This window comes from Camellia sinensis, chromosome 7 (assembly GCF_055761805.1).
Source record: "Camellia sinensis isolate YWXY chromosome 7, ASM5576180v1, whole genome shotgun sequence".
In the NCBI taxonomy this organism is placed as follows: Eukaryota; Viridiplantae; Streptophyta; class Magnoliopsida; order Ericales; family Theaceae; genus Camellia; species Camellia sinensis.
Genome location: NC_138967.1, coordinates 169,849,867 through 169,921,955, shown reverse-complemented (window position 1 = coordinate 169,921,955; position 72,089 = coordinate 169,849,867). Strand labels below are relative to the sequence as shown.

Here is a 72,089-nt window from a genome sequence, read left to right as displayed (position 1 = left end):
TATTTGCCTTACCGGTCGACCACTAAAAGGTTCAAACAATTCAAACAGGTAGATTCAAACAATTAAAAAAAAAAATTACCTTACCGGTCGACCAATCGATTGCCCCTAAAACAGATTTGATGAAAATCAACTATTAGAACATTATGTATCAAATTGAAAAAATCATTATTTTTTTATTTAAATTTAATAAAAATTTTAATTCATTGTTGAAGATACTCTTATTGAGACAGAACTGAGCATAGCTACACAAAAAATTGGAACAACCAACAACTAAACATTTACTTTCCAAAACAAAAAAAAAAAAAAAACAAAAAGAAAAAAAAAAAGGGTCACATCAAACTGTATTACCAACTTAGACCACCCTATACTATGGGGTTCTTTTAAATGCATTCCTTTATGAAAAATAAACCTTCCTCTAATTTGAGAATTTAAAAAAAAATATTATGTGATTGTTTGAGATATCTTAAATAAATATATTTTTTATTTTTTAAAATTAAAAAATTGAGGAAGAAAATATGAATGTTTGGGTTAATTTTTTTGACTTTTTATAAAAAAATGTGTAATAAAAAATTGTAAAAATTGATTTGTATAGAAAAATTAGGATTGAGAGTTGTGCAGCCATAACTGTTGCCTTTTGGTGAATAGTGTTAACTTTTTGACTTTTTAAGTAACTTTTTGACTTTTTTGCAATAGGGGTGGGCGCGGATCGGTTGCGGCCACGAAACTTTCAATTCGTCATCCGTCCGCCAGATTGGCGGATTGGAGAAAATCTATCCGCATCCGTCCGCCAATCTGGCGGATGTGAATTGAGGGGATTGGAGGTTTGGCGGATGGATGCGAATCGGTTTGGCAGTTTAAGATTTTATAAATTTTCAACAAAATTCAACTTATGCACTTCCTCAAAAAAAAAAAAAACAAAAAATATTACAGCCAATGACTTAAAAAACTATTACAATCATTGTATATCTCATTCAAAAAAAGAAAGTTTGAAACTTTAGAATATCACAATCATTGCATGGCTCATCCACATATTACAATCACAGTATGATTCATCCACATAAAGTATTACAATCTATAGTTCTTAAAATATAATAACAATTCAAACCACCAAAACCATAAACAGGGTAGTAATAGAGATTGTATGTCTCTGTATTGTTATATTTATATATGTTTTTGAAAATAAAAATCAACCAGCATATATCATATTTTCTATTTATTATTTTTAGAGTTAAATTTAAAAACCAAAAAATATAGATAAATAATACATTTATTTTTTTCAATTCAAAAAATATATTCAAGTTGAAAACTTTTTTTCAACAGAATATTTAAACTTTTTTTCAATTGAAAACACAAACAAAATATTTAAATAAATTGAAAACATAAAGTCTTATAAATTATTAGGGATGCTCGCGGTTTGGCGGTTCGGTTGCGGCTAAAGAAATCTCAAATCTGCCATCCGTCCGCCAAATTGGCAGATTGGAGAAAATCAATCCGCAACCGTCCGCTCGTCATCACGCATCCGTCCAAAATGCGGCGGATCAGTTCGATTCAGTCAATTTTGGCAGATTGGTATATCCGCTCCTCACCCCTATTTTGCAATATGCCAAACTTGGCCTAAGAGCTTGTTTGAGATGTTTTAAATAAGTACACTTTTTGACTTTTTAGACTAAAAAATTGAGGAAAAAAATAAGACTGTTTGGGTTAACTTTTTGACTTTTTATGAAAAAATATGTATTAAAAGATTATATAAATTAATGTGTAGGGAAAAACTGGGATTGTGAGTTATACAGACGTATTTTTTACTTTTGATGAATAGTGACAACTTTTTAAATTTTTTTAATAACTTTTTTATTTTTTTGACTTTTTTTTAACTTACCAAACTTGACATAATAATATGAAAAATTAAAAAAAAAATTAAAACATTACATCACATAGATCAACACACCAATCAGAATTATCAAAGTTCTTAATTTAGAGCTGTCAATTTTTTATTTTTTTTTTTATTTCTTTATGAAAGAGTCTGAACGGAAAATTACTGGATTTGTTTTTTTGAGCAAGGGATTAAGTGATAGAGTTTAGGGGTTGTTCGGCCTTCCTTATCCATCTTTTATCTTATCTGGGCAAATTACTAAATCTTTTTTAAAAGTATATATTCTATTTAATCTCAAATTTTTTGGCATTTGATTTATGGCTAAAAAAACATAAAAATTCAAAATTGATTACATAAGTCAATAAGATAAAATATCATATTCAAACTATAATTATTACACTTTTCTTTCACAAAAGTTAAAAAGTCAAAAAAATCAAATCAAACGAGCCATTTTGGGAACAGTGGTAAAAAGCCAGTTTTTTTACAAAAAACAACCCAACTTTTTTCATAAAAGTCACTAAAAAGGCCAAAAAATTAGCTTTTTACCAACTTTTCAATACACCACTACAAAATTTAGATTAAAAAAATCTCAACACAAAACCAACTAAAAAAGTCAATACCAAACAATGACTAGATAGATTTAAAAGTCCTATGACGATTTATCTTCTCTTGTTTCCCTGCACCTTACTTCTTTTCTTTATCTCTCTTTCTCTAATACCGGCAACGACCACAACCATGCCTTTCTTCTTTTATTTTTTTTTCTAATTACAGTCACCGACGACCGGCGACCACCATTGATTGGGCTTTACTGACAACCATCGAACATCGACTCCTTACTTCGCACTCACCAACAGCAAAGGAGATGAGTTTCTAATGAAAATGAGACATCAGATTTGAGTAGATCTACATCAGATCCGACAAGATTTAAATGAAAAATAGTTGCCGAAGTAAAAGCCTCTCTCTATATTTGTCTCTTTCTTTTGATCTCTCAGCTTTTTTACTTTTTTTGTGGTAGACGCTTCTATTTTCCTGTTGTAATGGAGAAAATTTTCAAATTCTAAATAAGTTATTTTCCAGTTTTAATTACAGGTAGTGAAAATTATAAAATTTTACAATTTTAATTTTTTTGATGCTGAAATGAATCATTATTTAGAACTGTAAAATTTTACAATTTCATAATTTTTTTTAGAGCTGTAAAATTTTAGAGTTTCATAATATATTTTTCAGTTTGATAAATAAGAATAAATGCTTAATAGAATCATACTTTGAAACTGTAACATTTTACAATTTCAAAGCTTGCCTTTTGGTTTGATCAATATTGAAGATTATTTGCTTAAACCCTACAAAAATTAAAAATAACATATGTTTCTTTTCATTGTTGCTGTTTGTTGTTCTTACACTTTTTTTCTTTTTTCGGTTTATCAATATTTAACATATTTTGCTATATTTTTTCACTATAATTTTTTAATTTTTTCTTTTTTTTTTGACAATATTCTAGACATTCCAATGAGTCTCCAGTGATATTCTTGACATCCAGCGAACGTTATAGACATTCTAACGACTTTTGGTGACGTTCAGAACACTTGGGCGATATTCCGGTAAATTTTCGGTGATATTCCGGTGACTTGCTAGTGATGTTGAATATTTCGACAGGTCTCCATTAATCGTCCAACGGAAGTCTAGCAGTGATCGAATGTAACAGCGTCTTTAATTTAATTTTATTTTTTTAAAAGGATTTTTTGGTAACAATTAAAAATATGTATGATTAATTGGTGTAAGCATTTTGTTTTGGAACTAGATGGGTTTTAAACTTTGTGCATGAGATTTATCAGTAAGTTCCCATTATTTATTTTATGTAGGTTACATCATCTTTCTATCACTTTGGCATTGTTTGGGAAGGACTAAAGTGACTATTTTAGCCACAAAAGACAAAATAGGCTATTTTAGTTACAAAAAATAAAATATCACATCCAACCTATAATCATTACACTATTCTCTCACAAAAAAAATCAAAAAAATCAAAAAGTCCTTCCTACACCAAACTTTTTAGCCAGACTAAAAAAAGTTAAAAAGCCAACCTACTTCTTTATACATTTTTCATAAAAAATTAAAATATATATTTATTTAAATCATTTTAAATCCGAATCACAAGATGATAATTCTAAACTATTCTTAGCCTCTGTTTGGCAAGATGGTTTTCAGGCTTTTTTGGCTATTTTAGCCACAAAAAACAAAATAGGCTATTTTAGTCATAACAAACAAAACATCACATCCAACCTATAATCATTACATTCTTCTCTCACAAACAAAGTCAAAAAAGTCAAAAAGTCAAAAAGCCCTTCCCAAACCAAACTTTTTAGCCTAGACTAAAATAGCCAAAAAAACCAAAAAGCCAAAAAGCTAACCTACTTCCCAAACCAAGCCTAAATAATTAACTATGAATTCGTCGTATTGTTGTTCTTTCAGATCTCTCTCACGTCACCCGATACTATTGTTTGTTTTGGCAATTGACAAAAATAGTTAATAAAGTAAAAAAAAATCAATATAAAACATTTAATTATTTTCTTTATTTTTCTATACATTTTTTAATAAAATCTCCAAAAATTAATGAAAATAACTAATTTTCAAAATAATCCTATATTACGCACTTGTCAAGAAATAATTGAATAATGCTATATTTATTTTATTTATTTATACTTTGCTAACAAGTGAAATTGTAAATATAATATGGTACAAAAATAGGGTTCGTTTGGTTTGCATTTCGGAAAAAATTTTGAGAAATTTTCTCTACAAATAAGTTTTTAAAAGTAATCAAACCAAACAAATTTTCTCAAAAAAATTTCTCAAAACTTGTAAACCAAACAAGTTTTCCAAACAAATCTCTCTCTCACACACATCAAATCAATCACTTTTTTCAAAACTCTCTCTCAAAATAATTTTCCAAAACATCTTTTGAAAAAAACCAAACCAAACAACTTTTCGTACTTTTTATCTCTAAAACAAATCTCTCAAACACAAACCAAACATACATGATAAGTCCAACATATTTTTTTCATCTTCTCTCTCATGAAGAGAGTATAAGAAGTTAGGAGTGCACATTTTTATATTTCAAAAAATCATCTCCACTGAGCTTTTATCCCTATATTTTTAAACAAATTGAGGAAGCAATCACCTAAAAAAAAAGTAGTCAATATACACCTTTTCCAAACACATTAAATGTTTCAAACTTTTAAATATATATATATATATATATTAAATGTTTAATTTATTCCAATGGTAGTTTGAGCAAAAGCAAAAATCTCATAATTTTAGCTAAGAAATGAAGAAAAATAATAATAAATATAATATCAAAGGAATAGAAAGAATTATTGAAGAAATTAGTTAAAATGACTCTTTAAAATAATAAAAATTACTTTTTATTTGAAAAGTTAATTACCTAAAAGTCTTATTTACAAATGTTATAATAGTTCAGGTCCTATCTAAGATTTTTTGAACTAATAAATCTTATTTAGTAAAACTGATAATGTTATCAGTTTTTCTCAATTTCTAAAGCTAAGAACATTATCAATTTTGCATAGTAATGTTACAGATAATTGTTTCACTAACTGAGGAAGAAAACAAAAAAAAAAAACATGAGATTAAACGTTTTTGTCATTTTATTTATTGGTTTGATTCAATTATCCAATATAAATGATAACATTTTCAGTCTTTTTTCAGTTTTAAAACTGAGAATATTATCAGTTTTTTATTTATATAGTTTTTTTTTTTGCACATCAATGTTCCATCATCATGGTCCTTTATAAATAAAAATTTTCAGTTTTGCACGAAAAATAATTCAATTTTTTCAATTTTTTTTTGGCACATAATTTGTTTTTAATTTTTTTCAATTTAAAAGTTGATTTTTTAAAGTTTTGAAAATCAAAATGAATGTCAAATCATCATGTTTATTTATAAATAATCATAAATGATGAACAGTCATTATTTAAAAGGTAATTCCGACTATTAAATATTTAATTAGACTTAAAATTCTAAAAAATATTAATTAGGTCTTAATGAAATATAAGTTCATAAATTATGATTTGTTTGTAAATACTCCTTATTTAAAAATTGAAAAAATAGTGTATATTGTTATAAATGTTCCCCGTTTGGAGAGTGTGATTTTCATTTAAAAATTACTATATATAAGTTATCGGGTCATTCTTTATTTTTTTTCTACATATATTTTTATAAAAAAATTAAAAATTAATTAAAATAATCAATATTCAAACGAGAACTTAAAAGAAAGGAAAAATGATTTATACCCCTACTGGGGGTCGACCCACAGTGAGGTGGAGGCCCATGATTGGGCCAAAAAAAACAAATTTTTTTTTTTCGGTTGGCAGCCAGTGGGGGCGCCCCACCTCACTGGGGGTGCGACCCCCACTGGGGGTATAAGGCACGGCTGAAAAGAAAGTGTGAACATTATTTAATTAAAATAAATTAAAAATTAATGAATGGAACCACAAACGCCAATCAAATTAGGGGATGTTTGGGAACCAAACACTTTAGTCCAAAAATACTAGAAGTTGTCAAATTATTTTCTTTATTTTTTTAAAATATTTTTTACATAAAAAAATAAATTAATCACTAAAAGATTCAAATTCTAAACAAATTCTTTAACTACACATTTTTTTTGAAGAGAGTATACCATAAGAGAATCTCTAATAGTGTTTGCTAAAATAGTATTGCTATTGATATAATTTGATAATAAATAGTATTATTTTGTCAAAGTATAGCAATGGTGCTCCAATGGTTTACTTGCTATTTTGGCAAATCTCAACCAACTTTCTGTAAGGTCTCGGTGTCCCACATCGGGAATGGAGAGGGAGTTCCTAGACTATAAAAGTAAAAACTTGGACCCTTATATAGCATCGAGATCTTTTCTCGAGTGGTGAAATCCCTAGCAGAACTTCACAGTTAAGTATGCTTAGACTGGAGTAATTCTATGATGGGTGATCCACTATGAAGAACAAATCCATATGAGCATGGCCCGAAGTAGACAATATTTATGACATGTACAAGGTTAGGGCGTTACAAATGGTATCAGAGTCAACTCTCCGGAGAACCGAGTATGGGCCCTTGGCGTCTCTTGGTGCATGTGAGCGAGCTTGTGAGTTAGCACGCTATTGTACGGGGGCGTGCAGTCCTAAAGGGAATAGATTGTAAGGTTTCGGTGTCCTACATCGGGAATGGAGAGGAAATTCTTGGGTTATAAAAGTAAAAACCTGGACCCTTATATAACATCGAGGCCTTTTTCTCGAGTGGTGAAATCCCTAGCAAATTTTCCCAGTTAATCGTGCTTATGTGTGGAGTAGTTCTTGGATGGGTGACACACTGAGAAGAATAAATCCATGCAGACGTGGCCCCAAAGCGGACAATATCGATGACATGTGAAGGGTTGAGGCGTTACACTTTCCTTCACGTTTGTAGGTATTGTTTGGATATGGGTTTTTCAATGATTTTTTTTTTTGTGACCTTTTTTGTAATTGTTTCTAAAAAAATTATATATTTAAATTATTCTTGACTAGATAAATATAAAAATAAAAAATATATATTTTAAATGACACTTAATATTTTATTTTATCTTTTTAATTTGTATATTCCAATGACAAAAGACCACTGTTGGATTAAACAATCCAACGGTTCAGATTGAAGCAAAATGTCTCTCTTTATTCTCTCAGCCTTTATGTCTCTCTTTATCACTTCTCTCTTGATTCCAAAACCTACTCCTCTCGCATTTGCTCTCACTTTCTACCTAACTCTCTATCTCTCTTTATCTCTCCAATGGCTCATCTTTTTTTTCATCACCCCAACCCCCTTCTCTCTTCTCCAACCCTCTTTTCCCTCGATTTCTCACTCCGATCTCTAACCCTCATTCTCTCTTCTCCAATCCCCATTCTCTCTTCTCCATTACTGATCTCTAACCCTCAAACCCCAACCCTCTTCTCATCTTTTTCTTTCTCTTCGATCTCTCTCCCCTTCAGTTCTAAACTGTCCATCTCTATCGATCGAAACCCTAACCCTAACCCTAACCCTAACCCTAACCAAAATGATCATCTCTCTCCCTCTTCGATCTATCTCTCCTTCTGTTCTAACCCTTGATTCCAACGATCCCTTGTTTAGTGATGATCCAAACCCGATATCGTAATAACGACCTTTTCTCCAACGATCCCTCTATCAGTGATGATCTAAACCCGAAACCCTATTGAAGATCATCCAAAGAACACAAAAAAGATCAACCCTCTGTGTCAGGTATTTTTTTTTTATATATTTTGAAATAGTTCTTCAATTTATTTATTTATTTTTCCTTGAAATTGCTGAAATTAAAATTGTGTTGAAATTTTGCTTGAAATTAAAATTGTTTGAAATTGCTCAATCTGTGTTTGCTTTTAAAATTGTGCTTTTATTTTTATTTTTTAGTTGTTTTTGAGTGAATTTTACTTTTGTGTTTATGTTGGATGATGAGAAAGAGAGGAAGGAAATGGTGTGTTGAAGCTGACTTGGCAGGTTTGGCAGCTACCAAAGCTTGTGCCATAATAGTTGTTAAAACTTACTATGAGAAAGGAAGGAAAGAAATGGTTTGTTGAAGCTAATTTGGCAGCTTTGGTAGCTGCCAAAGCTTGTGCCATATTTGACATAAGTTTTAGCATTTGTCAAATATAAAAGTTGTTAAAACTTAGGGCTAGTTTGGCATGTACTAAATAAGTCAAAAAGTCAAAAAGTCACTATCTTATTTAAGTCATATCATCTTATTTAAATCACATCACCTCTCTAACACATCACATCAAACCCAACCCAAACCCACCAATAAGTCAAAAAGTACACTTTTTTAGGCTTGGTTTGGGAAGTAGGTTGGCTTTTTGGCTTTTTTGGCTATTTTAGCCTGGGCTAAAAAGCTTAGTTTGGGAAGGACTTTTTGACTTTTTGGCTTTTTTGACTTTTTTTGTGAGAGAAGAATGTAATGATTATAGGTTGGATGTGATGTTTTGTTTGTTATGGCTAAAATAGCCTATTTTGTTTTTTGTGGCTAAAATAGCCAAAAAAACCTGAAAACCATCTTGCCAAACAGAGGCTTAGGACATCCCAAACCAACCCTTACTATTAGAGATGAATTTCTATGAACAACTGTCATAATTTGGCAATAGTAGTAAACAAGTTAAAAAATAATATTTTGACTTAAAAAAAAATAATATGTTAAAAAAAGAGATAGTAATTTAAAATTTTAAAAATTAAAAAATTAAATTTTTAATGCAAATGTCTATTGATATGAATTTTTTTAGTTTATTTAAAAGCTGATTTTTGTCTTTATATATATATATATTTTTCGAGAACACCATATTTTGTACAGCTGTGCCTTCATCTGTCTGTACTGTCAATCTAGAAACATAGCCTCATTAATTGTTTTCGTACATTTTTCTTTATGTATAGAGTAGGCTCTTGCTATCAATCATTTATGAGGGATTGGTTAAAAATTAATCAGTTGTTTAAGTTTTTTAGATTAAATTTTTTAAAAATTAAATTTTTTGATTTTTGTGTTTTTTTTTTATTTTTAATGAATATTTTTTAAATTTTAAACATATTTTTTTTAGATGTACTTTAGTTAAATGTATTTAAAAGTAAAAAGTTTGTGAAAAATTATTTTAAAAAATTAATAAATACATAAAAATATAAAAAATTACTGAATTCTTGTATTTTTTTTTTATATTTTTGGTATTTAGTGAATTTTTAAAAGATTTTTTAAATAATTTTTTTACTTTTTAGGTGTATTTATGTTAGGTGTGTCTAAAAAGTAAAAAAATTACTTAAAATATTAAAAAAAATTCAGTAAAAACAAAAAAATACGAAAAATAAGAAAGTATAATTTTTTAAAAAGTATTTTTTAAAAAATAAAAACAAGCGAGCTGAATAATATTTGCCCCTGACTGGTGGGTTCAGTCATTATGGATCGAAAAATGTTAAAGACTATTTTATAAATGTGTTGTATGGCTTCGTTTGGGAAGTAGGTTGGTTTTTTGATTTGTTAGTTTTTTTTATTATTTTAGTCTGAGGTTAGAAAGTATAATTTGAAAAGGAATTTTGACTTTTTTGATTTTTTTGTAAGAGAATAAATGTGATAATTATGGGTTAGATGTGATATATTGAATTAAAAAGTCTATTTTATTTTTTGTGACTATTTTAACCAAAAAAGCTCCAAACCTCTCTTCCTAGACGGAGCTATATTGGACTCATATAATATGAGAGATACTTGATAAAATATTTGATAAAATATTTAAGATTCTTAACATTATTCTTAGAGCATCTCCAACCAAATCCTCTCACCAAGAGGATGAAAACAAATTTTTTTATTCAAAAAGTAAATATAGAGTATGTTACTATTCATTTAAACTCCAACCACAAACCTTCAAAACCCTTCATCTTCCCTTCATCAAAAAGTAATTTTTGTTCATTAATAAATATTTAATTTTAAATTTTTTGTAAAATATATTTAATATTATACTCATTTTAAAGGTATGATTTCACATTTTTTAATGATGTCAATTTTATAAAAATTAAATTTACATATTAAAAATTATTTGTAATATAATAAAAAATATGGAATGAATAATGTTATAGAGATGATCTTTTATTTTTCATACTTCCTTCAAATTTGAAGGATGAAACATCCATCATTTCAAATAAAGGAGGATATAGAGGATGGATTGGAGTGAATTTTTTCACAAAATTCTTTATATTTGAAGATATAGAGCCTCCATTGAAGATGCTGTTATAGATTGGATCAAAAATATTTTTATTCAGGTTCATCACCTCTCGGTTTGGCATTTTTATATATTGTCTCACGTAATATTTTAGTTTGAGATTAGGGATTCACGGAGTCTGCACGACCCTTTTTTGTCACTCAAATAATAATAATAATATTTGTAAATTTAAAATTTCAATATATATATAGGAAAATATTTGAGACTTCAAAAAAACTTTTACAATTCTATTCACAATGATATGTTAGTATAAGTGATAATTTTTAACTTATTACACATCCAATCATTGATGGTCAAATTCCTTTGTCACATCATTATGGGTGAATTTGTGAACTAAATGGGTGTGGATCTCTAACATTACTTATATATTGAAAAATGCTTCCTACCCCCAGCTGGGGGTGACACCCAGTGAGGTGTCAGCTGGGGGTTGGAAGGAAAAAAAACAGTTTTTTTTTTTTTTTTTTTTTTGATTTTCGACCAGTGGGGGCACGCCACGTCACTGGGGGCGCGACCCCCACTGGGTGTAGGAAGCATGGTTGCTTATATATTTATGTGTGAAAAAGTTATGAAAATAGAAAATTAACTAGAACATTGTCAAGGATTTAAATTAATGATGTAGATTTTTGTTAGAGGTTTCACGCATCAAAATGATTCTATTTTAGAGTAAATTAGGAACTGAATATTTGTAATTCTAAAAAACTTAAAACTGTAACTAAATCATTAAACCTATATAATTGAATAAGAATTGAATCGTAAAAATTAATTTAGTCGTTGTTTAGTAAACATTTTGGAGCTAAAAAAGCACAAAAAGATAAAATAGACTATATAAGCCGTAGCCAATGCCAAACAAAACTTCAGTCCTCGTTTGGTAAACATTTTGGGTCTAAAAACGTATAAAAAGACAAAATAGGCCATATAAGTCAATAAGACAAAGGCCTTGTTTGGGAAGTCTGTTATTTTACTTTTTTAACTATTTCAGTAGGTTAAAATTTTTGTGTTTAGGAAGATGGTTGATTTTTTTGTAGTTAGATGTAATATTTGTAAGAGAAAAAATGAAATGATTATGGATTTGATGTGATATTTTATTTTATTGACTATTTTAATTTGTTTAATATTTTTGTGGATTTTAGTCTAAATAGTCAAATTTTAGCCTTTCCCAAACAAGACCAAAATATCGTATCCAAACCATAATTATTACATTTTTTCTTACAAAAGTTAAAAACGCCCAAAAATAAAAACCAAATAAGGCTAAAAAAGTCTCAACATGACAAAGTTCGCTACTGTAACCAATACCAAACAAAGCTTTAGTTCACTTATGTTCTACTATCCTCCAAAATATTATATGTCAATAAAAGTGATATTTATAATTTATTTTATAATAGTACACATATTAACCACAATTAATTAGTTAGGTTAATTAGAGTTTGTTAATTTTACAATCAAAATTAGTTAAGTTAATTAGTGTTTAAATTTCAATATTAACTTCTATAACTTTATTTTCACATACAAACAAACACTACAACGAATTAAAGTTTTATAGATAAAATATTTTAATTATAAAAAATGTCATTGTTATTTTTTTAGTAATGAAATTAGATATTTAGTGATAAATTACTATCCTTTGGGTATCAAAAAAATTTTTTTTTTGGGTCTCAAAAGTTTTTTTTTTGGCACCAAATTATTGTCCCTAAAATTATATTTATTGACAACAATTTCAAAATTTTGTTACTAAAAAGTCAAAAAAAAAATTTAAAAAACTTTTTAGGATGACTCTTTAGCGACAATCGGAATTGGTCTCTAAATATTTTTTTGGAGACAAAAAATTTTATTTCTTAACACCCTTATGTGTTGTGAAAATACAAAAAATAAAAAATAAAAAATAAATATATAACCATTCTGTCCAGTTTAAACGATTAAAATCATTTTCCAAACTGGACCAAATTAGTTCAATTTATCGACTCCGTTTAATCACTGCACCAATTTTTTTACAAAAATGCTTGGTCGCCTGAAAAGGAGCGGCTCAAATGGCTCGAATAGGTGTTGGTCGGTCGTCCTCTCGGATGACTGGCTGGACGACTGGATGAAACCTTGTCCACCACGGTTGTCACCTTTTTGTCGACTGCGGCTATCAGCCTCCTCGCCGGGCATTCGCCCAGATGACCAACAAGGTGAAATTCGGGTCATTTGAGCCAACCTCCTTTTGGGGTCACCTAGCATTACTTATTGTTTTAACATTCCTAATTATTATTCTGAGGTCACACTTTATATGATTCTTGGTCCTATATTTTAAAATTTTGGATATATATTTTTTTCTCCTAAAATTGTAGTATTAATATATCTATTTTATTGTAATGGCAAAACCTAAATTTGGTATAAACACCTGTCCCACGTTTTTTTACTTTTAAAAAATGCTCACAACATTTTGAAAATTATCAGTGTATGAAAATTTATTTATAGATTCAAAATTTTACAAACGATATCTATTCATCTTCTCTATTTACAAATTATATACGTTTAAACCCCCATCATATGTGGGTATAGTTTCGGAAGTTAGTTTTGGTGGGTTAGGGGTTAAAATAGTCACAAAAAATAAAATAGGTTATTTTAGCCACAAAAAACAAAACATCAAATCCAACCCATAATCATTACACTCCTCTCTCACAAAAAAAGTCAAAAAGCTCTTCCCAAATCAGATTTTTTAGCCCCAGGCTAAAATAGTCAAAAAATCAAAAAGCCAAAAAGTCAACCCACGTCCCAAACGGAGGGGTGTACATTCATCGTTATTATATATTATATACAACAAGTGGTCATTTTTTTTTTTTAAAAAAAAAATGAGATTTGTGATTGTATGATTAAATTTAAAATTTAAAAATTAAAATGAATTTTTAAAAAAATTAAGAGTCGAGAGATTTGGAAAAAAGGAAAAAAAAAAAAAAACTTAGGCCTGGTTTGACATCCTTCAAAAAAGTCAAAAAATCAAAAAGTTACTAAAAAAATTAAAAAGTTATTACTATTCATCCAAAAAAATATTAAAAAAATAAATTTACAAAAAAAAAAAGTTCAACTCACTTCTCACGTAAGTTGTACTTTAGCTGACTTTGGTTGGAGAAAGGGAATAGGCAGGTGCACAAACAAGACGGTATTGTTCGGCTTGTGGGAGCGCATCACGGATCCCGTTTTGATAATATGAACCGTTTAATGTGTAAAACTTGTTGAGTACTATATGCTTGTAAAAAATCACGTTGATCGAATATCGCTAACTACATGATCAAATCAGTTTTGTATAAAAAAATGGATGGTGTTATAGTTAACAGTTGACAAAAAAATTAATCCGATCAAATAGTTATTGATATTTGATCAACGTGATTTTTTACGAATAAATAATACTCGACGAGTTCTACACATTGAACGGTTTCGATTAGCAAAACGGGACATTTGGTGGGCCCCCACGGGCCGACAACACCGTCAAATTCAATGCCCGAAAAGGAGGCAAGCATCTCCTATACACTACTCTGCACACTATACTGCCCACCATACTACCAACACGCCAAAAAATTTATCCTATACACTAATTTATACAATTTGTTAATACACATTTTTTCGTAAAAAGTCAAAAAATTATCCCAAACAACTATTTTTTTCTAAACTTTTTAATCTAAAAAATTTAAAAATACACTTATTTAGGACATTCTAAACAACCCCTTATGGCATAAATGCCCATGTAATTGCTATTTGGAAAAAACTTAAAAAGTGATATATGAACATCAAAGGTGGTGACACACGCGTTGCATACACATATAATCATTTTATTTTATAAAAATAAAATTATAAATGGTATGTGAGAGGGTAATTTATATGAAATTTGGGCCGAGCTGGGTAATGGGCCGTTATGGGCCACAGTATGAAGGACTGAGTAAAAAGGCCTTAAAATTAGTCCGGTCCTAGAAGGCCTTAATTAGTCCGGTCCCTGAGAGCATATTGTTATCTCGGTCCAGGAGAGCACTACGGATAACTCGGTCGCCAGGTTGCCACATTCAGAGTTAGCCCGATCGTGGAATACCGCAGCTAGCTCGGTCAGGACCTTGATGTTTTGTTATCTCGGTCTAATCACGCCAGGGTTGGTGCAGTAGGAACTGGGGTAAGAGCAGTGAAAGGAAGAACCAAACTAGCTATAGTTCGGTCTACTCTGCGGCTCAGCATAGCCATGCTTACCTCAGTCATATTGGAGTCCGACCATGGTAAAACCATCTCACTTGGTTTAAGCAGTGAGGAGGGTGTTGAAGGATAAGCATTATCTTTCAGGAGTATGACTCCTAGGAGGACTCTACATGGAGGAGTAAGAGTCCTACTAGGATTGTGCCACGCGGAACCTATAAAAGTTCACAACATCACCTATGGAGAGGTAACACAACTTTGATTCCCGAATACACAGTTTTTTGTCTATTTGTCTTTTTTGCTGACTTAGGCATCGGAGAGGTATCCGGCACACACCCGCCGGCTAGCTCACGTTTGTGTTTTCAGGGAGTAAAGCGACGACGTACGAAGGAGCGCAGACTTAATCAACAGGATTATATGGGAAGAATATTTCGTGCCCGTACAATTGGCGCAGTCTGTGGGAACATCAGACTAGAACAAAACCTCTTGATCAAGCTTTTCCTCTTTAGAAGCAATGTCGCACAACGAAGATTTGTCGCAGTCTGCCATCGACGGACAAACACCAGATGGGGGTGCAAGGCGCGAAGGCCTACCTGCTATCTCTCCTATGGCGGACTTGGAGCCACAGCGACAGAATCCTAGGAGGGATGCAAGGGGGAGGAGGCGGACTAACAGCCCCCGTCACTCTCATTCACAAAGTCCTGACAGACAAAGGCGGAGGATTGATCCTCAAGTTCTGGAGGACCGCGTGAAGGAGCAAGATGAATTGATAAGGAAAATGGCGGGGGACATGGAGGCCATGAAGCGCCAGATCAAGGGAAAAGGGGTGGCGATAGGAGAGGGGCGCAAAGGCAATGTGCCTCCTCGCCACTCAGAAGATCGTAGTAGGCATACCACGACATTGCAAGCAGAGAGTAGAAGCCTCAGAACGAGCAACACTCAATCAAGGACTTCCAGAACTCGTTACTCCAGGTCTGAGAGAACGAGATCACTAAGGTCTTACACAGAGGGAAGTACCTATCGACCCTCACACATGCACCATACATCATCCAGGCAAACAGAGTTGCCTAGATTGTCCGGCTTACGAACTGTGCTTGAAGAAAGGGTGCGACAGAAGGAGGATGCTAGGACGCGCGATCCACACAGAGTTTCAGCCCTTCAGCGGTTGGCCCCTTGGACGCATGGAAATGTCGAGGTTGGGATGCTAATATCGCACCTTGCCTACGAACCAACAGATAAAGCGTTGGCAAGACTCCATTGCTTGCCGTTCATTCCGGCAATTGAGAACGCACCATTACCCTCAGGCTTCATCCAGCCTAAATTTACCACGTATGAAGGGAAGACAGACCCTTACATGTACCTAAGCCACTTTCGTCAGGTTATGGCAATATACCAACGGAACGAAGCTTTAATGTGCATCCTCTTCCCATCAAGCCTTGGTGATCTAGGTTTGACTTGGTTCGAAAAACTTCTAGAAGGCAGCATAGCCTCTTGGGCGCAATTGGCGGAGGCATTCGTTACTAGGTTCAGAACGAACACTAAAACCCCGGTGGAAATTGATCAACTGCTCTCCATCGATATGGGCGAAAAAGAGTCATTAAAATCCTACAATAGCCGCTATTGGGAGACCTTCAACCAGATTGGGGACTGCCCCACCAATCTCGCCATTGCACAGTACAAAAGAGGCCTTCCAGTCGGGAACAGACTAAGGGACTCAATCACTATGACACCGCCTCTCACAATGGAGGCCTTAATGGAGAGAGTGCACCAACACATTCGAGTAGAAGAAGATAGCACTCGTGCTAAATCAAAGTCTAGCACGACCACAGTACCAGATAAAAAGACCGCGGCAAAGGTCAACGCGGTAGAACGTCCGAACAAAAACGGACGAGGCAGGCGGGACAACGGAGAAGACCAGGATAAAAGATGGTTGAGAATCCGCACTGCCATTATCACGGTATTCAAAAAACCAATCTATCGGATCCTAAGCGAGATACGCGATGAACCTTTCGTCAGATGGCCTGCCAAGCTAGGAGAAGCTCAGAAGGACTACGACGAAAGATCGCGGTGCACCTTCCATAAAGAAAAAGGGCACCGCACTGAAAATTGTACACCATTGAGACAGCATTTAGAGGAGTTTGTGGCAGCCGGTCACCTGGACAAATACATTAAAGGAGGGGCGCAGCCAGCCCCCCAGAATGACGATCACCCGAACGGTATGCCAATCGACCCTCCAACCTCAAGGCGTGATCAACGTGATTCATGGAGTATTCGAACCTGAGCGCGTATACGAGCTCTGGGGCATGTTAAAGAAGGCTAAGCACTTAAGAGAGGTACTAAGCGCCCAACCTACCATCAAAAAGGGGAGAACAGAGGTCATGAACGTCATGTCTTTTTCAGACAAGGACTTGGAAAGAATATATTGCCCTCATAACAATGCACTGGTTATCACCCTCCGCATCAAGGACTACGACGTCAAGCGAATTTTGATAGACCAAGGTAGCTCGTGTGAGATAATGTACTTGCCACTGGAAAAACTGGCCTCGGCCTTAATGATGGCCTAAAGGAAGTTGTCGCACTACTTCCACGCCCACACCATAGTCGTCCTCACAGCTTTCCCATTAAAAGCTTTGTTTGAGAGAGCAAACTTTTCTGGGCGAATCTTGAAGTGGGCAGTAGAGTTGGGACAATTCGACATCAAGTTCCAACCCAGAACCGCGATAAAGGCCCAAGCTTTAGCAAACTTTGTCGCAGAATTTACTCCTGGAAGTCATCATATCTGCCCAGTCGACCTAACTAATGCAACTGAACTAGGGATGAAAGTTGACGCCGGAATAGCGCAACCCCTGGTGCAGGATACTCAGTCGGACCCCAAGGCAGACCAGAGTAAAGAGAGCAAGGCAGAAGCGAACCATCCTACACCAAGCCAAGACTCACCAACAAATAAAGACTTGGTTCAATCAGATAGCGAGGGACAGACAGCAAGTATAGACCTTGAAGAAGACACCAGTAACATTCTTGACCCCAGGGCATCATCTGATCCCTCCACTTGCTGGAAATTATTCGTTGGAGAGATGTGGAAGCTCTTTGTGGACGGAGCATCCAACCGGCATGGTGCAGGACTTGGCATAGTCCTCATCTCACCAGACGGCCTGGTTATGGAGCAAGTAGTCAACCTTGAATTCCCAGCATCAAACAACGAAGCGGAATATGAAGCGCTTCTTGCAGGTCTCAAATTAGCATTCTACATGAAGGCCACCGAGCTAATGGTCTATGGCGACTCACAGCTGGTGGTAAACCAAATTTCTGGTGACTACGAGGCAAAGGATGACAGGATGGCTAAGTATCAAGACTTAGTCAGAAAAGAGATCAAGAAATTTCAAGTAGTAAGGATAGAACAGATTGGCAGGAAGGAAAACAGCAGAGCAGATGAACTAGCAGGCTTTGCTTCAATGGCAGATACATCCATCCCTCGTTCGTTGCTAATTGACTACCTACCAAGACCAAGCATTGAAGACCCCGAAGCAGAAGAGGTATGTTGTGCCGAATTAGGCCCCTCATGGATGGATCCCATCATACTATTCTTAAAAGATGGCATCTTATCAGAAGAAAAGAAAGAAGCCAACAAAATCAGGGCAAAGTCACAGCGATTTTGGCTCTCCCCCATCTATGGCATTATACAAAAAGTCATTCTCAGGACCTTACCTAAAGTGTGTCCACCCCAGCAAAGTGGAAGCGTTCTTGTTCGAGATACATGAAGGCGTGTGCGGAAGCCACCAAGGAGGAAGATCGTTAGCCTACAGAGCCATTTCACAAGGATACTGGTGGCCATACATGCAAGCAGACTCGGAGAAGTATGTGAAGAAGTGCGAGAAATGTCAGAAGTTCGCACACCAAATACATCAGCCAGCTAGAGAACTCTTACCATTAACCAGCCCATGGCCCTTCGCAATGTGGGGCTTGGACATAGTAGGACCACTTCCAACAGCACCCGGTAACAGGAAGTTCTTTCTCGCAGCAACAGACTACTTTACAAAGTGGATGGAAGCAGAAGCATTGGCATCAATCAAGGAAAAAGATGTGAAGAAGTTCGTCTAGCAGAATATCATTACTCGATTCGGCGTACCTAAAGCCCTAATATCAGACAACGGCACTCAGTTTGATGGCAGAATCTTTAGAGGCTTTTGTGAAGAATACAAGATAGAGTTCTACAATTCTACACCGGCATATCCCCAAGCCAATGGCCAGGCGGAAACATCAAACAAGGTCATCTTGGATGGACTAAAGAAAAGGTTAGAAAGAGCAAAAGGCAAATGGGCTGAGGAACTTCCTCATGTTTTATGGGCCTACTGCACTACACCTCGACGATCAACAGGAGAAACACCATTCTCCTTAGCCTATGGCATAGAAGCAGTAATCCCGCTGGAAGTTGGCCTCCCCACAATTAGAAGCGAAAATTTTGATCCAGACTTGAATGGAGAAGCCATAGCATTGGAGCTCGACCTCGCCGAAGAAAGAAGAGAAAAAGCATTGGTTCACATTGCCTCATACCAACAAGAGTTATCCAGGAAATACAACAAGACAGTACATCCAAGACAATTCAAAATCGGAGATTGGGTACTGCGCAAAGTAATGGGAAACACCTTGGTCCCAGGAGATGGCAAATTAGGGCCTAATTGGGAAGGACCTTACAAAGTGGTCGGATTAGCAGGAAAATGTGCTTACACTTGGAAGACGAAGACAGCAAAGCAATTCCCAGACCATGGAATACTGCCAATCTCAAACTATTTTATTTTTAGCTTTACTTTAAAATACTTGTAATTTTTCTTTTCCCCAATAAAACACATAGTTTTCTTTTCAGCATCAGTGTTTTTATTCTGTAAAAGTTGTTTTAGTAGGCTAGGGGCATTGAAAGCATAGTTGGCCGGAAAAACCAACTTAGAGGTTGGCTGAAAAAACCAACACCCTTCCTAAGCCCAGGATAAGGATCTAGGCTGCAGGACATTTGGTCGAAATAACCAAACACTTTACTTTAGGTTGGCTGGAAAAACCAACACCCTCCTAAGCCCAGGATAAGGATCCAGGCTGCAGGACGTTTGGTCGGAATAACCAAACACTTTACTTTAGGTTGGCTGGAAAAACCAATCTAAAGGTTGGCTGGAAAAACCAACACCCTTCCTAAGCCCAGGATAAGGATCTAGGCTGCAGGACGTTTGGTCGAAATAACCAAACACTTTACTTTAGGTTGGCTGGAAAAACCAATCTAAAGGTTGGCTGGATTAAACCAACTCTTAGTACTCTTTAGCCGAAGTAAGGATATCGGCTAAAGAGTGGTTGGTTGGATTAAACCAACTCTTAGTACTCTTCAGCCGAGGTAAGGATCTCGGCTAAAGAGTGGTTGGCTGGACTAAACCAACTCTTGGTACTCTTCAGCCGAAGTAAGGACATCGGCTAAAGAGTGGTTGGCTGGATTAAACCAACTCTTAGTACTCTTCAGCCGGGGTAAGGATCTCGGCAAAAGAGTGGTTGGCTAGACTAAACCAACTCTTGGTACTCTTTAGCCGAAGTAAGGACATCGGCTAAAGAGTGGTTGGCTGGATTAAACCAACTCTTAGTACTCTTCAGCCGAAGTAAGAATATCGGCTAAAGAATGGTTGGCTGGATTAAACCAACTCTTAGTACTCTTCAGCCGAGGTAAGGATCTCGGCTAAAAAGTGGTTGGCTGGACTAAACCAACTCTTGATACTTTTCAGCCGAAGTAAGGACATCGGCTAAAGAGTGGTTGGCTGGATTAAACCAACTTTTAGTATTCTTCAGCCGAGGTAAGTATCTCGGCCAAAGAGTGGTTGGCAGGAATACTTATAGTGGCAATGATTAAGACCAGGATAAAGTATCTCGGCAAGAGAATGCCGTACCTCATCCAAGACTTCAGTTAGAAAGTAGAGTACAAGCATAGAGATCAACCGAAATAAGAGTTGAAACAAAAAAGTAGACTTCATCAAAAATTCAAAGCAAGTACATAGGATAGGGCCTCAGCCCGGTTATAATCTGTGTCCAAAAGCAAAGAAAAGAAAATACAGAAATCAAGCAAAAAGAAGAGAAAAACGAAGTCAGGCAAACCGATCATCAAGATCATCATCAAGTTCAACTTACAGCCCGGTTTCATTTGGAAGCTCGGCTTCGGACGGGAGTATGGTCTCGGTTGGAAGCACGATTTCAGTTGGCAGTTTGGCAGTCAGATCTTCCACCGTTGGCTCCGCCCGAGCTGACTGATTGGCAGGTTCATTGACGACCGGGATATCATTGGGCACAGTTTCTTCATCATCATCCGAATCTTCAAGAAACCGTTGTTGAGTGGTAGCAGCATACTCCGCCAGTGAGCTTGGTATAAAGTATTGAGGAGGATTAAAGACCTCGGTCTCAGGCCCATGACCGAGCTGCACTACAACACCCCTCTACCTGCATTTAAAGAAGAGATCCTTTGCAGTTTCACACTGCTTAATGTATAGGGCTTCGCCTTTTTTAAAGCCCCGGTCCTCTGCAGCCTCCAGCTTCTTCTCAAGCTCCGTTATTTCGGCTTTCTTTTTTCCTTCAAGCTTGGCCATCTCACGCAAGTATTTGTCTTTCATCACGGTCAGGGACCTTTGTTTATCAGCGTTAGCCGAGGTAACTAGTCCGGTCAGACGGGTGACCTCGGCCTCTAGCTCGGCGGTCTTCCGTTGAGATGCTTCTAGCTCAGCCGTTTTGGCTTCAGCTTCGGCAATGGCCTGCCTTGTTGCTTTCCTTAGTTCTAACACTCACTTGTGAGCGATGTGGTTTTTCTGTATGGCCTGCAAAAGGATGGTAAGACACTTTTTCAGTATAACCAAGCTGAAAGTTAGACAAATTTCTTTAGAAAAAAATAAAGTAAATGGGCAACTTATCAGCACCATGGATTTTGTGGACGAACGAAGGGCCTTCAGCTCGGTCAGGTGGTTGTGGTGCCTTATGTCAGCTGGAAGACAAACACCTTTAGCAAAGCTGAAGGCCATCAGGTGGTCTTTTTCTGCGACCACTGAGTCCGAATCCGTGATAGCACGGTTTTGAAAGGTGATTTTTGGAGCCCACTTGGAGGAGGTAGCTCGGTCAGAGCGCTCCGGTTGGGGGCTCGGTGGAGGGCTTGGCAGAGTGGTTTGAGGAACCACGGTTTCATCTTCATCAACAAGACGTTGCTCGGTTTGGGTAGTCTGGGCACGCTTCTTTGGGCGAGATGATGAAGGTTGTTGAGAAGGCAGAACTACTACGATTTCTTGAGTTTGACCGGCTAGCGGTATCTCGGTCGGATTTGTTTCAGTCAGAAGGGCTCGCACGGCTCTCTTCTTGGCCATCTCTTGCTCAACAGTTAAAGGGATTAATCTGATTTGGGGCAAGGTTGGGTCCGGTTCAGGTGAAGCCTCTAACAAGAAATCAGTTACCTTGGTCTTTTGCTTACCACTGTATCGATAGGTCGGCTGGAAATTCAGTAGCTCGGTCTAACTTCGATTTGGATATCGCAGCGCGGCACGAAGTGTAGCTAGGTTGGGGTAGCTGTACTGTGACTTGAGGAAGTTCGAGTCTGCATAAAAAGGAGACAACTGTTAGTCCGGTTCAAATATTGAAAACCAAAGTAAAGAAAGGCGTACAATGGAGCCGAGATAAACCTACTAACTACCCCCTTGTTCCAGTTTATTCTGTCACCAGGGATTTGGGCTTGTTAGTCCTCAAAATTCCCAGATACCTAGAAGAAATCGTCGTCGTTCACATCTTTGTCCGGAGTATCTTTGATTATTTTTTCTCGGCGGCCCCGTATTCTTAAATAATAAACCCAACCGTCTTCTTTTGAGCCTATGGAGTATTGATGGAAGAGCTCGGCTAAGTCGAGGTTAAGGCTAGCCCGACGTTTTAGCTCGACTATGCCATTTAGTATACGGTATGAATTTGTGGAAAATTGGGTAGGACAAAGGTTGGTTTGTCTAAGGAATTCACAGAGTAAGGGCTGTACAGGGAAGCGTAAACCGCACTCCACGATGGAAATAACGTTAAAGGGGACAAAACCTTGTTTTCTCCAGGGGACGGTGTCTAGCTCGGCTAAAGAAAGGTGGACATCATCTGGGATTTGGTAGTCCTTGCGAAATTCAGCTATTGCACCAGGTGAGTTAACTAAAAACCTATACTTTCCCATTTATGGTCTAAGTTATGAATAAATTATACTTGAGTGTTAGCTCGGTCGAAGGACGACGCCGAGTAGCTCAGTTGAGCGCTCAAAGGAGTGCCTGGGCAGCCTAAGTCTGCAAAGTGAAGAACAAAGGTGTTAAGCACAGATCGTTGGACCGTGCTAAAAGAAACACAGGCAAGTTAAATAAAGTCCTAGCTCGGCTATGAGAATTGCTTCTGTCTTAGCTCGATTTGAGGAAGGGGTCTGTTAGCTCGGTGTGAACAAGGGATTTGTTAGCCCGGTTGACCCTCTAGGGGCAGCATTCTTAGTTTGGTCTGAACTAAGAAAGCTGGTTTAGCCCCAAGTTGTAGCTCGGTCATGGTTGAAACTTTCAAGCACACTTGCGCAGACTTGGTACGGTTGGTTAGCCCGTCTAAGTTAAAACAAAAGATGGTTTAACTTGTTGAAACTACTTGTATAGCATGAAGAGTTAGTTTGGTTGGTTAATCTGGCTAAACTGACTTCGGCTGCAAACAACTTCCTAGTTCGGTTACATATGATTTTGGATCGAAACCAGTGTTTCTCAGGTTATTTCGTAAGTTCAAGTGATTTTATTACTAAGTTTTTTCCAGAAAAATGCATGACCAAGCATAAAATATGTCTTGCAAAAACACAAAACAATATGCCATGAATTGTAAAAAACAAATGCAAAGACAACAAAAACAAGACAGATTTGAGTAGCTTACCAGGTCAAGAGGAGGAAACTGAAGATGGAAGCAAAGACAGTGAAGAACACGAACTCAGCAAGCTCAGGGTCGAGGAATGTCAGAGAGAAGTTGAATAGTAAAGTGAATGATTCAAAGCATTAGGGCTTGTTTTGTTAGAAGAGAAGGGAAAAAGGCGAGAACTGTTCAAAAAACACGAGGTACGAAGACGGCGTGACAGCTGCCTTTAGCTAATAAAAGCATGCCGCGCGTCCTTGGAATGAGAAGCGATTCAGTCTTTGTGATTGAAGAGACATTTTGATCAGACAGGTACAGCCTAGTGTAAATTTAGCTCGACTGGAAAGGCTTAAGAATTTAGCTCGGCTAGGAAAGGCTAAAGGGTTTTTAAGCTCGGCTGGAAAGGCATAAGATTTTAGCTCGGTCGTAAGGCTAAAGTTTTTAACCCGGCTTATAGGTAGGTAATCCCTATCATGCTGCGTAGATGGAATTAAAGGGCAATTAAGAGGGTAATTTATATGAAAATTGGGTCGAGCTGGGTAATGGGCAGTTATGGGCCACAGTATGAAGGGCTGAGTAAAAAGGCCTTAAAATTAGTCCGGTCCTAGAGGGCCTTAATTAGTCCAGTCCCTGAGAGTATATTGTTATCTCGGTCTAGGAGAGCACTGTGGATAACTCGGTCGCCAGGTTGCCACATTCAGAGTTAGCCCGGTCGTGGAATACCACAGCTAGCTCGGTCAGGACCTTGATGTTTTGTTATCTCGGTCTAATCACGCCAGGGTTGGTGCAGTAGGAACCGGGGTAAGAGCAGTGAAAGGAAGAACTAAACTAGCTATGGTTCGGTCTACTCTGCGGCTCAGCATAGCCATGCTTACCTCGGTCATATTGGAGTCCGACCATGGTAAAACCATCTCACTTGGTTTAAGCAGTGAGGAGGGTGCTGAAGGATAAGCATTATCTTTCAAGAGTATGACTCCTAGGAGGACTCTACATGGAGGAGTAAGAGTCCTGCTAGGATTGTGCCACGCAGAACCTATAAAAGCTCACAACATCACCTATGGAGAGGTAACACAACTTTGATTCCCGAATACACAATTTTTTGTCTATTTGTCTTTTTTGCTGACTTAGACATCTGAGAGGTATCCGGCACACACCCGCCGGCTAGCTCACGTTTGTGTTTTCAGGGAGTAAAGCGACGACGTACAGAGGAGCGCATACTTGATCAACAGGATTATACGAGAAGAATATTTCGTGCCCGTACAATATGATTTAATTTAAAATCTAAAATAAAAAATTAAGAGATTTGAACAAAAAATAAAATAAAAATGAGGAATAATCACCAAGTTAGACTGTTTCTAATGCTTGGAATGATGATTATTGGCTAAAATAGTCCATAAAGATTCAAAAGATTAAAATAATCAATAAAGACTTATTTTGGAAAAGTTGGTTAAATGCTGAATTTTTAAATTTTTTAGAACTTTTTTATGAAAAAATGTGTAAAAAAAAGTATAAAGGTGATCTGATCCCAAATAGTTGAAAAGCCCAAAAAAGCTGCTTTTAGTAGAGTTGTTAAAATAAGCCAAGGATGAAAACGACTGAAATAGTCAATAAGACAAAATATCATATCCTCTACAACAATCAATCACTTTTTCTTGAAAAAAATTTATTGAAACATCCCTCTCCAACTTTGGGTAGTAGGAGCGGTCTAATATATATATATATAGATATATTTTATTGACTAAGGTCCCTCGATGAAATTTTTTTATAATCATACCAAAGAAATTTTGAAATTTCTATGTGATCATATCAGAGAAATTTCTTTGTGCCAAATTTTCACTATGAAAATATTGAGAGATTCCTACTACTATAAAAATATTGTATGTCATTTATCTTATAAAATCTTAATATTAGGGATTTAAAAAAAAAATTCTCTATTTTTTTTATTAACTAAAATAACTAAAAAAAATTAAAAACTAACTAAAATAACAAACATCCTCAACAAGAGCTAGTGATGCTCAGCGGATATTCTGATCCATCCAAACAAATCGAACCAAACCGATCTGTTACATTTTGAACGGATGCGTGATAACTAGCGGACAGTTGTAGATTGATTTTTTCCAATCCGCCTAGTTTTGAACGGATGACGGATTTGAGGTTCCTTTAGCTGCAACCAAACTGCTAAACTGTAAGCACCTCTACTAATTTATAAGACTTTGTGCTTTCAATTTGTTTAGATATTTTGTTTGTGTTTTCAATTGAAAAAAAGTTTAGATATTCTGTTATGTTTTTAATTTATTTTCAATTTGAAAATCCTTTTATCAAATGATATGTATTGATATTTGATATTTTTGTGTAAAAAATATAAAGCTTAATTTTATCATTTAAAAAAAAATCAAATTAAGCCCAGGCAAACCATTTGGGTTAAATAGTCCCAAAAAGACAAAAAAAAAAAAAAAAGGTTACTAAATCACAAAAAGATAAAAAAAAAAAACTACAAAATTACCAAACTGACCCATATACAAATAAAAAGTCAAAAAAACATCATTTTCAAGTAGAGGGTAATTTTGTCATTCCAATGCAAAAAAGCCAAACAAGAAAACCAAACAAACAAAAAAGTCATAGACTAAAAAAGTCAAAATAGTCAAAAAGTCGACTAAAAAAGTCATTACCAAACCACTCCTAAATAGTTTTTGGATAAAAAAAAGGTAATAAAATAGTTTTTATAATGCATTTTTTTATATGTATTTATTATTAGTATTTGACAATTTATTTGATAATCTTTTGATTATGTTGATTTGGATTTCTATTCAAAAAAAAAAAAAAATGTTGCCAATTTGTTGAATTATGTTTAAAATTTGTAAAAATTTAAACCATCAAACTCATTTGTATATATTCATCAATCTCCCAATTCGTTCAATCCGCATCTGCTAATTTGACGAATGGATGTGAATCAATTTTTTTCAATCTAACAATTTAATGAGCGAATGACAAATTAAAAATTTATGCGAATCACGAACACCCTAACAAGAGCATAATACAAATAAATAAATATAAGGGGAGAGAGGAAGAGAGCCGATCTTTTTGACCTAAAGAATAGAGCTAGAAATATCAAAATATTGCAACGCTCTAGTCTTCTTAGGGATTCTCTCTTGTATATATAGAATATTTTATAGAGTCATTTTTTGATAAATCTTTTTTTTGAAATGTTTGATTCTGTCTAACTCATATTCTTTTTGAGTATTTCATTAAGTCCTGTTTAATATAATATGACCAAATCATCATTTCTAATTTTTTGCACATATTTCTATTTTAAAACTAATACATGACAATAGTCCCTCATTTTATAGAGAAAATCTCTCCCTCATTCTAAAGAGAAAATTTTTCCCTTATTTCATACAGAAAATCTCTCTCTTATCCTAAGGAGAAAATCTCTTCTGCATTTCATTGAGAAAATCTCAAATTATAAAATTTGAACTTTTTTATAATTTGAAAATTTTAAAAATACTGCAACAAAAAATGTGAATGAAAATCAAAATACAGTATGAATGTTCACAATAAACAACAAACATATGATTAATTTTTGAAAAAATAAAGCACATATTAAAGTACAATGTGAATGTTCACTATAAACAACACACATACAACTAACCTTTGAAAAAATAAAATTTATACCAAAATACGTTCACAATTTGTAATTAACATACAAAGCTTTAAAAAAAATAACTCATACTAATGTAAACATTTATACTATAACATGAAAATATAAAACAAAATTGAAAAAAAATAAAAATCGACTATTTCAATTGTTCAATGATAATAAAAATTATTATTCAACTAATAGGCATAATGAAAAAAATAATAAACATACAATCAATTTAAAAAAAAAAAAACAAAACTTATATCAAAATACAATATGAATGTTCACAATTTACAATTAATATACAACTAGTTTTAAAAAAAAAAAAAAACACTCATACCGATGTGAACATTACACTGCAACGTAAAAATATAAAATAAAATTGAAAAAAATAAAAATTGACTATTTTAATTATTCAATGATAACAAAAATAATTATTTAACCAACAAGTATAATTAAAAAAATAACAAAATATAATTAACTTTTAAAAAAAATTCCAAAACAAAACTCATACCAAAATATCAACAAGATACAGCATCAACCATTAGTTGAAAGAATATATATGGTCTGAATGAATGAACGCCAAGAGCCAGCCGCAAAGTTTATCGCACGGCATGGACGTGGTTTGAAAATTCACATTTGACATAGACTGAGAAATGTATATGTATTGCACATAAATGTTTCTGGTAGAGAAAGCATCTACAATAAATAATAATTAAAAAAAATGTGAATAATGATAACTATTAAAATAGAGATAATAATAAAAAAGAAATGTATATATTTTTTTTCTATGTAATACATATCAATAATAGACATAAGGATATAATAGTCCAATAAATAATATAAATCGGGAAAAAAAGATCTTATCGGATAAAAGTATAAATACATGAGACTAATTATGTTATAATTTTTCTTAGTGGACTTATTGGGTTAGAATACCTCTAAATGAAATTTATTAATAAAAAAACCTATTTTATAACCTTGCTTCCACTCTCTTCTATGTTCTCTGTCAGTCTATCAAAATAGTCTATCCTAATGAATAAATACATTTTCAATAAATTAATTTTGCTAACCACTTTTACATGTTATTTTATGTTTGCAATAGTTATAGGTAACTAGGGGTGTAAATTGGGCTCGGCCCACTTGGGATCGAGTCGGTCTATGACGATTTAGTTGGGCTTTCATTAAAATTTGGACCGGTGGGGCTGATTCACGGGTCAAGAAATTAGGCTCAGGCCTAAGCCCAAGTTCAGGGGTATTCGGACCTTAGGCGGGCCGGGCCTAAATAATTTTTTAAATCTTTTTTCTATTAAAATTAACACTGTTGGCGTCAAACCGAGCTTTGAGCTGGCCAACGGACCGGGTTGGACTTCAAACTAATGGCCAAAGCTCAGGCCCAGGATCTCGGGCTCGAGCCAATCCTGGGCCTAGGCCTAAGCGGATTGGGCCCACTCCGAGTTGCGGGCTATTTTTACACATCTATTCATAGTCGGCTTGTTTTGGAAGGTAGAACAGAAGATTAGGACTAAGTCCATCTCCAATGGTTACTTAGACTTGTCATAAAATTTAAATTTTGTATAAAATTTAAATTTTGTGAAAAATGGCCCTTTTTCTGTTCCAACAGTTTCATCAAATAGGTATCAAATTTAGAATTTCACTTTTTTTTATTTTTATTATCAAACTGAGGACTAATGTGTCTTTTCATCAAATCACTGTTCATAGTTGTTTGATTTTCACCACTGGATGTCCCCCCCCCCAATGTCATCCCAGATGACTACCTCAAGGCAAAAATTTGTAAAAATTTGCACTGGCCGGTCGACTGCCTGATCGAACACCTTAAGACAAAAGGAAAAAAAATTACATTGGCCAATTAATCAACCGGACATCCGCTCGGTCGACCGGTGTTCTGATAAAATTTCAAAATCCTCCGTTAGATCACTTGATATCAAAAGAAATTTTTACTTAAATATTTACTCAAATTTAATGAAAAAATTAATACACCATTAGAGATGATCTAATGAATTGCTAATTTCAATGGAATATGAATATCAGGGATGGAGGCCACTAACAATGTTCAAATGAGACTTGGTATTGAGATTTAAATTTTTTGAATTAGTTTTGAAAAGACTATTTTACCCTTTTATTATCCTACCTAATTACTTATTCCAGTTAGTTAGTATGGTCTTTTTTCAACCATTTTTTTCACCATTTTTTATTCCAACATTCTTTATATCAAAATAGTAATTTAATATAAAAATAATTTTTAATATTAAAATATAATAGTATAATAATAAAATTAGACAAAAAAATTATATTAAAATAATATAGTACCCAAAAAATATATACTTATAAAATATAATTTTTAATATTAAAATATATCAAAAAACACCAATTATATTTGTGAAATTTCATATAGTTAGCTCTATCATAAAATGACAAAACGAATATGAATTCTTCTTAATCTAGTGTTCTTAACAAATATAATTTTTTTTAATCTCCTCACAAATAATTCGCACATTGACAATCTCGCCCAACCTAACTCTAAAAACAAACGAACAAGGGTTTTGCTTGATGGATGAGACTTGGGTCTCAGGGGTTTGTTCTCTCCAATGTCTCAAGTTAGACTCTACTCGCCAGCGAAACTTTTGAGGCCATAGACCCTAGGGAATAAAACTATTTTAGAAGGTTTGTTCGGACCGTAAGGACTTAGTACGATGCAAGTAAGCTAACCTAGGATACCCTACATATAATAATAATAAAAAATTATAGTTATAGGTTGAATTCTATTTAAAACATTGAATATAATTCACACAATACTTAATTTACTTTTATCAATGACTCGTTAATCGTATGAATAGAAAAATAATATTATCATATCTTTTACTGAAATATGTATTTTACTCTTATTTATTATTGTGTCTAAATTTTCTGTATTAGCTTCGATTGTTAGTAACACGGTAATCAACAGAATTATATTAAACTTGTGGGAGTTTTATATTCTTTTTAAACCCAAGGGTGATTTGTGTAATTATCCAAAATTTTGTTCACAACGCCTCTGATACTTCTATGACTATTTATTAAAGAGTGAATTCTATTTGAAATAATGAATTTTATTTTTTAATCAATTACAATAAAAAAATTTATTTACATTTTTTTAACCCACTTATTGATGAGAAATTCAAAATATAAGATTTTCAAAATACTATGGTGTTGTTGAAAGTATATTAAATAAAAAGGGCTTGGCTTGCCTCATGGACTGGAAGATACTGTTGGGCTAGTAAGAGCCCATCATAGGTCTTGTGTTTAATAATCTGAACCGTTCAATATGTAGAACTCATTGAGTATTATATGCCTGAGAAAAATTACGTTGATCGAAAATCGATAGCTATGTGATAAAATTAGATTTCTGTCAACCGTTTATTTTTTCAGCGTTATTTTTTTTTATTATAAAAAATTGATTTGATCAAGTAACTATCAATATCCAATCAACGTAATATTTTACAGGCATATAGTATTCGACGAATTTTACACATTAAACGGTTTGGATTATCGAAATGGGACCCGTAGTGGGTCTCCATGGGCCCAACAATACCGTCCAATCTGATCATAAACGGGAGGAAAGCTAGTCCCAATAAAAAAAAGGACAAAAAATTTAGAGTAAGTTATGCGCATCTCCTTTAATTAATAAATAAATAAACTGCATCTAATTTTATAATTTTAATGAAATTATATTGACTTTTTTGTGCAATTATGACAACTTCTTAAGTGTTAATGAAAAAGATAAATTTTTTTTATTATTTTTAGATATTTTGTATTCAAATGTGTATTGATATTAAGCCTCCGTTTGGGAAGTGGGTTGGCTTTTTGGCTTTTTGACTTTTTTGGCTATTTTAGCCTGGGCTTAAAAGCTTGGTTTGGGAAGGGCTTTTTGGCTTTTTGGCTTTTTTGAGTTTTTTTGTGAGAGAAGAATGTAATGATTATGGGTTGGATGTGATGTTTTGTTTGTTATGGCTAAAATAGCCTATTTTGTTTTTTGTGGCTAAAATAGCCAAAAAAGCCCAAACTATGGCTTCCCAAACGAAGCCAAAATGATATTAGTGGCTAACACACGATTCGTGTAAATAAAAATAAAAATAAATAATAAAAAATTAATATCATAATATGTGTGTTACTCAAGTGATAAAATCCTTCGTTCCTAGACCCAAGTTTTCAATTTTGAGTCTCACGTACTTCACTATATAATTTTTATTTTAAATAGAAAAATGAGAAATTAATATGAGATAAAGTGAAATAAAATATTTAGGACATCAAGTCCAACCTTTGTTTTGGATAATAGTATCAATAGATAATTGTCGTCCCTCCTATCTAATGAAATTATTTAATTAATCACATTTTTTCAACCATATGTGTCACTTAAATATGAAATATGATTCAAATGGTGTTTTGGATATAAAGATAATAAAGAGTGAAAATAGGCATTTTGATCTAACAAATAATTGATATCTTCATTTTCTATCAGTTTGACTAACAGATGACCAATGATATTAGTCAACTTTTTGTAAAATTTATAATTTTAAAAAATATTATGTAATTATATTAAAATTAAGAAATCAACTATACTTTTTTTCATTATTAGATATATCAACCTAATTTACATAAATTTTTAAGTAAAAGGATCACATGCTCTATCACTATTTTTAAATATCAATTATTTCTTTAAATCAAAAAATTGTACATTTGAAACCCTTAATTTTATTGACCACCTATTATGGGGGAAAAATAGATAAAATGAAGAATTTACAATTATTGAATTGACTTAATTTTTTTTTATGCAGGATATACGCAATATTTTACAAAATGAATAATTTAAATCATCAAAATAAAATTTGTAATGAAACCCAACCAACCGAACCAACCCAACCAACATTCTTCAATAATAATTTTAAAGCGGGGAAAAGCAACTTCATTTTTTTTGGTATGTAATTTTAAACCAAAAGGGAAATATGAGAGAGAGAGAGAGAGAATATAAATAAGATAACAAATGTATATCATTTATAAAAAAAATTAAATCGATCTGATAATTATAATATATTTATTTTATCATATTTTTTAAAAACAAAAATAGACTATGATTTTTTTTTTAAATATACCATTATTTTTTTGGAAGAAAAATATATAAAATCAAGAGATTACAATTATTTTATTGACTTAATTTTTTTTAATAAATACTCACTCCGCCCCCATTTTGTTTTCTACCTTCCATTTTGATCTATCCCAAAATTTTTGTTGACTTTTTATTTTGAGATATTTTTGTTAAATTTTCAAAATTAGCCATGATAGATCACAATCAAAACCGATTGTCAAGTTTAATTCGTATGCTTCATAATCCAGAAGCAGGGTCCGATTGGAATGTAATGGCTATTATCAATGATATGTATATTTTTTTTTTCTTTAGGTCTCGTTTGGAAATAAATTATTTAAATATATTTTTTTATTTTTTATGAAAAAATGTGTAAAAAAATAGAGAGAGTGATGTAACAACTTATAGTGACTTTTTTATTAAAACAAAAAAAAATCAAAATTTAAATTGAAATATAATGATTGCATGTCTTTGTTTGGCTGGGGTTTTTTTGGCTAAAAAAAAGCAAAAAAGATAAAATAGGCTAAATAAATTAATAAGGTAAAATATCACTTCTAAGCCTCCGTTTAGGAAGTGGGTTTGCTTTTTGACTTTTTGGCTTTTTTGACTATTTTAGCCTAGGCTAAAAAGCTTGGTTTGGGAAGAGCTTTTTGGCTTTTTTGACTTTTTTTGTGAGAGAAGAGTGTAATGATTATGGGTTGGATGTGATGTTTTGTTTTTTGTGGCTAAAATAGCCTATTTTGTCTTTTGTAGCTAAAATAGCCAAAAAAATCCACTTTAGTTCTTCTCAAACGGACCCTAAATCATAATCATTTTATTTTTTTATTACAAAAGTAAAAAAAGTCAAACTAAACAAACTTTAATTCCAAGTTAAAATAGTCAAAAAAAAATTAAAAAACAAACCAAAAAAGCTACTATTGCCAAACTGCAACTAAAGTTGAATTCTCTAAAATATACAAATAAATTGAAATAGAGAGTAATACATAGTGTTATATAAAAATGAACAATTTAAATTATTAAGATAAAATTCTTAACAAGCCCACAAGTTATAGGCTCAATTTGGGATGTTGGTTATAAGTGGCGTTTTGGCAAAAAGCCAAAAAGCCAAAACGCAAAAAGTGACTTTTTGTTGGCCATAAATTGATTTGGGATGTTGGTTATAAGCCAAAAGAAAAATTACGAAATTACCCTCCATAGATGGAAAATGAAAGGGTAAAAATGTGTAATTTTTCAATTGGCTAGGGATACATTGGTCATTTCATTACAAATATTAATGAAAAAAGTTAAAAGTCACTTTTTACCAACTTCCCAAATCATTTGTCTAAAAAAACCAAAAGCTTGGTTAAAAACAAAAAAGCCACTTTTTACCATCTTTCCAAAATAAGCCATAGTTGCCGTTTGGCAAAAAAATTTTAGTTGACTTTTTGGATTTAAAACTTTTTTTAGCTTGAGACTAAAAAGTTCGTTTGACAAATTTTGTTTAGCTTTTTTAATTTTTATAAGAGAAAAAATAAAATAATTATGATTTGAATATAATATTTTATCTTATTAACTTATTTAACTAATTTTATCTTTTACATTTTTTTAATCCTAATTGAAATAGCCATAGGCTTATTTTGATAGCGAAGTTAAAAGTCAGTTTTTAAAATTTTTAAAATCATATCGGGGCATGTTTGGTTTGGATTTGTAGAGTGATTTTGAAAAAAAAAAAATTTAAAAATTTGTTTGGTTTGTAAATTTTTCAAAACAATTTCCAAAATCACTTTCTTTCTCTTACCTATCAATCAATCATTTTTTCTCTCTCCTCTCTCCTTCTCAATCACTTTTTCTCTCACACACATCTACTCAATTATAACAAAATATCAAATCATTCCAAACTCTCAAACTCCAAAACTACTTTTAAAATACACAATCAAACAAATCAGAAAATTTTCTAAACTCTCTCCCCAAAACAATTTTTAAAAACAATTCTCTCAAAACCAAACCAAACATTATTTTTTTTATAAAAAATAAAAAAATAAAAAAAATTAACTTTTAATTTAATTATCAAAATAAGCCATAGTCTCTTCTATTCTAGAGGGAAGAAAAGCCGATTTTTTTATTTTTATTTTTTTTAAATGGTATTGGAATATTTTAAACCAAAAAGCATAGAGAGAGGTTTGGAAGGTGAGAGCAGTTTTTTTTTTTTGTTTTTGTTTTGTTTTGTTTTTTTTGCTTTTAATTGGAGAAGGTGAGAGCAGTTGAGGCCTGAACTTTTATAAAGAGACAAATAAAGGACAAATAAAGACAAAAGAATCAAAATGGAGAGGAAAAGTACATAAAAGTGGGTCAGAGACAGACAGAGTCAGAACCAGGTGTGCCCTAGAAAAGGACACGTACTTTAGATACACTCTCCTCTTCACAACGAGAAGTTATTGGTTGGTATTGTGAATCACGAATTTATATTCACATCCCTCGTCAATTATATATTTTAATTAAAAAATTATTAAAATAATTTATTTTCAAATAAAATTTGAATGATTAAAAAATATAAAAGATGTAATAAATTGTAATTAGTACACACCCATGAATTAACTATTTTTTTAATTTTAAAATATTAGTCTTTTATTTTATTTTTTATTTTCTCAAAATATTAACATCTTTTTAAAAATTAAGAATTAAGATAATATGAATTTTTTATTTTTTTATTTTTAAATTTATTAACAACATAAAAAATATAATTATGATAATTAATATTTTTTAAAAAATATACTATCAAAAAATAATTTTAAAAAATTAATAATTCTAAAATATAATTATTATATTATTAAAAAAATTTAAACTCCCTCCAAGACTATTATTTTAAGACAAAAGGAGTAATAATTTTTGCTCACAATACAGACATTACATAGAGACGTAGGGAGAGAAAAGTACTCTTCCAAGGTCAGACTAGACTTCCCCAGCTGGTGAGTTCAACAAGCTATAATTATTAGGGGAAATAACTAATAATTAAATGTTATATATTTTAATATTTAAAATATTATAATTTTTTTTTTTGAATTTCTAATTTTTTTTCTGTTTCTATTGAATTTTAATTTTTCCTAATTATTAACTTGAGGATCCTTGGCATTGTGGTTAAGGCCTGGGGTTTAAGACCCCAAGTCATAGGTTCAATTCCCTCCCTTTGGGCTAATCTCTTGAGTGAAGTATAGCTGGTTAGGAGGTTGGATTTCAAGTTATTTAATCAATATTTGATGTGGGTTCAATATACCCTCGCGAGTTCTGACTTAAGCAAAACTTGTCTTGGGAGGTCGGGACAAGTTCCCAAGTTATAGTCTCTTCACTCGGAACGGCTAACAGGACACATTGGTAATCTTTGTAAGGGGTGCTGCCTTGGACCTACGGCAGAGTAGGAAGGATTTTCCTGTAACAAAACCAAAAAAAAAAAAACTTGAGGATCCCGTTTGATTTTAAAATTAAGTTGAGTGAAAATATTCACTCTGTTTGTTTCTAATTTTCAAAATTCACTTTTTGAAAAATTTATTTTTTCATTTTTTTGTTTTTATTGAATTTTTTTGATATTTTATGCATTTGTTTTAATTTTTAGGTACACCTAATATAAATACACTTAGAATGTATAATATTTGTGAAAAAAATCTTTAAAAAATTCATTAGATACCAACACTACAAAAAAAAAAAAAAAACCCGAAAATTCAATACATTTTTTATATTTTTGTGTATTTATCAATTTTTTAATTTTTTTTTACAAATAATTTACTATTTAGATACATCTAAGTAAAATACATCTAAAAAAAAAATTTCTTAAAAATTAAAAAATATTCACTAAAAATAAAAAAAACACAAAAAATAAAAAACTTAATTTTTAGAAAACTGAAACCAAAGACACTGATTAGTATGAAATTTATTAGTGTGGTGGGATTAAATTAAAATATTAAGAAAAATTTAAGAATTATTGTTTATTTGTCATTCTATAATAGGATTAACTGTATCAAATATAAATATTCTTGGTATTTTTGATATATTTTAATATTAAAAATTATATATATTTTAAATATAAATATAAATATATTATTATATTTTAATATTAATTTTTTTTTTTCAAGTTAGTAAATTAGGTAAGACAACAAGATGGTAAAATAGTTTTTTTCAAACTAGTCCGAACACATTAAAAGTTCTCATTAGGGCCCGGCTTTCCTTCCGTCTCAGATCGAACTGAAGGGTGCTGTTGGATTCATGGAGGTTCATCACGGGTTTCGTTTTAATAATCTGAAACGATTACGGGTCTGTTTGGTAACGTTTACGTTTTCAGTTTATATTTACAAAATTTTTATAAACTGATTTTTGTTTATTTTTTGAAAAAACATAAACTACAAACGTGTTTGGTAATTGACAAAATATTTAAAAAAATTTAAAAATATAAAAAAGAATGAGAAATGACAAGTGGTGGCAAGTAACGGCGGAAGACGGTGGTGGAAAGTGGTGACGGTGGGTGGTGGGTAGCGGATGGTGGTGGTGGTGGGTGGGTGGGTGGGTGACGGTGGCGGGTGGTAGCGAGTGGGTAGTGGTGGTGGTGGCGGTGGCGGCGGGTGGTGGCGGCAGGTGGGTAGTGGATGGCGGGTGGTAGTGGGTAGGTGGCGGGTGGTGGTGGCGGGTGGCGGTGGCGGGTGGTGAGTGGTAGCGAGTGGGTGGTGGTGGTGGTGGCAGGTGGGTGGCGAATGACGGGTGGTGGTAGGTAGGTGGCGGGTGGTGGTGGTGGGTGGGTGGGTGACGGTGGCTGGTGGTGGGTGGTAGCGAGTGGATGGTGGATGACGGGTGGCAGATGGGTGGCGGATGACAGGTGGTGGTGGGTGGTGGCGGGTGGGTGGTGGTGGCAGGTAGGTGGTGATGGTGATGGTGGGTGTGTGGGTGGGTGGGTGATGGTGGCGGGTGGTGGGTGGTAGCGAGTGGGCGGTGGTGGGTGGTAGTGGCAGGTGGCGGGTGGTGGTGGCAGATGGGTGGCGGATGGCGAGTAAGTGGCGGGTGGTGATAGCGGTGGGTGGGTGGGTGACCGTGGCGGGTGGTGGGTGGTACTGAGTGGATGATGGTGGTGGTGGTGGGTGGTGGCAGGTGGATGGCGGGTGGGTAGTGGGTGGTGGTGGCGGGTGGGTGGCAAGTGGCTGGTGGTAACGGGTGGCTGGTGGTGGTAGGTGGGTGGTGAGTAGTGGTGGCAAGTAGGTGGCGGGTGGTGGTGGCAGGCGGTGGATGGTAGTGGCGGGTGGTGGGTGGATGACAGGTGGGTGGTGGTGGTGGCGGCGACGAGGGGTGGGTGGTGGTTGCGAGTGGGTGGTAGGTGGGTGGTGGTGGCGGGTGATGGGTGGTGGTGGCAGGTGGGTGATGAGTGGTGGTGGTAGGGGGTGGGTGATGGGTGGTGGTGGCGGGTGATGGGTGGTGGTGGCAGGTGGGTGATGAGTGGTGGTGGCAGGTGGTGGTAGGGGGTGGGTGATGGGTGGTGGTGGCGGAAGACGGTGGTGAAAAATGGTGACGGGTGGTGGCTAATGTTGGGTGGTAAAAAAAAAAAACTAAAAACTCAAAACAGAAACACATTTTTTGTGTTTTCATTTTTTGGCCAAATTTATAAATTGAGACCACTGATTTATAAATTAAAAATTTTACCAAATAAGTTTTTATTTGAGTTTTTAAAATTTTTGTAAATATTAACAGAAAACTGAAAAAGCAAGTGTTACCAAACGGCACCTTAATATGTAGAATATATTTAGTATTATCTGCTTGTAAAAAATCACGTTGATCGGACATTGATAGTTATGTGATTAAATCAGTTTTGTATAATAATAAAAAAAATAGACGATGAAAAAATAAATGATTGATAGAAAACTGATCCGATGAAATAACTATCGATATCCGATCAACGTGATTTTTTACAGGCATATTGTACGCAGCGAGTTCCACACTTTAAACGGTTTGGATTATTAAAACGAGATCCGTGATGGACCTCTACGGATCCAATAGCACCTTCTAGCCCGATCTGAAACTGGAGGGAACCAACTGCCTTCTCATTATAAAAGGTAACCTGGTTATTTTCGTAAAGTGAATGACAAAATAATCATTCACCTCTAATCTCATGGGATTGGATTTAAATACCACTCCCCCCATAGGGTTGCTAGTCCTCCTTCTTGGAGGGGTTTCATAGGCTTATGGAATTATTAATCCCATGGTAGATTTTCAAAATAAGGCCTAGTTTGGGAAGACTAAATAAGTGTATTTTTTGACTTTTTTTATATTATGTGTAGAAAAAGTAGAGAGGAGATGTTGATTGATGTGACCCAAAAAAGATAAAAAGATGAAATAAGTGCACTTTTTTTTTTTGTAGCCAAACTTGGCCTAAATATGATGTTTGTGAGTCCCTTCTCACTGTCAGTCCAATCCAACCCAACCCTTCATCTCTGAAAACAAAAAGAGCTAAGGGGTTTGATTGAATAGAAAGATCTTTGGGGTTTGCTTATTTAGTGATTTTTTAATTTTTTATGAAAAAATGTACAAAAAGTAGAGAAATGATTTAACAACTTGTAACAAACAAACAAATAAACTGTTGTTTAGCCAAACCACCCCACATATCAAGGTCATAGGTTGAATTCTTTTTGATGTTGTCATTCAAGCAATAACACATAGGTATGATGAACCTTTCAAGCATAGAAGTATTTCCAATGTTTGGGGGTGTGGATTCGAATCCTAATCTATTGCGACTTACTGCTAAATAATTGAGTAGTCATACTATGTAGCACTACAAGGGGACCTCTGCAACCTTGACTCTCAGGGGGTCTAATTCCAGAGATTACCTCTATATGATTAGGCCATTATTTAATAAGTAGCTAAGTAACATTTGTAATGACTTAATTATATTACACAAAAATGGGAGGGACTCACCTAACAAGTTGGGATTTTAAAAGGGGAAATAAGAGTAGAATGGAATAGTAAAAAAAAAAAAATTATAAAATCACGAAAAGTATAAAAATTTAATTATTGAAGTGGATAAACTTTATCATGGATTTATAAATTTTTTTCCTGTCCCCACTGTGTTATTATTTCCCCATTTTGAAATGAACCGTTGTGTCATTAGAAGTAGTGACCCATTGGGCTTAAAAGAAGATCTGGAATCACAATGTAAATAATGAATTGGATCTGGTGTCCTTCCCATTATGAGTTAGGATTAAAGGTCAATCTCGAGTTGTGTTGTGGAAGTGGAGTCCATACCCACTTGTGGGCTTTGATTGGGCTAATTTATGGACCAAAATCTTAGGTCCAATCCTATTCAAGTTGGGTATAGTTAAGATTGACTATTTTATAATATGACTTGGTAATAAGAATATTGAACGATTCAGTTAATGTCAAACCGTATAAAATGATGATGGCATGATTAACCTATGACTAACATATTTATTGAAAAATTAATTATACATTTTATTGTTATTTTTACTAAGGGTGACATGATATTTTTTAACCTTTTATATTACTTCACCAAGCTAAATAAAAAAAATACAGGATTTTAAGGCTAATGTAATTTTTTGTTCATAATATTGTATTTATTTATTTAACGTTGTAGAGTGAATCTAATAAAAATATATATAATAATAAAGTATAATTATTGTAAATTGAAGAAAATAAATTTAATTCATTTTTTTTTTTATGAATAATTTTATCTAGTATAGAATAGTTTCATGCCATGTTCATACAACATGAATTGGATATAGACTAAACATGATATGATACAATAACAAGAAAAAAAAAGAAAAAATTGCATTTTAGTGGAATAATGGTAAAAAAATTACATTTTAATGATTGTGCAACTCTTCTGTATATATGGTGCAAATTTATTTCTGTGCTTGGTGCAACTCTTCTTGTATATCAGAATTGCACCAAAAAAGATTTTTATTTTTAATATAATTATTTTGTAATTGTCCCATCTATTTGTAATTTCTCCAAAAATGAATGAGTTAAATTATTGTTCACGTCATTTTTATTACATCATCAATGTTTATTATAGAGTCACATCAATATAATTTTATCAGTAATACTACAATTACTAGCCTATATGCCATCACTTAAAGTAGGATCCATATCGTGTTTAGTTGGAAGGTTTGTTAGTACACTTGTTAAGTATTCTTAACACTATTTTGTTTCAAATTCAAAACAATTAAGAAAAAAAACACAAATTTCTTGTTTGGTAATTTTGGGAATTGTTTTTGTTTCTAAAAATATGGTAACAAATTTCACAAAAAAAAAGTGTACACCAAAGTTGTTATTTATTTTTGTCTTTTGCCAAATAAAAGAAGGATAAATTACAATTTTCACCTTTGAAAATTAAATAAAAATCTAAAGGTTGAAAAGTGTAATTCACCCATTCAAATAGACAACATAAAAATTAAAAAAAAAACCCTTTACCAGAAATAGACATCAGATGCAAAAGCAATTCATTCATCAGCAATTCACATTGTAGTTTTAGGTTTTATTCTAGAAAAGAAAACACAATATGATCACCATTGCCATATTTGATTCTTTCAAGTAATGGTTCTCAGATTCAACAAAAAACTCACCATTTGAGGACAAAAACAAAAAGTAATAACCAATTAATTTCAGGACAATTTCAACTTTGTTTGGATCTTAAATTTAGGAGGAATTAGGAGGAATTTGTGAAAAGAAAAGATAAAAATATGAATAAAATATAAATTAAATTATATATGTATTTTCACATTCCCTTTCATTTTCTTCTCTCATCACAAATCTGTCTCCAAATCTAAGATTCAAATACAACATTGAAGTGAAAAAAACACTTCACATAGAGATTTACAAGTAGTCTAGGAACACAAAATTGGACATCGCAAAACACAGACAGAATTTTACTAGATTTACGAGTGGAGCCCACTTCTAAAAAATCATGCCCGATATATTTTGTGTCCGATACTATGTTCTTATGCTTCTTGTTAAGCAAACCCCAAAGGATAATAATGACAAGCAAATTGTGCAATCATCCTCCTATCTTCGTGACACTTCCACAAAAGAGAACTCAATAGAGAGATACAACAATTGACTGGCCAAATCAAAACTGTGATTCACAAGGAACCTTAATGCTTCTTGAAGAATTAGAGAACAATCTAAGAAACTGTTTTGGTATGATGCAGTAAAATCGATATCATTAAAACCTGAATCAGTGTCATGTCCCACAGCCTCTAATGTAATTAATGATCATTATGATGGTCCAAAATTGTTGCATATACCTAAATCATCCGCCGTTTCATTTGCAGACTTAAGTCTCCTCAAATACCCACCATTTCATTCTTCTTACTGCAGACCCCTCAACGCCGCGAGAAAAACCCATGCTGCTTCTGTTCTAGCATCCGCCTGCACGTCAATTTGCCATATAATAAGCCATTTGTTAGAGTGAACAAACCATTTGTTCTAGTCACTAATTGATGTATTTAAGGAAACATTTATAATATATTTTGACATGATGGATCCGGACACCCCAGTGTCAATAAAAAAATATATATATATATATATATTTTGACATGATGTCTGTATAGAGTAAACTGCCATTAACACTCCAACCAGGGGAAAGCCCAAGTAGGGACTTAATTTCGTGTTTTGTAGACCTCTATGATCATATATTCCAAGTGTATTTTCTTTTCAAATTTATATTTTCTTACAATTACTTGAACTCCAGGCCTAGTTGATAATAAAAAAGCAAAAGTTAAAAACATCCCTTACCAGCTTCCAGATAATCAACTTTTTAAAGCCATTTTTGCCTTAAAGGCTATAAGCAGAACCTACACCACACACCGATACAAGCTCTCAAAATAAAAATAAAATCTATAAGCAACCTCTATAAGCTGGCACCAAACAGCCCCTACATATGCTATCACCATGTTGTAGGTAGCTTCCCACGTACCAAACATAAGAGATTAGGTGATTTATGCTAAACTAATGGTTTACTACTTTACTTAATATGCTATGATTACAACTAACAACTCTAGTGATTGTACCCCTAGGTTTCTAGGGAGAGGTTTGGGGTTACTCACAGCCGAGTTGGCAGCCATTCATGAAAAGAAGTAGGGTGCAATTTATATGAACCAGGCACTGAATAATCCTTTTTAATTTAAGGCACCTAAGCTTACGTTCCTTATGCAAATTATTTATCATACCTGTTGAAGTTAAATCAAATTTGATTTAATATTTAGATTCACTTTCAACTAACAGTATTTTCAACTTTTATCAAAATTTTGAGAAAGAAAAAGTAATGTAGATGCTATGTGTTTGTCTTCAGATTGGGTGTCAGTTTGTTCTATGTAGAAGTTTTTTGAGTTTGGTATTTTTGTTTTTTCTTCTCTTTTTGGTTTTTCCATTTCTGTTGTAAGAGGATATCTTATCCTCTTTTTTCTTGGCCTTGTTGAGCCTTAATAAATTTTTGTTTGTTGCTGAAAAAAAAAAAAAAAAAAAAAGAAAGAAAGAAAAATACCTCTGATGTTCTTTAGAACGCTCAATAAATTCAGTTGCTATGTCTCGTCCTTGATAAGAGGCCAATACGGGTCTTATATCAGCTGGTCTATGGCGAGCAACATCTGTGTCAGACCAAGAAAATAATATATTTTAAAACATTCAACAGTTGCCACAATTATCCAGTATTATAATAATTTGCACAAGCAAAACATACAAGTCAAATGTTCTTTACATAAAAGCTTACATTCAAGAAATGGGATGAGGTCCACAAGAGCTGTATCATCTGCTTCTTGCTTCCAGGGCTTGACAGGAACACAATTCTCGGGCTGAAGACTGGATTTTAGTGCATGACCGCTCACATAGAGAATTTTTGAAGGATCTCTGTTCAGTTTTGATAGGTCCTGCCAGAATACAGTTTGCATGCTATGTAATTTAATTTTCTAATAGTTTAAGGAAACTCAAACTTACAAAACAACAACAACAATATAAGGGAATATACTCAGTTAAATTAAACTGACATTTCCATTTATGCTAATGATATCACTATTTCTTATTGTTGCATCTTGACTTGTTCTCTCTCTCCACTTATCTTCAATTGATGCTACTGCTAAACCAAACCAAACCAAGCCTTAAGTCCTATCAAATGAAATCAGCTAATCCTTCTTCTCCACCTGACTCTATCAATGGCCATCTAGTTAGTTAAATTAAAGAAATTCATATCTCTATTTACTACACTCGCCCACGTCAATCTAGGTTTACCTGTTCCCCTAACACTTTCATCTACCGTCATTGTATCACATCTCTTCACTACTGACTCTGTTAGTCTTCGTTGTATATAACCAAACCATGTCAATCTATTCTCTCTCAACTTATTTTCTATCAATGCTACATCTACTCATTCACGAATATACTCATTTCTAATTCTGTCTTTTCTAATCTCACTACATATCCACCTTAATATCATCATCTTAGCAACACTCATCTTATCTCCATGTTGTTTCTTAGTTACCCAACATTCCGTCCCATACAACAACGTTGGTTTAATAGCCGTTCTATAGAACTTTCCTTTTAGTCTAGTGAGTACTCGTTTATCACACAGTATCCCAGACGCACTTTTCCATTTAAGCCACCCTACCTTAATTCTATAGACCACATCCGCTCTAATCTCCCCAACCATTGTGATAATCGATTATAAATAACGAAAATGTTCACTCTTAGGCAGTTCTTGATTCTCAATATTCACTTCTCATATGCTTCCATTGTTATTGTTACTAAAATTACACACTGTGTACTCTGTCTTAATTTTGCTTATCCCAAATCCTTTAGATTCAAGTGCTTCTTTCCAAGTTTCCAACTTAGTGTTAACTCCTTCTCTAATCTCAACCACTAACACGATATCATCTGCAAAAAGCATACACCATGACATATCCTCCTGAATATTCCTTGTCAACTCATCTATAACTAAAGTAAAAAGATAAGGACTTAAGGTTGATCCTTGGTATAATCCCATAGTAATTAGAAATTCACTTGTCTCTCCAGCAGACGATTTAATTGTGATCACCACACCTTCATATATGTCCATAATCACATCAATGTACCATTTTCTCACCCCTTTCTTCTCTAACACCCACCAGATTATATCCCGAGACACTCTATCATATGCTTTCTCAAGATTGATAAAAACCATATAAATATTTCTTTTATTTTATTTTCTCTATATTTTTCTATTACTCTCCTTAAAAGACAAATCGCTTTCATTGTTGACCTACCCGGCATAAATCCAAATTGATTCTCTGACACTTCTGTTATATCTCGCAATCGACGTTCCATTACTCTCTCCCACACTTTCATTATATGACACATCAGCTTGATTCCTATATAGTTGATGCTACTGCTACTGCCTATGAAGCATGGACACTCCAAAATTGATGCCGTAGCAGTGTCCGACACGCGGACACGCCGGGGACACGGGGACACGCCGTGGACACGTACGGGACACGCCAGATGGCGTGTCCCTTTAATTTAATGATTTTTTTGGAAGGGGACACGGCAGGGACACGGAGGGGACACGCGTGTCCATTTCTGGACACGCTATGGGACACGGCGGGGCTCCTTTTTGAATTTTTTATATTTATTTGGGGTCAAAGTATAATATTTATAAAGTAAAAAAAAAAAAAAAAAGCCCTAATCGACACTGAGTAAAAGGAGAAAAATCAAACCTGCCTTCTCTCTCTCAGTCGAAGCCCCCTCTCTCTGTCGAAGCCCTCTGAAGTTGATCGAAGCTGTCTCTCAGTCGCAGACCTCCGACGTCGATCGCAGCTCTCTGACGTCGATCGAAGCCCTCCGACGTCGATCGAAGCCTCTGACGTCGATCGCAGCCCTCAGTCTCTCCTTCAGTCGATCCAGTCGTCTTCGAGGTGAGCCCCTCTCTCTGCGTCTCTCGCTCTCTCTCTTTCGCCTGTCTCCTTCTCTTTCGCTCTCTCTCTCTCTCTCTCTCTCTCTCAGCTTTCGACTGATGAGTTGAGTTTTATTTTTATTTTATTTTATTTTTTTTTTACGTTTACGTTTATGTTTTATTTTTATTTTTATTTTTTTTTACGTTTATATATTATATGTAACATACTCTTTTTTTTATTTATTTTTTATTTTGATATATATTAATAAGCCTCTTTTTTTTATTATATTTTTTTATTTTGATATATATTATATATAAGACTCTTTTTTATTTTTATTTTTATTTGTTTATATGTTTATATATATATATATATATATATATGTAAGAACTTTTTTTTTTAATTATATGTTTATATATATGTATATATATAAAACTGTATTTAAATTCTGTTTTTTTTATTTAAACTCTTTATTTAGATGAGACTGTTTTTTTTAATTATATGTTTAAATTCTGTTTTATTTAAATTCTATTTAAGCTATTTTTTTTTTGTTTTTTTTGTTTTTTTTTTATTTATCCTTCTAATGTTAATGTTAATGTATAGGAAAAATGTCTAGTTCAAATTCTGCCAATAACACACCATCTGCCTTTGATGCTGAAGATGATAAGCCACTGTGGAAATATGTGACTAGATTAGAAAAATCTGGTGCAAAGGGGGGGAATTATACTTTTCAATGTAACTTTTGTCGGGTTACACGTAAAGGTTCATACACTAGGGTAAAAGCCCATTTGATGCAAATTAAAAATCAGGGGATAGAAATGTGTCCAAAAGTAACAAGTAAGGATAAAGCAGATTTTGAGAGGGCAATTGCAGAAGCAGAGTTGAAATTGAAAAACTCTAGGTTGAAGAAAGTCCCATTGCCTCCTCCTAGTTCAAGTGCATCATTAGGTTTATGTTTTAATGAACCAGAGGAGATATATGGATCAAAAAGGAAGAGGTCAACTGCTTTAGGGAGTGGAAGTAGTAGTAACCCTATTATGAAAGCATTTAACATTGGGGCTCGAGAACGACTAAATAGTGAGATAGCTAGAATGTTTTATTCAGCAGGCTTGCCATTTCATTTGGCAAGAAATCCTTACTATGTTAGTGCATTTACTTTTGCTGCAAATAACAACATACAAGGATATGTACCACCTGGGTATAACATGTTGAGAACTACATTGATTCAAAAAGAAAGGACAAACATTGATAGGTTGTTAGATCCTATTCGAGGCTCATGGAGAGAGAAGGGGGTGAGTATAGTCAGTGATGGATGGAGTGATTCCCAACGAAGACCATTAATAAATTTTATGGCTGTTACCGGAGGTGGGCCTATGTTTCTTAAAGCGGTTGATTGTTCAGGGGAAACAAAGGACAAATATTTTATTTCCAACTTGATGAAGGAAGTAATTATGGAGGTTGGGCCTAAAAATGTGGTTCAAGTCATTACAGATAATGCCGCAAATTGCAAGGCAGCCGGGCACCTAATTGAAGCACAATTTCCTCACATCTTTTGAACTCCTTGTGTTGTGCACACCCTCAATCTTGCCTTGAAGAATATTTGTGCTGCCAAGAATGTGGAAAATAATTCAGTTGCATTTGAAGAGTGTAATTGGATTAGTGAGATTGTGGGTGATGTGATGATGATCAAGAATTTTATTTGTAATCATTCCATGAGGTTGGCAATGTACAATGAGTTTGTGAGTTTGAAACTTCTTTCAGTTGCCGAGACACGCTTTGCTTCTTCTATTGTCATGCTTAAGAGGGTCAAGTTGATAAAGCAAGGTCTCCAAACAATGGTAATCAGTGACAAATGGAGTTGTTATACGGATGATGATATTGGCAAGGCCAAGTTTGTGAAGGATAAGTTATTGGATGATTTTTGGTGGGATCAAGTTGACTACATACTTTCCTTTACTGCTCCTATTTATGACATGATTAGAGTTTGTGACACCGATAGACCTTCTCTTCACTTAGTATATGACATGTGGGATACAATGATAGAAAAAGTGAAGATGGTGATATATAAGCATGAAGGAAAGCGACTAGAAGATGAGTCTACATTCTATAATGTAGTACATCAGATTCTTGTAGACCGGTGGAACAAGAACAACACACCACTTCATTGCTTGGCACACTCATTGAATCCAAGGTGATTACAACACAATTTACTATTTTTATTAATTTAAGTTTAATATTATTCTTTCACATTTATAATGAGTAGTACTTTTTTTTCATTTTAGGTATTATAGTGATGTGTGGCTTCATGAGGATCCAAGCCGAGTTCCCCCACATAGGGATGAGGAGGTTTGTCTTGAGAGAAAAAAGTGCTTGAAAAGGTTCTTTGATGATCCAATGGAGCGCACTAAAGCAAATTTGGAGTATGCTAAGTTCTCAACAAAAGAGGGGCCATTTGCTGACATTGATTCCATTGGAGATAGATGTGATATGGATCCTCATAGTTGGTGGGTTGTTCATGGTGCATCTCCACCCACTCTTCAATCTTTGGCTTTAAGGCTACTTGTGCAACCTTCTTCTTCATCATGTGCTGAGAGGAATTGGAGTATATACTCTTTTATCCATTCAATGAGAAGAAACAAGATGACACCCCAACGTGCAGAGGACTTGGTTTTTGTTCATAGCAACCTCCGTCTTTTATCAAGGAGACCCCACAATACCATGAAGGAGAGACCAAGTTATGGGATATTGCGGGCGACACATTTGATTCATTTGATGATGTTGGAATGCTTGAGGTTGCAAATCTGTCACTTGATGAACCTGAGATGGAGGTTGTGTTGTTTACAGATGATGGAGGTGCAAACGAAGAAAAAGGTGGTGATGCTAATGATGATGAAGACGTGCAAGAAATTGGATCTACTTGAAGTTTTGAAATGCCTACTTCTTTTTTTCTTTTTCTTTTTTTTCTTCTTCTTTGTCTCTTATTTAGTGTTTTTGTGAAGAATATTGTTGGATGTTTTCCCCTTATATTTATTGTTGGATGTTGGATGTTGAATCTTTTGCCTCTCTTATATTTATTGAATTAATGGTACTATATTAGTGTTTGTTAATTTTGATTTAGAATGAATGTAATACGAATCTACATAATAACACATAAAAATATATATACATATATATAAAAAATAAAAAAAAAATCGCCGTGTCCCCTGCCGTGTCCGTGTCCCCATTTTTTGGAAATTGAAGTGTCCCGTGTCCGTGTCCGTGTCCGTGTCCGTATCCGTGTCAGTGTCCGTGCTTCATAGGCTACTGCTACAACTACCGCTACCATTTCAAAAATATATTAATTTCTAATTTCATCTTTGCTAGTCTTACCATACATCCATCTAAGTATTTTTGTCTCAGCTACACTCATTTTATGAATATTTCAACAAAACTACAAAGTTCCAGCCAAAGCAGTCTTGGTAATTGTGTAATGTTTGCAACAAAAAACTAAATTCGAAAAAAAGTACAAGGGACAAATGCCAAAAACAGTATAAACTTATTATTAACACACAGATCTATGCCATGGTTCATCAGTTCTTACTGACCCGGTAGTGAATTCCATTGTGGTATTTAGTATCACTTCTTGACAATTTGTATCTTATACATCCCTTTGTGTCGAGTCTTTCCATAATGGGGTCAACATACTACACATTAAAAGAAAAATTGATAATAAATGAATAAATAAACATTGCATATTCTCAAACTGAGAAAAGAAAATGTAGCACCTCAAAATAAGGAAGAAAAAATTTACCATACTCGGCTGGTCTGAATACAGAACAATCTCATAAAATTGAGCTAGGTGTTCAAGGAAATCATCCACCCCAGGCCTTTTGAAAGTGCGCCAACCCCTTTCACGCTTTGCATCACAAAACACACAATCACTAAGTTCAAAAAACTTAAAACAAAAACCATCGGTGTGCCGGCTCAAATTTAAGACACGAAAAGGTATAGAAATAGAACAGCCTATAAAGTACAGAAAATAGCAGTACCTCGATCTGATAAGATCATGCCAACTTATGTCATAAATTTAGGAGGCCAATAAACGTGTGACATGCAGAACATAATAAAGCATACCTTCCAATCAGAGTAAACTAAAGTCTCGTTGAGATCCAGCACAAGTGTAAATACATGCTGTTCCAACGGATGCAAATCTGGAAGAAGCTTCTCCGAGGAAGGCTCAGTATAACCCTACAACCATGTTCATAAAAATGGTAAGATCAGGCATCAAAAGGACAGGGTAACAATACTACAAAGATAACTTGGAGTCTGGATTACTCACCTGAACTTGTTCTTCAATTTTACTCCTGAGGTCCAAGTAAAGCTCAATGGCTTTAGCAGGTACTAGAATTGTGAAAACAGAATAAACACAATTATTGGTCATACACCGACAAACAACAAAAAAGAATGACAAATGCATCAGCACAAAACATAATTTAACTGTTAATGAGATATCGAGAAAAGTTGGATTGAGCGTGAAAAATAGGAAGGCATGAAAAAAGAGCACAGAAAATTCCAAGCACTTGATATCTTAAGAGGGGGAGAAGAATGGAGAGCAAGGAACAGGAAGATAGTTAGAAGGCACAGGTGCTCACCTGTCATTGCAGCAGTATAAAGCAAACCTTGAAACTTCTGCAACAAGGATAGAGGGAAAAAAAAGAAAGTTAGAATTTTGGGAAATTTACAACGCATGTCTAAAAAGAATAGTGATTCTACCAACATTGGAGTCACTTTGATGGAGAATGGCATCTTACAGCCTGTGACATTTGGAAAAGGACAAAAATAAAAAAAATACAGCGATGTAGGCCCCACCAATGGACCAATGGCTCCCACCATTGCTATCACATGATTGGGAGCTAATATCTATTGGTTTTGGATGATCCCAATCAACTCTAATATCTTTTCATTAGGAAAAATATATTTTTAAAGTCCAAGCACGTTTTGTAAACATTCCAGACAATTTCGTAATTTTACTAGTTATTTTACAACATTAGGGGTGCTTCTATTTACACTACAAAACTGTCTCATTACACCCCCTCAGTTTTATTTTTTTAAATTACAATTTGTCACTCTAAAATTACCATTTTGAAGGACTTAAAAACCCAAAAAAATTAAAACCACTCACCCCCTTCCTACCCACCTCCACCAGCCCATCACTCACCGCCACCCCTCTCCACCTTGTAAGCAGGTGCTGCCACTGCCCAACTCTCCGTTCACCCCCCTCCCCCCCCCCCTCACCACCTCCACCTCCACCTCCACCAGCACCAGCCGACCACCACTGACGCTTCTCTATTACCACCCGTTCTCTCTTACCACCACTCACCGCCACCCCTCTCCTCTCCGTCAGCAAGTGCTGCCACCGCCCAACTCTCCCTTCCCTTCCCTTCCCCTCCCCTCCCCTCTCCCAGCCCCTAAGAAGTACGGACACAGACACGGATACGGACACGGACATGTGACACAATATGGACACGACACAGACACGCGGACACGCAAATTTTCGAAAAATAGGAGACACGACACGCTGGAAACACGCTCAAAATATATAATTTTATTTATTTATTTATTATGTCATAATTTCTTTTTAAAAAAATTGAGAAGTAATAAAAAGTGCAAAATAACATTAATAAATATTTAAAAATATATATATACAACTATTCATCAATTCAACACTTTAACTAATAAATAAATTAAGCAATTTCAAGAAATTTATTTTTTATTCAAATAAAATTAATTTGCTCTATGCATGTTAGGGCCAAAGATGAATATTAAAAATTAGAGGGATTGCCAAAGTTGTTCTTATCCAATAGCTGACCTCATAAAAGGGGTTCAGAAAATTTATAATTAAATAGAAAAGAGAGAGAAGAAAAAAAAGAGAGACAAAAACGGAGGAGAGAGAGAGAGAGAGACTACAAAACAGAGTCTAAAGGAAAAAGAAGAAGACAACCAAACAGGGAGAAGAACGAAGACGATGAGACGAAGAAGAGAAGATCTCTCTCTCTCTCTCTCTCTCTCACACAGTGTCCCTCAAGTGTCTGTGAGTGTGTCCGCAAAGTGTCAGATTGGAAAAAAATCAAAAAAAATTCTGGACACGTTAAAGAGAGTGATCGCGTGTCCGTGTCTGACACATGTCGAACACCCACACATTGCTGCCGGAGAGGTGTCCGTACTTCATAGCCCAACCCCCTCTCCCCTCCCTGTCACCCCCTCCCCAGATCTCCCCTCCCTTAACACCCTACCCACTACCAGATTTTTTTGGTACTTAAAAACTCCCTAACAATTACTAACAAAGCAGTGAAATCCAAAGAATGCGGTTTGTTTGGTCCTTACTTGTATAATAATATTTGTCTTAATTTGTTTAAGAAACCTTAGTCAAGTAGGATTCAAGATATCATTTCCCAGAAGAAAAGCAATTCTACTTCTATATAAGCAACCTTTTTGTAAAAGCAATTAGACAAGTCAATTGATAGCATTTTCTGGTAAAATTCCATTAGTTCTTCAGGTGAGACCCCTAGAAATCCTTAGCGAGATTCTAAGGTTCTAACCTTAAGGTTCTAACCTTAGTGAGATCCAGCCTTTCTTGGAAACTCTATTAACCTGAAAACCTTAACCCTAAAAAAATTAAAATTTCTTTGCAGCCTAGAAAATCTCACCAGTTGCTTCCTTAAATTTCATATCCAAAACAGCCTCAAACCTCAATCATTCTAATCACCATATCCCATCCTCAAATCCTAAACCCAATTTTCAAACCATTTAACTCTTAACTAAAACCCTAGGCCAACATATTTGGTCGTAGGGAAGCTTACATTAGGCCTTATCTTAATTCGATTTCCCTCAAATTACTGCAGAGAAAGGATACATCGTCCAAATACTAATATTTGATATAAAAGGTTTACAACCCTTAATAGATTCTTTAGTTTACAACATAGTAACAGCTAAGCACTGTATTTAACACTAATAATAATGTGCCAAAATATGCATCCAGCTAGAAATATGGCTCTCCTTCAGCAGGGCAATGCATTGCAAAACATATGTTTTGGTTTAAAACAGAATACATAATGGAACAGTCAAGTCAACAAGTATAATAAGGTTCAATAGGGTTGTTTCTTTTTCAATCATGTCTCGGACCCAAAAAAAAAAATCTAAACAATATAATTTCTAACAAAACTAAAATTACAAATGTCATACTTACATCAAGACTAGGTGCATTATCTCCAACAGCATAATTAACAGAAGCTCGGAAAGCCTTTGTCTTTTGGTCCACTTCTTCCAAGGAGTATGCTGCATATACAAGTTTCATTAACATTTTTGAAAAAGCAAACACGCAATACTGCATATGATGATATACACCATCTCGAAGGCCAATTCTCTCTCGACCTTCAATTCCATTGGTTTCCAAGAATGTTGAGCCCGGTATGTAAGCTATGTATCTCGGAGGAACTTAAAATAAGGGCTTTCAGCGACTTTGCACCCTATTTTGGTCTTGTATGTATTTAAATAAAAATTAATTGTTTTTTATTTTTATTTAGAAGAAAGATAAAAGACATTATCACTCTTCCTGGCAATAATACTCCAACACCAATAATAATTGCTCTTGCCTCCATTAATCAAGACAGTTAAATTCAAATAAAATATTTATTATATTCTACACACAGCCATTTTTATACATTATAGCCATTTTTTTTTTATTTTTTATTTTTTCATTTTCTCAAAGTAAAGTAACACAATTAATCTAATAATAGAATCAAACACGTGAGATTTTCATAAATCATCAGCTCACCAATCAACACGACACCTGAATTCCCCAAAATTATTGATCTTTGAAATGTTCAAGATTAAGAAAATGGGTTAGATCATTAGATCTTGAAAAACATAATACATAAATAAAATTCAAGAAAAAAAAGAAAGAACGAACCGTAAGTGGCGTAACAGCCGGCGACCGAGGCTCCGGCGAGGGCACCGAAAAGAGCGAACTTGAGAAAATTCAAGGGGGTTTTGGCCGTGGGATCGGTGGGAGGAACTGGAGGGGTTTGATCGTTGATCAGAGTAGTGGAAGGAGAGAGAACATTTTCTTTGGGAGGGTTTGCAGAGACTTGTGTAGTACAAAAGGGTCGAACGATATTGGAGAGTCTAGAGAGAGATCGACGAGATCGATGGATTCGAAGCATTGTTGATCGAATTCTTTGAATCAGAGAAGAAAACAAAATTAGGGTTTTGTAGAGGTTTTGATCATCTCATGAAAATATGTGATTTTGGTGCAGGGTAACACTAGTATGGGCGCTGACCTGTTAAGGCTCCGTTTGGTGCTCCAAAATGATTTTAAAAGGATAAATTACAAACACACCATTTGAGATTTATTTAAATTATAAATTATTCTCTATAGTTCTAGAAATTACCTTGTGTGAGACATTTGGTTATTTATTTGATAGAAAATTTGGAACCTATAGCATTTTCCAACAATTAATTGGAGGGTATTATTGGACTGTGGCGGGTCCTGATACAAGTTTATTTTGATAATTCAAATTATTTAATGTGAAGAACTCGTTGAGTATATCTTTTCTGAAAAAATCACGGTAATTGAATATTAATAATCACTTGATCATATCATATTTATGTCAACAATTAGTATGATTTTTAAAGTAAATTGTGATGACGTGATTTTTTTACAGAGATGATATAATCGACAAGTTTTACATATTGAACGATTTGAATTATCAAAATGGACCCACCATAACCCAACAACACTCACTAGTTTGATGGTAGAGGAGAGGAACTAGATCCTTAAAAACAAAATAGCAATATAGGACTCTAAATATATTATCAAATATTCTCATATGTATATTTAGTAGAATATTTAATTATTTATTTGAGATTTTAGCATTTTTGTTAAAGAAAAGAAGTGTAAATTACACTCATATTTCTTGAGGTTTGATAAAAACAAAAATAGTTCTTACAAGTTTGACATAATTATATTGATATCTCTTTTATTAGCAAACTTTAAATAATTAAAATTAATGTATATGATAGGTAGAAATTGAAAGAAATAAAATGTAAAATTTTAATAGAAAAAAAAAGAATATCATATTTTTATCTATTCAACTAACAAGTTACTATCTAAATAATATATGAATTAAAACTTTTGGAAAGGCCAATATAACCTCTTTTTATTTCTATTTTTTGAGAAATTGAAATTGAAAACTTATTTGATATATTATTTTTATTTTTTTAAAAGTGGAATTAATTCTAATTTTAAAAAAACAACTTATTTCAAAAATAAACTTTCACTCTCTCCTTGTGACTTTAGCATTTATTTTCTCCTCTTGATATAGGGGACGAATGAACAATCAAACACTGTTTGGTATGCATACATTAGTTTTGCATTAAGTTTGATTGGAATAAATTATGCATGGGCTTAAGAATGATGCAAACATGGTTTATGGCCCAAAAATTGACTTGAGTAAGGCTCGGGAATAGCCCACAATCTAAGTAGGTCTGGGTTTAGATTTTGAAGCCCAACAAAGCCCAAGCCCAACCTTACAACTCGCTTACCGAAGATCGTAATTCATCCTAGTCCAATAGACACGAAATTTTTAAAGGAATTTTTGATGAAAAGCCCCTCCTATTGGGCCTATTTTGTATGAAGTCTAAGGAATTAAACAATGACTCCAAAAATCCCTCAATTAAAAAAATGTCATGAATTGACTGAAATGTCCTGCCATATAAGTGGGGAAATATGAAACAATTAACAGTAAAAATTTACTATCAATCAAAGTAAAATTTTAATGTCACTATCAAAGTAAAATTTTACTATCACTATCAAAGAAAATTTTTACTGTTACCACAGGTCCAAAAGTCAATTTGTGTTGATAAAATTTTACTATGGTTTAGTGTAATATTATACTATATTTTAGAATTAATTTTTACTATTAGGTTTGCCAAAGATTGACAACTCATACAGTATGTCACTAACATAACTTTAGACATGAATGTAAAAGTAAAATTTTACTCTGCATAAAAGTAAAATTTTATTTTGAAATAAGAATAAAATGTTACACTCTGAATCTAAGAGTAAAATGTTACACCTTGAATTTAAAAGTAAAATTTTACTCTGTATAAAAGTAAAATTTTACTCTGAATAAGAGTAAAATGTTACACTCTGAAACTAAATGTAAAATTTTACTCTGTATAAAGTAAAATTTTACTTTGAAAAACTAGTAAAATGTTAGACTCTGCACAAAAATAAAACTTTACTCTGTATAAAAGTAAAATTTTACTCTGAAAATGAGTAAAATGTTAGACTATGAATCTAAAAGTAAAATGTTACTCTGTACAAAAGTAAAAAAGCGGAGACAGTATTTGTAGCGGCTGAAGTGTTTGGCAATGACTACCTCTTGACAGTAAAATTTTACTGTCATTCTAACACCAGAGTAAAATTTTACTCTAATTCTCTCAAACAAAAAACAGAGCAATAGAACTAGAGTAAAATTTTACTCTCATTATCCGAAACAAAAAACAGAGCAATAGAGTCAGAGTAAAATTTTACTCTGATTCTGTCAAATGAAATCAGATAAAAAACAACAAAAATAAATCAAAAAAAAAAAAAAACAGACAAAAAAATAAAAATTAATTAACAAATCAACATGTCTAATTGAGAAGAAAAACTTTTAAAACTCGATCAACAATCACAAATCTCAATGAAACTTTCGTTTAATTGAGAGTGTTGATTGTCGACGACGAAATCGTCTATTGTTGACTTAGCGAGAGACCTTTGGTTGTGAGATCTTTAGATTTGGAGATCGTCTTCATCAATTTCGTTCTTGCGAGATCTTCAGCTCAGATTTCAAATATTTCAAATGTATGATACGTATATATAGAAGGGCAATATTGTGATAAAAAAAATAGAAATTATAAAATGTCCTTATTAAGGTAGGCATTTCTTATTCAGGGGTTTTTTTGAAAGAAAATTGATTGGGTTATCCTTTACCCTAATAAAAAGGCCCAAAAGGGGGGTTTTACCAAAAATCTCATCTATACTATATATATAAGCAAATGTAGTGATCTCTTAAAAAATTCAAAACTCTCAATCCTAACATCTTATGAACCTCTTTCCTACGTGGCACATCCATTCTTCTTTCATTCTATTTTCCTATTTTTTCTTATCTTTTTTTATATTGTTTATTTCACTTTTTAATTACTTATGGCATGGATATAAAAGATTTTCAAAATATTTAAAAATAGAAGATGAGTTTGACTCTAATTCAAGTTTCTTCATCAAAACTCTCAATCCTAATATCTCATGAACCTCTTTCCTACGTGGCACATCCATTCTTCTCTCATTCTATTTTCCTATTTTTTCTTATCTTTTTTTTATATTTTTTATTTCACTTTTAAATTACTTATGGCATGGATATAAATTTTTTTTAAAATATTTAAAGATAAAAGATTTTCAAAATATTTAAAAATAAATGATGAGTTTGACTCTAATTCAAATTTCTTCATCAATTTATATCTTACCCAAGGATATTTGAAATAAATAAATAAATAAATTTATAAATCTCAAAACCTAACTTCTATGACAATATGAAATTAGGCAAAAAGATTGGAGAACAAAAATAACGTTCTAAAGAAATTAAACGGGTGATTTAACCAATTATGCAAGATTTTTAGCATCTTATGTGAAAAGAAGCACATGTTTTAAATCTCATATTGTGTTTTTTGCTCTCTTTTACTTTTGTAATTTATCTAAGTTTCTCTTTCTATATTCATATAATTTATCTTCAAATTTGCATTTGATTTTTTTTTAAATTTTTATCTTATATTTACAGGATCGATTCTTGTTTTTGATTTTCAATTAAGTTTATTCTATTTTTATCTGATTTTCACTTTCTATATTCTTATAATTTTTTATTCTTTCTTATTTCAATTAAGTAGCTTTAGAAGACAAAATTTGATTAAATTATAGGTAGTAGACACAAAATAGAGTTAAAATTTGTATAATAAGATAACATAATTGTTTATTTTTTAACTACACAAAATTTAAATTTAAAAAAATTATAAGTGGCACTTAAATCTTATCTGATTTTTAACATACTACCTCGATTTTATTTTAGTTTTTCTTTTACAAATTTTAAAATATTATAAGTGGCATTTCACTCTTATCTAATTTTTTAATTATTACCATCTCTATTTCTTCTGTTATTAGAGTTATATTAGATTTTATTTTTCTTTTCAAGTTTGTCTTATCTTATTTTTTTATTTTAAATTTCAACTTTGTTTTTTTTTTTTCAATTACTGAATTTCTCTCTACCTCATTTTTCTAGGATTTGTCTAATTTTCTTTTATATATATATATATATATATATATATATTTATAGTTTATATTCAAATTTAAACTTAATTTGTTTTTATCTATATCTTATATTTACAGAATCCACTCTTACTCTTAATTTTCAATTGAACTTTTTTTTCTTCTAAAATTTATTTAATTAAATATAGTAAGATCACTAAATATATTATTTCAATACCCATCTAAATTAATATAATAGTATTTAATTGTTAATTTTTAGCATGTTCAACATTATTTACCATTTTTTGTTACTTGCCCGTGCATAGCACGGGTTACCGCTAGTTTTTAAAAGTATATGTATGTTTTATCAATTCTCCAATTTTGAAGAATTTATTAGAAAATTCTATTTCAAGTATTTCTATTTCAATTAGTTTATAAGATATTCTTATATTTTAATAAATCATATTATTTTGACTTTGATTCATCATCTTAATTCTCATATTTAAGGTATTTTATAAACAATTTTACTCTTGCAAGTATTTTGAACCCTTAGCAATTTTGTGATGTGAGCATTCACATTAAATAAATTTGACAGTGTGAATATTCACATCATGAAATGTTCACACTGTCAATGTGAACATTAATGAGCGCTTCACCCTATTATTATTAGGGGTATTTTGATAACTATGTCATCTATAGGACATAGGGCTCTATATGTTTAGAAAGAAATGGATTATAGAAAATGAAAATGGTAGAAAGTAAAGCGAAAGAAATGAAAATTTATTTTCAGAAATGGTTGATATATGTATTTTGTTGAATGTTGATGATTCAACTTATTTGTTGGTTTGAATGATTTCTTCTTTTTACAGATTATATTGAATAAATTGGATGGATTATTATAAATTACAGGTTTATTTTGTTGGATGTTGGCGACCAAAATTTGGTTTTGTTTTTATAGTTTTGGCGACCAATTGATTAGTCGCGAAATGTTACAATTGGCGACCAAAAAAATTTTGGTCGCGAAAGGTGACAATTGGCGACCAAACAAATTTTGGTCGCAGAATGAGACTATTGGCGACAAAAATTTTTGGTCGCGAAATGCCACAATTGGCGACCAAAAATTTTGGTCGCGAAATGTGACAATTGGCGACCAAACAAATTTTGGTCGCAGAATGAGACTATTGGCGACCAAAATTTTTGGTCGCGAAATGTCACAATTGGTGACCAAATTTTTTTGTCGTCAATTGTCACAATTGGCGACAAAAAAATTTCGTTGTTGAATGTGCTAATTGGCGACTATGAAATTTGGTCGGGAAAATATTACTTTTCGCGACCAAAGTGTTTTAGCGACAAAATGAATTAGTCACGGTAATTAAATATTTAGCGACCAAAAATTTAGTCAGCAAATCCAACTTTTGCCGACCAACCCAAATTTTGGTCGCGAATTACTTTTGCCGACCCTCAATTGGCGACCAAAGTAGCGACCAAAAAAATTGGTCGCAGATAACTTTTGCCGACCAAAAAGTGACTTTTAGCGACCAATTTTTTTGTTGCTAAAAGTGTTAATTATTGTAGTGTGCATGCATTTGAATAGATGAAAAATTTTGAAAGAAAATGATTGGAAAAAAATAATAATCACTATATAATAAGGAGTTGGAGAAAGAAACACGGGCAAAAAGAAAAATAAAATAAACCTTATCAAAATTTGTGCAAAAAAACAAATTTTTCTGTATATTTTGCAAGAAATTGTTAGCCTAACTAGCAAATTAATTTGAATTGTGCATGAAACTTTAGTTTCCATTAATTTTTAGGACTCTTTATCTAAACAAACACATAAAAAATTATTTTTTTCTTTTTCTTTCAATTTCCTATATTATCTATCTAGCCAAACCGAGCCTAAGAAAATAATTTAGACTAAGTGGAACATAAGTACATGAAGAGTGATTTATGAATAAATGCCCCAATAATTTTTGGGGTAAATCACACCGACCTCTTGAAATTTGGAGAAAATACAATAAATTTTACATATTTGGTATAATTATATTAAACTCTAACACTCATCCAACTTTTTACTAGTAACATGCTAATCAAATTGATAGAAAAATAATGTCAATATCTCTTTTACATTGAAATATATATTTTATTTTATTTATCTTTATACTTTCACACAATATGCATTAATTTTGATAACCTTAGCATTATTAAAAGAAAAATTAATATAATTATACTAAAATTGTGAATTTTGCTATATTTTCCCTAAACCTTAGGAGAGGTTGGAGAGGTTATTTTATTACCTTTAGTTTTTTTCACTTGCTTAAGTTTGGTAGGTTTTTTTTAAAAAGATAAAAATAAAATGTTGTTTAATTTGTAATAGTTAATAAAGTTATTTAAGTAAATATAAGTTCTATAAGTTGTGAATTAAGAATTAAATTTTTATAATTAATATGAGCTAGATGAAGATATAAGTCAAACATAAAGTTAAGACAAAATAAATACAATTAATATAATACTAGTTGAGTGTAATAAATCATAAACACAAAAAAGTTGAGTACAATAAATTAACGGTTATTATGTGGATCAAATATAACATAAACCATAATTACATGTAAGCAAAGTTGTTAATCTGTACGGGATAAAGTATCGTTTTTTCAATTGATACGGTACTTAGCTAACGATATCGGTATGTTTTTGGGTACTATTTTTGAATTTATAGCAAAAAATATTATCTAGTAGCAAATAATAAAACACATATTTATGTGTAGAAGAGGCTTAAAAACATATCATGTCTATTACATAATACGAATTTAGATACTCACAGTGCGTATGAAACAAGTTTTTACTATTTTAATATTACAAACCACTAATAAATATACTTGATACTATATATAAAATCAAAATTTTAGAAATTGCGTACCATTCAATTCCGCAGATTTATATTTTCCAGCCAGTATTGTCTGGTATTAACAGAATCCACCGAGAAATTAGACGAAATAGATTTGACACATGTGTATCCTCTTTTTTTTTTCTCTAATATGGCATGCACCAACCGCTATGATACGAGATTCACAACATTGCATGTAAGTTTTCAATATAAGAATGAGAGACTCTAAACAAATACTTGAACTTTTAATCTATTAAAGAAGCATAATAGTTCTGATCAGTTAACTAACCTATTGTGTTAACAGCTTATACTTTCAAGTTTCAACTACAAAATATATAAATAAATAAAAAAACCATGAAACTCATAGAGAATAAAAAGAAGATTATCTATTGATAAGCCTTTGCATTCCTCATTAATAATGGAGATAAAGATTGAAGTGCACAATAAATGTACAATTTAATTCTAAACGCTCTATGTTGAATATTATTTTAGACTTATCTTTTTAGATTTGAAAAGCATATATATATATGTATATTTCCAAGCAACAAAACAAAACAGATACATCAGAATTGTTCAGCCTATTAAAGTATAATAATGTCTTTTGAATAATTGATTTAGTGAGTGTGACTTCTTAAAAAAATAGTATTGTAGGAATTTTTTCAATTGCTTTGATGATATAGGTTTGGGTATATATAATGATTATAGAGAATTTCTTATATTTAAGTCATTTGGGAGTCCATCGTTAGGATCCTCTCTATTATATAGATCAACAATATTTGTTCAAAAATAAATGTTATAGGGATGGTTTTCTTTTGTTATTAGACTGTTCCGAGTTGGCCAAGTTAATTGTATCATTTAGTCCGGTTCATTGTGAGCTCATTTTGAACCCATTTTAACATTTTGAATTATTCATTTTGTAAATCTCTCTAAACATATCACATATACCAAAAATTAACTTAATCAAATATCAGTAACCATTTTATAGGATTACATTTATTTAAAAAATATGAATAGACAATATAATTTGAAAACAATTCATTTATATTTTCAGGCAAATATGATTCAATCAAGTTAATTTTGGAATAAATAATTTTCTCTGCAAACCCTATAAAATAAATAGTTTACACCGTCTAGTTATGTCTGATATGGGTTTACAGTGGGCCAAAATAATGATTGATAATAACAATAATATTAATAATAGAACTTATGTGGTTTGAACCATAATAGGGTGGCTACTTTGTGTCCAGTACCATGGCATGGACCAAGATGATTTGATACCAATTGATGTGAAAGTGCGGCCACACAACATGACAGTGTAATTATCAAATAGTTTAATGGCTTAGTATAAATTTTTGGAATAAATTATGCCGACTTCCGTTGATATATATATATTTTTTAGAAGGAAATGGTATCGTTTGGAATGTTGTAAATAAATATATTTTTTGATTTTTTATGAAATATGAGTTGGGTTTGAAATGACATGATAGAGAGATGATATGACTTGAATGAGATGATGTGATTTAAATAGGATAGTGACTTTTTAACTTTTTAGGAGATGTCAAACCTAACTATAATAAAGTTTATAAGTTTAATGTAAGTGCGTTAGGTTTTCTGAAGCTTTTGTTTCACATAACACAAAATCGCATTTTTATTAGTAATTTGTTAATTATATAAATTATAAAATAATATTGTCATTTCTTTTTATTAGTAATTTGTTAATTATATAAATTATAAAATAATATTGTCATTTCTTTTATATTGAAGTGTATATTTTATTTTGTTTATTTGTATGTCTTTACATCATATGCATTAGTTCAGATACATTTAACCTTACTGAAATAAAGGTTAGTGTAAATATGTCAAAACTGTAATACTTGTTGTATTTTCTCCAAATCTCAAAACAAGATTAGTTTAATTACCAAAAATTTTATGAGTGAAACAATACTCACTCATATTTATTAATATGTGCACAAAATTAGTTCACAAGAAAACACTCAAAAAATTATTGTATGATTTGTTAAAACAATCTTCTGTGTAAAAAATAAAAACTGAAACAAAGTAAATAAATTATTTACAGGAAGTTCTTGTACCGGAAAGTTAGAACAACAAAATCACGATCAAGTCGAGTGTGTGACACTTTGTCCATAAGACAGATTCGCCATTGCATAGGTGCTCACGGATTATCGGTGACTATCTCCCAGGATACAGTAATCACTTACACAGATTGTAATAGCACTATAAACAATCTGTTCTGGCGAACCAAAACCTAAGTTCTGAAACTCTCTTAAAACTCTAAGAACTAGTATGAAGAATAAATACAACACAGAAGGAAAACGGGAAACGAAAGATTGAATGAATTGAATCTGCTGAAGGATCCTGTATTTATGAGCCAAGAGGTGCCTGTTCGGAAGGGTGGAAAACCCTTCAAACATGTGTGAAACCTAGAACCACTAGAAAATAAAGAGAGGCGACCAGGGAGGCACTATTCCGGAAGCAAAAAATTCGAATTCAAATTTTGGCGCAAAAGTTTGAATTAATCCTTTAGGATTTGAAATTTTCTTGCGAGAGTTTTGAAAAAAGTCAAATGGATTTTGTCCAAAAAATTAAAGCTAGGACCCGACCCGATCCACAACCACATTACGCACCCGGCTAGGCTAGTAGTGGCGTGCGTGTGTAGTGGATTTGGGTCAAACCTAGTTTGTCCATAACTTCCCTACTTACAAAACTTGAGGTGCCCCTTGGGGCCCATCCCAAGTATGTCAACCTAAAACTTATATACTCATGTAAGCTCTTTTATTGTTTCTATGTGGGACACCCAAGGCAAAGTAACCCATATTTGACTATTCAACTTCTCATTTCACGAAATTGAAAACAACGTCAGCTTCTCATTCACTCATAAACGATTTTGATGATCCGTTTTCACCGTATAACTTGCCATACGGCAATGAACACGTCACCACTTGGACCTACCTCAAATTACCTGTGGGGCCCACTTAAATTTGGGCTCAAAGATGACCCAAAATAAGCCTATAAAACCAAAATTTCCAACAATCCCCCACATGAATGGAATTGACGGAGAGAAAATGCAACAACATGATGTTTCTAAAGAGAGTACAAAAATCAGAGATATTCTGCAAAGGATAGGTAGATTTTGGCTTCGAACCTTCTCATGTGAGACACTATCGGATTTACTAACTAATCAGTGAACATGATGTATTGAACTGTTTAGCCATTTGTGTAAACCAAGATAATAGAACTCACACAACATATTTCCAGACACAACTTGGTTCTCACGATTGTGTTCATTTTGGCCTTGAACAACCTAGTACTTCATGAGTGCTCTAGAGAATTGTAGCCCTTACAAAACTCATAGAATTGGCCCAGTTCACACTCATATAGGTGATTCTTATGAAAAGTCTCCTACCATTCTCCACTAGGTATTCCTAGATATAAGAATCATTAAAAGCATTGCTTATCCTAACACGTTGCAGACATCACTATTTCATCATAGAAATAGGTAAGAGTTCGACTCCCTGTGATCCTTATGATTCATACACAACTCAATTGTCCCTTTGAACCTAGATCTCGGGATCTCTAGTCAATTAGGTTGGGTTTCCGTTGTGGTAACTTTTATTAAATAGGCTTAAGTCCCATTTCCCTCGATGAATTCTCAACTAACTCTCTTGTTAACCCTTTGGTTAGTGGATCCGCTATGTTGTCTTTAGACTTCACATATTCAATGGAAATAATTCTATTACAGAGTAGTTGTCTCACGGTGTTATGTTGACAACTAATGTGTTGTGACTTACTGTTATATATAGGACTTTGTGCTCTACTTATTGCTGATTGACTATCACAATGTATGCATATAGCAGTCACAGGTTTCATCCATATTAGAATGTTTTCAGGGAAGTGATGAAGCCATGTTGCTTCTTCCCCAGCTTTATCTAATGCTATAAACTCTGATTCCATAGCGGACCTAGCAATGCAAGTATGTTTGGAAGATTTCCAAGATACAGCCGCACCATCAAGAGTAAAGAAATATCCACTGGTAGATTTTGAGTCTCTAGTATCTGATATTCAGTTTGCATCACAGTATCTTTCAAGTACCGCTGGATATCTAGTATAGTTTAGCCCATTGTTGTCATAATCCAAACCCGGTACCCAAAGGTTTGGTGTTGCAACAAGACAATAAAAACTAAATAATTAAAATTTCTGTAGTAGTAGCGCAAGCGGATAAATTAAATAAAACAAATGGGTACCAAAAGTTTATTTAAAAAAAAGAAAATAGTCATTCGGGCTTTATTTTATTACAAGAGTCCGATCAGAATTACAGATAGTAATAAAAAAAAAACACTGCGGTTCATTCTCAATCTTGATCCTGCTAAATCTCATCACCTGAAAAAGGTAACAGCTGTAAGCACATGGCAGAGTGAGAAATATTATACAATGAGCATGAGGGTACAGAAATTACCATGGATAATTATTTGGCTAAGAACAGAGATTAGTTTGGTAACTGAAATACATAATTAATTTTAAATAACGGAAACATGATGCGGAAATCAAGTAAGCAAATAATCACAACTACGGTACAGAATAGAACAGAGTAGAAGTCACTAAGTGATAATCAGAATAGGGGTCAATGGATCCATGACAAACAGAGGACCACAAAGTGGCCAAACAGGGGCCAATGGTTATTTAAGTCTCTCAAGGCATGGGATTCCTGTGGTGGAACTTACAGAAAATAATTGTTTACAAGGTCATTGTCAAATACTTTCTAAAATTTAAACAAACATATTCATGAGTTTCCATTTAATATAATTTATAAAGCACAAATTGCGTAAAATAAATTATGGTAATTCAAAACATGCGTAAAATATATTATGGCGACTCAAGGTATAATATAACTTACCTTAATGTTAATTCCTTATTATTTATCCCACTTGATGCTCCGAGTCACACTCCGTTCTTTTACTGTCTTTCCTGTTTGTTTTTATTTTCTTTTTTTATTTTCTCTGCCTTCCTCCTTCGTTGTCACATTTTCCCTTTTTTATACTTGGTTCATATGCTTGCTCAACAAGCAAAATTTTCTCCCTACTTAATTACTATTTAGGTGTTACAAAACCATGCTCTCAGGTGGCATTATTTAGTGCCTTAAACCCCACCTTTCCTACACGTGGCTTGACCAACGGATTATACCCCTTCGTTGTGCCACTTGTAAGTCTGCACTTGGGCCTAATAAATATATATCATATACTATATTTTGATAAATCTTAATAGTCCCCGTATTTTAACACATATATGTTTATAGTTGCTTTGAATTAGCCCCTAAAAATATATTTAGATTTCATTTTGGCATGTATAATTATAGAATCAAATGTTTTATTTTATTATTTTTTTTATTTTTTTTCTGATATAACACGAAATTCTATTTATTTAAGTAACGCAGTATTGAATTAACTTTACCAGGTAAGTCTTTAGTAAATACATCCGGGAATTCTCGAACCACAGGGATTGCATCAAGTGTGGGGGCCTCTTGTTGAGTATCGATCACATAACAAATATAATTACAACAACCCTTTCTTAGAAGTCGTTGGGCTGTCATGAAGGATATGACACATGGAGGGGTGTATACTCCAGTTCCATCAAAGACAAGCTCGAGTTGGTTGGGTAACTAAAGGGAGACCTTTTTGGCTTTGCAATCAATAGAGGCGTGATTGGCAACCAGTCAATCCATTCCTAAGATCACATCAAAGGTACTAATGCAGAGGGGAATCAAGTCTACATATAAGGTTTCACCTTTTAAGGATATAGTACAAGATTTGTACATGTTTATACCAATGGTGGAATTACCAGAAGGGAAAGACACAGATAATATATATCCTAAGGGTTCGGGTGTTGATGCCAACTTGGTAGCAAAGTGTGGTGCAACAAAGAATGAGTTGAACCAGCGTCAAAGAAAACATGGGCTAAGTGACAACAAACAAAAAGTGTACCTAACACAACATTCTCGGTAACTTCTGGTTTTCTAAGCACCAAGGGAAAAGCTCTTCCTTGGCGTTTTTGGTCCTTCTTCACTCCTTCAGGTACCGCAGGTTTTGGGGCTGGTCCAGAGGGGCCTACTATAGGATTGATAAGCTTTGGGCAATCTATTAGCAAGTGGCCAACTTGACCGCATCTAAAGCATGCTCCCGTATCTCGGCGGCATTGTCTCCAATGAGTCCTTCCATAATTAGGGCAAGTTGGAATGGTGCCATCTCTGGGGTTAGCAGGACCTTGGTTGCTTGAACTGGTTGAACTAGTTGTGCCTGTATTTCGAATTTCCTGGCTTTTCAGGCTTCGGTAGGGATGACGTATGTCGCAAATCGAGCTAGTCGCGTGAACTTACTCTCGTATTCGGCCACTGTTATGGTTCCTTACCTTAGATGTATGAATTCCGATACCTTTTGATCCCATAGCGAATCTAGAAAGTATTTTTCATAAAATACTTCCAAGAATCTTACCCAAGTCACGATATCTTCTTTCTTTAGGGTAAGAAGCCACCGTTATTGTGCTTCATCTTTGAAGGTGAATGTGGCGAAGGTTACCTTATGTCTTTCTGTGCAAGGTAGCGCGCGAAAAATCTTCTCCATATCTCTGACCTAAGTTTCTGCTACCTGTGGGTTTGTACTGCTGGTAAATATGGTAAGTATCAAGTCCTGGAACTGTTTTATTGTGGTTGGCTCTTCTCGCCGTTTAGGCATTCCGTTACTTGTGTTGGTTTGTAGGGCTCGCAGAAAACTAGTAACTGCTCTTTCCATGATTTACTCTACTGGGTTAGTACCGCTGATCGATGATCCGGTTCCATTTCCATCACTAGCCATTACTACAAGGCAAAAACAGTTAGTGGGGTAGTCATTTTAAACCAATTATTACAAATTCAATCATCGCAATATCATATTTATGATTCATAAGGATCCTATATAACATCACATACATAATTTATACAACACTCGTTTTACTTATGCAAAAGAAAAGATGTTAATACGACATACTTTGATAACAATCAAGAGTTAGTGTCTAAACTTCCTAATACAAAAACATAAGGATTAGACTAATCATGATCAGGTCACAAAAATCTCTTGGTCGGATGTCTAAAATAAACCATTCGGCTACCACAAAAACTGGCTCTGAACAACTGGGCCATGAAATAACCTCGCAAATTCATTCTGCATGAAGGACTCAAACTCTAAGCCATTGTGCTCTATTCCAAAGCAAAGCCATACCACCTGGACTATATAGGCAAGAACACCGTGATCATAACCCCAAAACTCCCGGCCAGTAATCCATACCGGTATCTCTAAGTATGATGCACTATTAGTGAAGTCTACAACTGGGGTATGGACAATGCGCTGTGGAGGAGGTGTCATAGTGCAAATGTGGTTGCTAGGGTATGCGTGTCCCCTCCTCTTCGCAAAGTCCAGGGTAGAGGTGTGACCAGAAAGTGTGGCTGTCCTAGGTTCGGAGCAAGACCAACAACATGGGTCGGTCCTATGTACCTCTCACGAATGTTGCCTCGGCTAAGTCTCCAAAATAAGAAATCATCATCGGGGTCTACCTGTAAATATACGGGTCTCCCCATGAGCTGGTCAAGTGTTGGATGGGCTTGTCTGACAAGACTCTCTGTATCGTCCAACCTTCTAGTAGGTTTGGGATAAGATGCGCTCCTGGGAGTTCGAACTAGAATAATCCCATTAGGTTTCCATTTCCTACAACATAAGAAGACTTAGCCTAGAAATATTTAAAATGGTTTAATCGTGTTAGACAAACTAAATATATATATATATCTCTTTTTTTTTTTTTACCCAATACCATTGCTCTAATACCACTTTTGTCACAACCCAAACCCGGTAGCCAAAGGTTTAGTGTCGCAACAGGACAATAAAAACTAAATAATTAAAATTTCTGTAGTAGTAGTGCAAGCGGATAAATTAAATAAAACAAATGGGTACCGAAATTTTATTTAAAAAAGAAAAGAAAGTAGTCATCTGGGTTTTATTTTATTACAAAAGTCCAATCAGAACTACAAATAGTAATTAAAAAAAAAACACTACGGTTCATTCCCAATCTCGATCTTGCTAAATCTCATCACCTGAAAGTGGTAACAGCTATAAGCACATGGCAGAGTGAGAAATATTATACAATGAGCATAAGGGTACATAAATTACCATGGATAATTATTTGGCTAAGAATAAAGATTAGTTTGGTAACTGAAATACATAATTAATTTTAAATAACAGAAGCATAATGCGGAAATCATGTAAGCAAATAGCCATAACCATGGTACAGAACAGAACAGAGCAGAGGTCACTAGAGTGACAATCAGAACAGGGGTCAATTGATCCATGACAAACAGAGGACTACAAAGTGGCCAAACAGGGGCTAATGGTTATTTAAGTCCCCCAAGGCATGGGACTCCCGTGGTGGTACTTATAAAAAATAATTGTTTACAAAGTCATTGTCAAATACTTTCTAAAATTTAAACAGACATATCCATAGGTTTCCATTTAAGTAAATAGGGGTTAGAAAATAATCCACATAATCAAAATTTTAATATAATTTATAAAGCACAAATTGTGTAAAATAAATTATAGTAACTCAAAACATACGTAAAATATATTATGGCGACTCAAGAATAATATAACTTACCTTAATGTTAATTCCTTACTATTTATCCCACTTGATGCTCCGAGTCACACTCCGTGCTTTTATTGTCTTTCCTGTGTGTTTTTATTTTCTTTTTTTATTTTCTTTGCCTTCCTCCTACGTTTTCACCTTTCCCCCATTTATACTTGGTTCATATGTTTGCTCAACAAGCAAAATTTTCCCCCTACTTAATTACTATACAGGTGTTACAAAACCATGCTCTCAGGTGGCATTGTTTTAGTGCCTTAAACCCCACCTTTCCTACACGTGGCTTGACCAACGGATTATATCCCTTCGTTGTGCCACCTGTAAGTCTGTACTTGGGCCTAATAAATATATATCATATACTATCTTTTGATAAATCTTAATGGTCCCCGTATTTTAACACATATATGTTTATAGTTGCTTTGAATTAGCCCCTAACAATATATTTAGATTTCATTTTGGCATGTATAATTATATAATCAAATGTTTTATTTTTATTTTATTTTATTTTTTCTGATATGACACAAAATTTTGTTTATTTAAGTAACACAGTATTGAATTAACTTTAAAAAAAAAATTCGGGTGCCACAAATGTTATGAGTAAATCTAAGATATCTTAGACCCCCTTATAATAGCTTTCTAATGTTCTACTCCTAGATTATTTGTATATCTACTTAATTTACTTACTGCATAAGTTATATTTGGGCGAGTGCAGTTCATCAAGTACATTAAGCTTTCAATAATTTGGGCATACTCTAACTAAGAAATAATTCCTGTACATTCTTAGAAAGAAACAAATTAACATCCACAGATGTTCTAGCAAGATGATTATCATCTTTGCTAAATTTGTCAACTATTTTCTCAATGTAATGTGACTGTGACAAAGCATATTCTTCTGATATTTTGGTAATTTTCATACCAAGAATTACATCAGCAATTCCCATGTCCTTCATGTCAAAATGTTCATTCAACATTTTCTTGGTAGTTTTAATCATGTCGTTATTACTACCTATGATGAGTATATCATTAATATAAAGACATACTATAATATAACCTTTGTTTGTATTTTTAACATAAACACATTTGTTACATTTATTAATTTTAAATCCATTTGACATCATTGCCTTGTCAAATTTCTCATGTCATTGCTTTGGTGTTTGTTTTAAACCATATAATGATTTAACCAATTTACACACTTTCTTTTTTTTTCCTGGAACAGAAAATCCTTATAGTTGTTTCATGTAGATTTTTTCATTTAACTCACCATTTAAGAAAACTATTTCACATCCATTTGATGAATTTCTAGTTTGTATAAAGATGTAATGGCAATTAGCATTCTAATGGATGTTATTTTAGTAACTGGTGAGTATGTGTTAAAGTAATCAGGATTTTGTTTTTGTCTATATCCTTTGACCACAAGTCTTGCCTTGTATTTGCCAATTGATTCATCTGCTTTCATTTTCCTCTTGAAAATTCACTTGTATCCAAGAGCTTTACAACCTAGTGGCAAATCCACTAATTTCCATGTATAATTTTGCAAGATAGATTCAACTTCGCTATTTATAAACTAGACATAGCTTCTTTAAAATTTAAAGGCTCATTTTCTAACAAAAAAGTTAGAAAATCTAGACCAAAAGATTTTGAGGTTCTAGCACGTTTACTAACCCTAGGTTCATCTTCTTCATTTTGATCTATCTCTTACTCTTGTACTTGATCTTTTTCTTGATTATGACTAATAATAGCATCATAAGATCTTTTGTTAGTATTAGTCTCTTGTCTAGTTTTACTAGGAAATACATGTTCAAAGAACGATGCACTCATAGATTCAATAATAGTATTTACATACATTTTTGATTGTTCTGACTTATGAATCAAAAACTGATGCACTACTATTCTTGGTATAACCGATGAATATTTAGTTTTTTTAGAACTAGGAATAGCCACTTTAGCCAAACACCCCCACACTTTTAAGTATTTATATGATGGTACTCTCTCATGCCACCTTTTAAAAGGTGTTTGATTCAATTTCTTTCGAAGTACTTTATTAAGAATATAATTAGCAGAAAGTATTGCTTCTCTCCACAAGTTCTGAGGTAATCCAAAACTTATTAACATAGCATTCATAATTTCTTTTGAAATCCTATTTTTTTCTTTCAACAATTCCATTTTGCCGAGGCGAGTAAAGAACGGTGGTTTGATGAATTATTCCATGTTCTTTACAAAAATCACCAAAAGGTGATTCATATTCACCACCTCTATCACTTTTTAGAATTCTAATTTTCTTGCTAAGTTGATTTTCAACTTCATTCTTATATTGAATGAAACTTTCCAAAACTTCATTCTTGGTTTGAATTAAATAAACATAACTATATCTAGTATAGTCATCTATGGAAGTGATAAAATATATTTTCCCACCTCTAGTTTGAATTGATTTAAAATCATAAATGTCACTATGAATTAATTCAAGTCATTCAGTACTTCTTTCAATTGAATGAAAAAGAGTTTTAGTTAATTTTGCCTCAACACAAATTTTAAATTTATAATTTGGATCAATTTCAAATTTAGGTAAACATTCCATATTAATTAATTTATACAAAAATTCATAATTAACATGTCCTAGTCTACCATGCCATAAATTTGAAGACTTAAGCAAGTAAGAAGAAGATGTATCTTTATTAATCATAGAAGATACAATAGTTATTACATTCATTTTGAAAAAGCCATCATTCGTGTAACTTTTTCTTATATATATCCCGTTTTTGGTAAGTACAAATTTATCACTCTAAAAAACTAGCCTAAACCCATTCTTGTTCAACAAAGATCTGCAAACAAGATTTTTACGAATA

At 33.3% G+C, this 72,089-nt stretch overlaps 2 protein-coding genes across 2 annotated transcripts; one reads left to right on the top strand and one right to left on the bottom strand.

Moving 5' to 3' along the window:
* Positions 1-41,173: 41,173 nt before the first annotated feature.
* On the bottom strand, positions 41,174-53,694 carry LOC114294033 (mitochondrial import inner membrane translocase subunit TIM50). The gene is made up of 10 exons (XM_028238127.2): positions 53,322-53,694; positions 52,599-52,687; positions 50,005-50,041; positions 49,692-49,753; positions 49,487-49,600; positions 49,164-49,268; positions 48,958-49,056; positions 43,225-43,381; positions 43,000-43,102; positions 41,174-41,885 (listed from the first exon to the last, which is right to left on the bottom strand). Exons 1-10 carry the CDS (start codon positions 53,572-53,574, stop codon positions 41,840-41,842), a joined length of 1,065 nt encoding a protein of 354 aa, XP_028093928.1. The 5' UTR covers positions 53,575-53,694; the 3' UTR covers positions 41,174-41,839.
* On the top strand, positions 45,266-48,376 carry LOC145795439 (uncharacterized). The gene is made up of 3 exons (XM_082879767.1): positions 45,266-45,397; positions 45,977-47,564; positions 47,656-48,376. Exon 2 carries the CDS (start codon positions 45,982-45,984, stop codon positions 46,927-46,929), a length of 948 nt encoding a protein of 315 aa, XP_082735893.1. The 5' UTR covers positions 45,266-45,397; positions 45,977-45,981; the 3' UTR covers positions 46,930-47,564; positions 47,656-48,376.
* Positions 53,695-72,089: the final 18,395 nt, after the last annotated feature.

Coding starts and splice junctions, on each gene's coding strand:
- LOC145795439 (XM_082879767.1), top strand. CDS start 45,982: ATGTCTAGTTCAAATTCTGCCAATAACACACCATCTGCCTTTGATGCT.
- LOC114294033 (XM_028238127.2), bottom strand. CDS start 53,574: ATGCTTCGAATCCATCGATCTCGTCGATCTCTCTCTAGACTCTCCAAT. Junction 52,688..53,321: donor CGGCTGTTACGCCACTTACG/GTTCGTTCTTTC, acceptor TTGTATATGCAG/CATACTCCTTGGAAGAAGTG. Junction 41,886..42,999: donor CGTTCTAAAGAACATCAGAG/GTATTTTTCTTT, acceptor ATTGACGTGCAG/GCGGATGCTAGAACAGAAGC.